We start from the raw sequence: 70,752 nt of genomic DNA, 5'->3' as shown, positions 1-70,752 counted from the left end.
ACTCAGATCTCCCAGGCCCTCCGCCCCCTCCCCCCGACAGGGCACCACCCCAGCTGGGTGGCTAAGCTCTCCCGGACATGCTCAGATGCACAATGAAGGTCATTGTCCCCACACAGGTCTTCTCCTTTCCCATCCAGAATTCTCCCCCAGCTCCCCCCCACCCGCCGTGTCTGAAATGCAGTTGAGAAAATGTCTTCAAGCACAGTGGGAAACGCTGGGCGGTCCTGGGAGAACAGAGCCTCACGCAGAATCCCAGTCCCAACCTCCCCTGCCCTTCTGCCCTCAGGGCTGGTGGGTTTGTGGCAGGGGAGGGAAGGAGTGCCGGTGACCCCCGCCCCGAGGTTTCAGGACCAGGGCCTGGCTTCTCCACCAGTGGCCAGCGGATGGTCAGGGAAGGACACGGGGCTCATTTTATCTCAGTTATCCTTGCCCTAGAACTGCGAGGGGCGGCTCGTGGTGTGTGATTTATTTGCCGACACTTGGGCATTTCTGATGGTCTGTGAAGTTTAACCCCGCGAAAGCCTTCCCTCGACTGGCCCCGGCCTCCGCAGTGGGACAGGCACAGTGTCTCTCTGTGGGGCTGCTCGGCTGGACCTCAGCCTCCGGGAGCCGCCCGGAGGGGGTTCCCTGCAGGGCCTGGCCCTTCACAAACCCCGCCTTGGCTTGCACACCAGGGTCTCGCTAGAAAAAACGCCAGTCACAATGGGAGTTCAGGGCTCTTTTCTGAAATTGAATCAAAGTGCATCAGCAGATAAGAAAATCTTGATAGAAAATAAAACACAAGTTAACAAAATAACAGCATACATTCTTGGCAGGTAAGTTTTTTGTTCAAAACATCTGATCCCCAGAAAGTCGCTGACTTTTTAGCAAGTGAGGACAGTCATCAATAAGACGTTAGTTCTGGAGGGAATTTTGCACCAGGTGCTCTTATGTTGATGGTATTTTAATCACCCATCCCTGGAACAGGGTGAACACAAAATCAAGTTGTGTACCGAACCCTGAATACTATTAAACACGGAGAATGGATTTCAAGGCTCAGAAAGCACGCGAGAACGAAGAAGGTGTTTTTAAGACCCGCAGTGGAGAAGGCGGGTCTGCAGAACCACCATTTAAAGCCGCGGGAGATGTTCGTCTACCGAAACCCAAGATCCCTCACCCTGAGGCCCCTTTATGTTGTCGGGAGCGCCTGTTCCCTGGGGAAGAGACTTTGTTTTCCTTGGGCTTTCTGACATCATATGATGCAACCTGATGCAAAGAGATAGGCATCTTGTCACAGGAGAAGCTTCCAGAGGAGGGAGCAGTCCTGCAGCTGGTGCGGAAATTCTCCAGAGACCCCGGCAGTGGGAGCAGAGCAGAGGCAGAGCGAGCAGAGTTCTTGGGGGAGCGAGAGGGACACATGCCGTTTCCAAAAGAAAATCAGGATCTAGTCATTACAGGAAAGATTGGAGGGGCGCCTGGGTGGCTCGGTTGTTAAGCCTCTGCCTTCAGCTCAGGTCATGAGCGCAGGGTCCTGGGATCGAGTCCCGCATCGGGCTCTCTGCTCAGCAAGGGGTCTGCTGCTCCCTGTCTCTCTGCCACTCCCCCTGCTCATGCTGGCTCACTCACTCTCTCAAATAACACACACACACACACACACACACACACACACACACACACACACAAAGACTGGGAATGGTTGCGAGCCAGGAAAGATGACACACATCTTTGGGAAAAGGCAGTGCTCATCTCGGACCGTCTGTGTGAACGGTCCGTGTGGGGCAGGCAGACGCTGCCGGGCACTGAGAAAGAGCCCCTGCTCGGAGCGCACCGGAGGCCCTCGCTGGCCCTCTCGGGACAGGGGACCCTGGAGGGGGCGGCGGGAAGCTTCCCCGGAGCAAGTGCAGCCTGGTGAGCGTCCCCCCGAGCCTGCTGGGAGAGGAGCCGCTCCGTCTCCCACACACATGCAGTTCCCGGCCCGCAGGCTGAGTCCCACTCAAGAACTAAGCGAGGTCCTTCATGAAGGTGGTTTTAGTAACGACCTTGCTGTCAAACTTCACGCTGGAATAATAAAAGCGAGCACGATACCAGGGACGTGTGCCAGGCGCTAGCAGAGGAACATCACGGGCACCGAGGCCCCCGTGTCACAGGGGACGCTGCTAGCGAAGACCTGGGGCTCTGGTGGCAGGCGGGAGTCAGAGCTCGTGGGGCCAAGGCCGGGACACCTGCCTGCAGGGCGCTAGGGCCGGTCCTGGCTCTCCGAGGCTCTGTGAAGCCCAAGGAGGCCGTCCCAGCTTCTGGAACCCTCTCTTCTCTTGGGGGTCACCTTTGCTTGCCACTTCGCCGTGTTCGGATGACGCGGAGTCCAGATGTGTCCACGCTCTCAGGTCACGTGGCTAACGGATTAGCTCCAGTTAACGTGCTGTGGCTTTTTTTGCTGCTCTCCACGCAGCACCACGGGGACGGGTGTTCTACCCGATTTCTGCATCGCCAAATGTGAACAAACGCCCGCCCTGGGAGGCGACCTCCCTCCCTGCTGTGTCAAAGCCCAGACAAAGCGGGACCTTTGAAAATGCTTCAGATGCCTTTCAGGAGCTCTGAACCCAGGGATGGCTGTCAGGTGGGGTTTTTTGTTTGTTTGTTTGTTTTTAAGATTTTATTTTAGTTGACACAGTTAGTAAAAAAATAATAATAATAATTTAAAAAAAAAGATTTGGAGCAATTTTTCCCCAATATGATTGTGAACACATCATGAAACAAATTTTACAATTTGTTTGTAACTCCTTACTAAGGAGTTCCCAGATACCAAAACATCTGTCATGGTGGGTAATTAGCCAGGATCTTGGGATACTTACGTCATGAGTCATAAAATCTTTAGCACCGGATTAAGTAATTTTTTTGAAAATTAGTACATTTTGAGAAACCCCTGAAAACTGTGACTTTCATATGTTGAAAAGGGACTCCAGCTCACTGAGGGTCTCCCGGGTGAGCCCCAGCCCGGCGCCGAGGGAAGACCGCACCGTGGTCTCCTCCTCACACGCCCGGGGAGAAGCAGCACGGTGAGGCCGGGCCGAGGCGTCCGTTTGTCCCCGCCGGTCACTCACGGAACACGACCCCGGGCCAGACATCGCGACTGCTCCGCGTTTGGGACTCAGAGATGAAAGGGGAAACTTCCTGTCCCCGAGCTCGGTGAACGTTTGGGCAGAAAACCATGAACAAGATAAAGCATTAAAAGCACACGAGGAGGGGCACCTGGGTGGCACAGTCAGCGGGCTGGGACTCTTGATTCAGCCCAGGTCAGGTCTCCGAGTCGCGAGATCGAGCCCCACTTGGGCTGCACACGCTGCCCCCCGCCCCCCCAGCGTCTGCTTTGAGGCTCTCTCCGTCCTGCCCCTTGCCCCGTCCCCCAGGCCCGCGCAGTGCTCTCTCACTCTCTCAAATAAGAAATAAATAAATAACAGCATACTATGAGACTTGGAACTGTCCCCAGAGAAGACCCAACCCCACCCCAGCCACTGAGGTCGGAGCCCCTTCCTGTGCTCCTTGTGCCCCATGGGGCCGGGCGGAAAGTAATTCGGCAATACTGGTTTGATTTAAAAATGAAGGGAGCAGGAAGGTATGGCCCAAAGAGTAACGGAGTTAGTGGCTTGCCTGAGGTCCCCCTGCAGGGGCCAGACCCCGGCTTCTCCAACGTCCATGACCAGAACCCATTCTGGCTTCATTTGTCGTTAGCTCTCAACCAGACGTTGTATCCCCACAAAGACAGCTGTCTGCATAGACAAACTCCGGAAACTTGACTACAGTCTTCTCTTTGCACACGGATAACTTGCAGATATACACATACTAAGCCACTGAAGTTTAAAACTAAGATACAGACCTACAAGTTCCCGAAGCCATACTTGTGCTAGGATCCACGAGCTATATTACCGACTCACATTAAAAGGAATGAAGTCCAAACCCTAAAATTACCCCTCCCCCGACACACACTCACGGCTCTCCGGGACTATGAATTCTCCGCTCTCCCGGGCCCTTTGTCGGCTCTGTCCCTGGGCAGAGGAACACGGGAAGCAAACCCCAGGGTGAGTACGATCTCGGAGGGTAGGCGATGAGTACTTGACCACCCCTCCTAATGCGCTCCCTAAGTTCATAAATTCTTTAAGTATTTCTCGTTCAAAAATGTTTTTTCGAACGAGAGTGAAAAAAATAATACCCCTTAAAAAAATCAATGTGTCATCCAAGATCAGCTTATTGAGAAGCGTTCAGAAGAAGACAGTGGAAAGTGGAGTCCGAGTAAATGGGGCATCGTCCGAACTGTTCCCGCAGGAGGCCACAGGTGGCCGGGAGCCGCCCCAGGCAATCTGGCAGCTGACCCCCCTGCCCAGAAGCGGGGGAAGACTGCAATACCTACCCCTGCTCCACAACTGCCTGCAAAACAGACAGCTGCCTTGTTTCCGGAAGAAAGCCTTTTTTTTTTTTTCCACTCAAAAACAAGAAACGGTATTGTGATTCAGAAAAGATTAAAAGAATTCCCAGAGATGATCTGAAAACTAGATCCGTAGGAAGCTGCACTGCATTTTACAGATCACCGGAACTGATTTCACTTTTGCTCCTATACCCGAGTCAGGCTTACGCCCGGGCGCAGATCACGGCAACCGCTGCCAGAGCGCCCTGTGGGCGCCTTCCCTGGGGCCTCGCACAGAGCCCAGGCGCTCTGCCTGAATGTCTGCTGTCGACGCACCCGCAAGCATTAACTGTACAAGGCAAAACCGCCCCCGCAGGTGCATTCTCGTGCCATGGACTGTGGTCCTGGGCCGGCCCACACAGAGTGGACCGTGGTGACCGTGCAGGCCCAGCAAACCCACAGCGGAGCGTGGCTCCCGCGATCCTAAGCAGAGCTCGGTGTCTGGGTTTGATCGTTCGCTCTTTCTGATAATGATACCCAATGTGTTGTAGGTGCGTTTCCAGTTGTGCATGATGGCTCCCGTCCCCTGGCCATAGAAGGACTCGAGGAGTGTTTGCCCTTGAGCACAGAGATCAATTATTACAACTCTCCTTCTGAGAGAATAAGCCAGAAATACTGGTACATCCCGCACACATGGCAACAGATGTAGTTGTACGTCGTCGGCACACTGTGCGCGCGGACATGGGCGGACGATGACCAGAACCTGTAAGCCCGGCCTCGCGTGGGGAGGCGGCCTCAAACAGCCGGGAAAGCGGGGCCTGCATTTGCGATTGCATGTCAGAGTCCAGGCGCAGAGTGCCCCACCGTGTTTATGAAAGTGTGCGGCGGGTGTGGGGTCCTGGAAATACGAATTACTTCGCTCACACACTGCTAACATGTCGTTCGGAATTCAGTGGGTTCACTGTTCCTGCTCTGGATGAGATCAGCCCCGCTCAGCTACAATCTGCAGCTAAGACACAGGCGAGAAAGGAGATTGTAGACTGAAATGATTGTAACGTGATGCTCGAAAGGGAGGAAACGCCCCGTGGAGTCGTGGGCTCTTGGATTCGGAGGGAATCAGGTGCAGGGGGTTCCTGCTAAACAGGGAGTCAGCGGCCTCGAGCTCCGCCTGAGAGTGAGTTAAAAAATAACCAGGGTTCTCCCTTCTCTGGCTCCTTTCATTGAAGTATTTTCTATCTTGGAGGCCTCTGTTGAAACGCAACACTCCTGGGAGTGGGCGCACCTTAGGTCACCACCATCCCTCGCAGAGCGAGCTGCAGACAGCCCTGCAGAGGAAGAACGGGGCTCAGGAGAAGGGCTGGGGGTGGGGAGGAGGCTGGCCTGCGGACGGAGGTGAACCTCTCAACGCGCGAGCGACAGACTCCTTCGCCTACTGAGCGTTTGGGTCTAAGGTGGAGACTCCCCCTGGACGCCGTCGCTCCGACCAGAAGACCGATGGCGACTGGGCCGTCAGACATTTCCATACACCCCCTGTCCTACCTGAGAAGCAGTTTGAATAAACTTGGGGGTGGGGGAGGGACCAGAGGAACCCTAATCCAGTTGGACACTATGGACTCTCTACTTCCGACACGTTTAGACCATCCCTGAGGGGTGTTCCCGCCGTGAGGTCAGCCTTCGGCAAAACCGTAAGTACGTTTGGAGGTAACTCTCGTCCGACTTCCAGGTCCTGGCTGAGACCCCTACAAAAACCGTTGCTGAAGGAAAAACAAGCTTCTCTTCCGTTTCAGGAATCTTTTTCTCTCTTCCTTTTTTATGTAGTTACAAAAAGTTGGTTCTGCTCACGATGTGGCCTTTCTAGGATCTACTGTCCTAGCAGCTTTCCGACATGCGGGGCAGCGTTACGAACCCGAGTCACGGGGCAGGACGACGCACCCCCGCGCCCGAGGTGCTCCTCGTCACGGTGCTCACTGCTCTGGAGACGGCGTCTGCCCTCACCTTCAGATACCCGCTTCTACCGGGCAGTTTGGGGCAGAAGCCTGCCGCAACGCTTTCTTGGAGCAAAACCACACAGAAAAGTAATTTGTCGCGGGTTTTGTTTGTTTATGGTTTCCTTATACACGTCCCAGAGCAAGGGAGCTAAGCAAACTTCTCAAAATTTAATTGACGTCTTTGGGTCGGTAACCGTACAGGTCGATCCCAACGGCCTCAGGGATTTCAGAAGTGGCTCAGTTATGGGCACTGGAAATACGTGTTTTGCTAATGCTACCTCTTCGTCTGTGATAATGGGGCGCACTGAAAACCCAGGGAGAAGACGGCAAAGTAACCTCCCGGCTCCGCTTTCCCCAGATTGTGTCTTTTGTTGCGGGGAAACCCTCCTATCACTCGGAGCAGCGCAGAGCAAAGGTGGGTTTTGTCTCGTCTTCCTGATTTTCAGCTGGAGGAACCCGTCTTTGCAAGCAATGAAAGGTTCCAAACTATTAGTGCTCTTTGAAGAACGTTAGAATCATTTGAAAATAATCCTGACGAGAAACCGTGTTTATTCTTAAAAGCTTTAATTGGGCAGACGGGGCCGAGCTCCTGCTGCGTGGCGTGGCGGGAACGCGATGGCAGCGGGTGCGCACGGCCCGTTGCCCTTCAGGATGGGGTCATGGGCCGATGGCTCATGGGTCTCGTGATGAAATAACCAGCGACACTGGAATCCTGTTGGAAAACACTGAACAATAATGACCAGGTGGTGTGGTTTGGAGTCTGTGCTGTCATTTCATGGTTGTGGGGCCTCAGACACATCACGGCCCCTCTCGTAGGTTTGTATCACGTAAAATGTGACATATGGCCCCAGGGAAGTGATTCCTGTTTGACCCAGAATTGCTTGATTCCACGGGAGGCTCCCATCCATTGAGGGGGAAAGCGGTTTACAGCCGCAGTGCCTCTCGCTTGTCCATGGCAGAGAGGCCCTTGGCTCTGGGCGTGTTTCCGAACATACTCCGCAGCCTCCTGCCACCACCAGATCATATCTCTGCTCCAAGACCTCACTGTGCACCTCAGAGGCTGCGAAAGAAGGAGTCTTTCCAGTTGGTCTAAGTACTCTACCGATTGGTATAAACCAATTGGTGGAAACATCCCTTTTGGGGGGAAGAATGGAGGGGATTCAACTTCTCAGCATGTAAAATATTTAGAATATTAAGTCAGGCAAGGGAAAGAAATATGTCTTGAGGACCCACACAACTCCTGGGGTCACCATGTTACCCTGCTAGTACCAGAATTCCACAAAATCAACAGGAATAATCGTTCTATTGATCTGATTTGATTAAAGCCACTAAAAAGAAGAGGCAATGACTTGCTATAAGATTTTGGGCCTCAGGATACCTGGGGGGCCCAGTCATTTAAGCATCCAGCTCTTGCTTTCTGCCCAGGTTGTGATCTCAGGGTTGTGAGATCGAGCCCCGCGTCAGGCTCCACACTGGACATGGAGCCTGCTTAAGGTTCCCTGCCTCCCCCACTCTCTACCCCTTCCCCCAACGAAAAAAATAAGGATTCATTAGCCATATAAATACTATAAATCAACTCTGATTTCCCTGAATCTCCATATCAAAATCTTTGTATGTAAGATCAGTAACTCTTACAAAAAGCAATAAACATTGAACTGAATGAAAAAGTAAGGCAGGGAGATCCGTTTACAAAGGACACAGTTCAGCCTTGAATGGGTGTCCTTGAAAGGTATGTTGCTAAACCGCGATGATCAAGATCTAGGGTATGGAATCTGTGATGTCTGATGTGAAAGCCTCACTCTCCTTCTGCCCCCAAGTCAAATTCTAGGCAGGTCTGCCAAGAGAAAAAGATCTTTTTCAGCTGCCTCCACGAGGGCTGAGGGCGGAAGGAGCCCAAACCAGTACCCCCCCCCCCCGCCCCGTGAACCCTCCAGGATCTGCCCAGGGGACAGGAAGGCGGGCCGATTCTGAAGCAACACTGAGTTGAATGTTATAAACAGTGACCTATTCATAAACAGTCTCTACGACCGTGTCCCGGGCTAGCTTTTGTTCAGGACCAAAACCCTCTGTTGCCAGGAATAACAACCACCGTACTCGCCCTTCGGTTCCAAGGTAATGGCTTACTAATGAGATTACCTCCTTCATTCTAACAGATTCTTCTGCTCTGTGGAGCCCGGGAATATGAGAACCCCTACTTAATTTAATGTCCCCTGAACATTAGTGATTTGAAAAAAATCATTGTTGTTTTGACGACACTGTTGACATTTGAGACAGAGGAGCGGTTCCTGGTGGGGACATGCAGGGCTCCGATCCAGCAAACTGGAGAGACTCTGTGAAGCCAGACAGAGGAGTAGGACCCGCCATGCTGGTCACGGGCAACGTTCTCGAATGCAAAGTGTGGGCTTGAACTGACCTCCCGCCTACAAGCCCTGTGGTCTTGGGTGAGTTTCCGGAACTCTGCATCTCTGAGTCCCTGGGGACATGAGATGGCTGGCGGGGGCCTCACGAGATGCTGCGCTCGAAGCCTTTTGTCCCACACTTTGCACGTGGGGAAGGTACAGTCTGTGAGAGATGTGTGTGTCCATCCGTGTACATCCCTACGTACATGTAACGTTTTAGCGTTACCGCTGGTTTTATGACATCGCTAGGACTGTCATGTCCAAGTACCACAGATGGCGGCTTACACACCAACAATATGACCACTCATACTTCTGGTGCTAGGAGTCCAAAACCAAAGTGCTGGTAGGGTTGTTTGTCCTGAGGGCTGAGAGTGAGAGTGTGCTCCCTGCCTGTTCCTCGGCGTGTCGGCAGCTGTCTTCTCCTAGCCGCCTCACATCGCATGTCCTCTGTGCATGCCTCCGTGTCCAAACGTCCCCTTTTCAAAAGGACACTGGTCATATTGGCTCAGAGCCCATTCCGAACCTCGCCTGACCTTCACTTCCTCCGTTAAGACTCTAACTCCAGCTACGGTCACATTCCAAAGTTAGGACTTCAACCTATCAAGTCGGAGAGAACACAGTTCAACCCCAACACTGTTGCTGTAGATCGTAAGAGTGATTGCTACTGTCACTCTAATTCCTGCGGTTATTCTTGGGGCAGGGCTGAGTCATTGCAAGGAAGTGCCTGATGGCTTTGGAGGTCGCAGGTGACTTGCAGGGGGGAGAGGGTATGTGTGTGAGTGACCGGGTGACAGGTGGGCAGGTTAGGACTGTTATTAAGGACTCACATCCAGCAGGGCTGGGCCAACAGAGCTCTCAGCTTCTTGGGAGATAACTCACAGACGTGAACAAGGAAACCTGTCAGGAGCCCCAGGCCATAGGAATGAGACAACAAAGCAAGGACACCTGTCACAGAGGAATTAAGACCAGAAAGAAAGGTGCAGAGGCTGACTTGGGCTCCCTCCCCGCCCTCCCCCCCACGTGCCAGTTTAACCTCTTGGAAGCTCAAGGTCGGCCAAGGCTGACCTTTCTGGAAGGATTCGGAGGGTAATGCACAGAAGGCACCGTGCTCGGAGCCTGCACGCCGCATCCACACAGAAACATTAGGGTCCTTTCCTTCCTGCAGTTCTGGACCCTTTGGGATGGCTTCTGACAGCCCTGCCGAGGGACCAGCTCAATGTGAGTTCTGGAGAAAGCACCAGGGCCCTCCTCGCTGAGGAGGAGGAAGCCCCATCTGAGCAGGCAGGACCGAAGCAGACACCCATCTCCTCAGAACCTCCTGAGGAAGCTGTCCCAGGAGGGGATCCAGCAGGGGCAGGAGGTGCTCCACAGACATCGGGTCACACTTAGAGACTTGTTTTTGTCCTGTTTGTTTGATTTTAATACAAGAGAAAAGCTGCTTCATTTTCAAGGCCGAACTTCCTTTCCTAGGAAACCTTGCTATTATTTCATACACTCCAACCAGCCAACTGTGATTGAACTACAACCCAAAGATGACACACAAGAATGTCCTTTTAGGAAATCAATGGGACACACACACAAAATCGAATTCAACATAGTTGACTCAATGTGCTGGTTGGAAATGTGATCGTATGTAGCCAATAGCTATTTCCTATAAAATCTGCTTTTTTAAAATTTTTTTGAGGAATACCTGGAAATTCTCCCAGGCCATAGCAGACTCAGGCAAACAGATCACTTATGGGGGGTCTGCTTGATGTAGGAGGTTCTAGAGCAGAAGAGATTTGGAAAAAGGGGACGTACAGAAGGCGGGCAGGCGGGGCAGGAAAACTATGCTCTGGATTTGGCAAAATGGCTTCAGTTGTTCCTGGAACATGATTCACAACTGATGTTACGGGCTGGGCAGAAGGATGAAATATCTTAAAAACGGATGCTTAAATACTCAGAATGGAATCAAAGACCACTGTGAAACCAAACCCAAATCACACTTCCTTCAAGGATGATTATTTTTCATTCAACAACCTAAATATTTCAAGCGCACTTTTGGAAGACAAATGTTTTCTGGGGGTAAGAAACCATGAATTTTGCAAAGAAATAAAGAATATATCCAAAAGGACTTATTAAAAGTTCAGGAAAAACAAAAGTATGACTGAGGAATCGCTGAAGTAGGAATTAGTGAAAGTTCACATGTATCCCCCAAATCCCTGGAGCACACACACCAAAACACAGGGTGGGCCAGGAGGGATTTCGTCACACGGTCCCACTGCTGGAGTAGAAGCAGTGAGTGCTTTCTTCACTTGGTTGATTACCTATTAGAATGTTCTCGAATGAGAGAAAACGTTCGTGGTGACCTCTCACCGCTTGCAGAGAAGTTAAATTTCGCTTATGAGTCTCAGACCATAAGCAAGGAGTGATCCAAGTCAGACTAGCCTCACTCATCCTACAAAACAAGCTAAATTAAGCTCTGCCTATAGGACTGACCTGCTTTCATGTGCTCAGAGACTTTCCAAGTCTTGTCTCCATTTGTGTTTGATTTCAATAGACTGAAATGTATGTGCGTATACATGCACACACACGCACTCATATAATACTTATACATAACAGTGTAATAAATACTCCCATAATATCACACATGTCTGTGTATACTTTGTATCACATATATACACTAAATACATATGACACATACACTAACAAGTATCTATAGCAAATCCATTTCATGATTCTGTGATACCCTCCGCACCTAGCCACCATCCAACAGGGATATATTATCCTGGCATTAACCACCAGGGCTCTAAGACTATGCTTATATTAACCTTAAAGTCAACCTTTACACTTAGAATCCGAGGCTGGTCTCTCAAGCATAACCAGAATGGAGGATATCACAGTTCTCAATAGAACTTCATAAAAAAACAGTGGAAGAGGGAGACCACTGCTTTTGAACAAGAAGAAAATTAGTACTTTGCATAATAGTGGTAAGAAAGTTGTTGGAATCCATCACAAGAATTTGCCTTAAGAGTGAACAGATGAATTGGCAATACCTGTGTTAACAAAGGGTCATTAACTCCTGGCCACACTCTGTTTAAGGACATTTGGTAAGGAACGGCCACAGGATCCGGAAGGGTCCCTCAACCTTAACAAGAAATGCCCAGTTCCCATGTGTCCACCACATTTAACGGATCCTGTTCTGGAGAGCTCAGAACTCGGTAGGATTCAGAAGGGCTCCAACAAGGGTCAGCCTCACTGCACAACGCTTCCGGTCCTCAGAGATCAACCCCGGGGTCCGAAACACACAGGAACCCAGAACGGGGTTCACATTTTCTGGAAACTGGCAGCAGGTACGAGTCCAACAGCCTTCGGCTGTTCACCTTCGGCCAGTTGGCGAAAGGATCGAGTTTTACTACCTGTGGGAGATAGTCTAGGATCCTGTTCCAAATACCTGAACAGACTTTCCAAGCCCGAGTACCGTCACCTGCACAATGTCGACAACCATCCGCCAGGCATTCACGATCGACTCAGCTCCGCGCTGGGCGCTATGGAGGACAGAGATGGCCATCAAGTTCCCTGTTCCTTCCAGGGCAGATGGTGTGACAGAGACAACACACAAAACAGAACAGAGCTCATCAAAGTTGTTCTGGTTTTCGTTATTTCATTTTTCAGATATGAAGCCTGGACGGATCCAGCCTTGGACTCTCCAGCTAGCAGTTGAGGAGGAGGAAGAGCCAAACCAAGGGACATTGTGTCACATCTACATCGTGTCTTCGTGGGGTTCAGAAATACAGAGAGGAGGGGGAGTCAGAAGGGCTGGCATGGCCGGGGGCATGACCCAAAGACGGGGGTCTCAGCAGGGCTTTGAAGAAGAAGTAAGGTCCATGTGGGCTGGGGAGAAGGGCTGACGTCTGGGGTCCCCAAACCTACAAATCCACCTTCCCATTTTCTGATTAGCGTTTGTCAGCACCATTGACTCTTAAAATTCTGCACGAATAAAAACAAGAAAAGCCGTTCAGTGATGAAAGATGATGATTTCAGTGGAAGAGATTTTTGTTTCCATAATCTCCTCTTTGTGTAGAGCTCGATCTTGGCTATGTCTGCAGCCCAGAGCCTTTGCTCTGTTTACTTTAAAAGAATAAGCCACTGTTTCGTTGGGTTTCTCATCTTCAGCAAACCCTGGTCTCTCGATTCTCGGTTCCAGGAAGGAAAAATGAAAGAACGAGACTCTTTAAATATCCGAGCAGTGGCCGCTTCCATACAGACACACGCGGCCTCCACACTCTATAGAGGCGTGACTCCCGAGAGTGGGTGAGAATTTCCCAGCCTGCAGCCCCCATCCGGCAGGTGTTTCTCAATCGACCCAATCACTTTTATTTGGCCATCAATTCGTTTGGTTTTTCTGGCCGCGTTGAGCCGGAGCGTGTTTATTGCAAAGGGTCATTCACCTATTCCACGGTTCAAAGGGACGGTTTTGTTCACTGAAAGCATCACTGTAGTGGGACGTGCAGATGCAGCAAAGGAAGGTGAGTTGGAATCGTGGGTGCATCTGGTAGGAAAACCTGGGAGAATCCAGCACAAAGCAGGAAAAAAAAAAAAAAAAGAAAGGAAATAAAAGCATCATTCAGAGCGTTGACATTTTTAAATTGATTTAATTTTATTCCATTAAACAAACAAACAAATGGAGAACCCCCTCTCAAAAAAAAGATCCCAAAGCAAAAGCAAAAGGTCTAGCCCCCGGCAAATAGACATTCTTCCGCGGTAACTAGCCACTACATCACTGCAACTGTGACTACTTCGCTCGTTTACTTACATTCCTCATCTTCTGCACTGACGGCATCTTCCGGTTCCTGATTTAACTAATCAGGAGCAAATGAAAAGTCGGGATTTGTAGAAATTTCATTTCATACATGGATCATAATAGAGTCTCGATTTGCACTCTGGGGTTCGCTGGAGCGGATGAACCTGTTTCCCACCAGTCAGCTTCCCGGGAACCAAAAGCAGGATGGCCCCAGAGTCCGTGTTCTATCCTGCAAAAGCCATTCTTATGCCACGATGAGGAAAAATGTTTCCAAAACATAGCAGGATTCTTTGATACGATTCCATCTGATGGAAACCCTCCTTGGCCAACAATGTGGCTATCTTCAGAGGAAAAATGGTTGCTACTATTCGATTTTACCCTATCAAATATTTGATTCTCAGGAGGTTTTTGTAATTGCACTACTGTGCTTTTTACCGATGTTTGGCCTGCAAAAATGTTGATGTTGACAATGTATATGCCACCTTCCTCCTGGGTCCCTGGAGGCCTCAAGACAGAGCAGAGCCCCGCGGAAGCCGGGAAAGCTCTGAATGAACTCCACCCCACTTGTCATGGGACTTTCAGATCCCTGTTTCCTCAAATGGGGAACTGAGGCAGGCTTCAGATCTACAGCAGGGTGCCCGTGACTGCTGGCTGGAGAGAGGTCCTTGGGCAATGCCAACCAGCCCCTTCCTGGGGAGAATCCACCACCTTGCTTCAAGGGGCACACGCACTGACAAAGTGTGTGTCTAGGCCCTTCTGGGGGTGCCAGAACAGCAGAAGTCAGGCGTCTCGATCCCCACATTTTTTTCACTCAATGACCCCATCTCTCATTAGGCTCACCCTGAAGATGGGGACGGAGGGCCCTGCTCTCCTCTGCAGCTCTAGAGGCAGGGTCGGGGCTGTGAACCCCAGAGTGGCAGTGGGCTCCCATCCAGTCTTTCCTGTTTACACACTCGGATAAACGTCAGTTGTGGCCACAAGCACGGCACCAACTGCAGGGCCACGTCCCAAACGGAACCTCAGATACAAACCAGAACAAACTGCCCTGATTTGCTGAACCCCAAACAGAGCCCAATTCAAAGCTTTTATTTTTGAAACTATGAACAGAACCACAGTTTCAGAAACACCAGGAAAATAGTCTCAATGAGACAGGACTGTAGGAAAGAGCTCCGCAGCCTCTTTTCAGGGTGAGAACACGGTGTCTTATTCCTCTTGCTAAAATCACTGAGTTGATCACTCACACGATAACCTAAATAATGCGATGGGCCCTGCGTGGAGCCCCGGCCCGTCTTCCTGAAGATTCCTCCGTCAAACTGGGGTATGATCAGCGTTACCAGTTTGGGTATTTCTATGGCGTCTATTCCGGTGACATATGAAATCTATGTCTCTATGAGAGCAGTGCATTGATTTTTTTTTACAGCAGGATTTTTTTTTTCAGCTCCAAGAACAGCTGACGGCTGCAAAACGAGCAGATGGCCACATGGAAGAATCTGCTTGGTGGATAAGATAGTTTAAAAGAAAAATCACCTTGTCGCATCTCCTGAACAACGTCAAACTAGGTCACGCGCAATGTTCGATCGTACCCTCCGAGATACTTGACGTATCGAGGAGGCCCTCTAAGGGGAGGTTCTGACAGCTCGTGCACGCTTCCTTCATCCGTTGTTTGTTTGTTTCTGTTTGGGGATTTTGTTGTTGTTGTTTGTTTGTTTTAGATTTTATTTATTTTGGAGAAAGAGGGAGGAGGAGCAGAGGGAGAGGGTTGAGCAGACGCCCAGCTGAGCGAGGAGCCTGATGCAGGGCTTGATCCCAGGAGCCGAAGGAGGTCATGCCCTGAGCCAAAATCAAGAGTCAGATGCTCGAGCGACTGAGACCCCCAGGACCCCCATCCCTTTGTCTAGAAAGCCTGGCCTGTGACCAGGGCAATCAGCCTGGGCAGCGAGCCGGCCCATCCTATCCGTTGCCACAGCGACCACACGGTGGTCTTTATGACGATAGCGTGTCCAACCCAACGACAACGGAGTCCACAGTAACCCTCATAAAATGTGGACGCCCGGGGATGTGGTGCGAGCTCTCAACCAGCCCCTGAGCCTGAACACGCTGAAGTCCTTCCTTTTGCAGATCCTCAAAACACATGACGTCCCGGGTTTATCAGAGGAAAAAGATTCTTCTCAGGAAAGAGACCATTTTCCTGATCTGAGAAAACAGCCTTCCAGACGGGCACGTCTCGTCTTCGAGGTGATGGGTGGCCTCCGCCGTGAACAGCAAACCCGCAGACTAATGACAACAGTAAAACACAGCCCATCCTCCTGCCTCCAGGTGTCATGTTTCATTCATAAAAGAGCTGCGTGAACCTTGATTTATGTGGACTTTCATTATTAGGCAAAATTCAGTCACAAGGTTTCAGTGCCTCCCTCCAGGCCTCCTTTGAGTTCAACTCCCTGTCTTTCTCCCCTGGTGAGGGGTAATTCCCGAAAAGAAAACAGCCACAGTGCAAGGCGTGCCCAGTGCCCACCCCCCCCAGGTGACGGGGGCCATCATTCTGGGGGGGGGACATGGGCTGCCTCCGTTGGGGGCCGTCAGAGATCCAGAACTTGGCGCTATAAGTCCTCCTTACTGTGCAAACGTTTTCCACTTAGTCCCCGGATTTCTCAGAGACGTCAGGCTGCCCCGGATGGAAGTTTGGTCCCTCCTGATGGTCCCTTTTATTGTCCGGTGTTTGACTTGGTCAGGGTCACAGCCCCTATTCCTGCCTTCAGTTGGTTCAGAGTCGTACATGGAGCAAGAGCAGAGTTTCAGGGAAGGCATAAAGCCACGTAGGGCCCCCAAAATGGTGATTCTTTGTAACTTTTCTGGAGCAGGATGTGTGTGTCAAGCACATGTCTGTGCGGAGCGATCAGGACAGCAGGGCAGGGTGACTTGGGATCTGAAGACGGGTATTCAGTCTTCAGGATCTCCCTGAGTTACGTGCTTGCCAACAGCATTGGATAGGACCCCCTCCAGCCACACTGGGACACCTCCAGGCCGATCAGAGCAGAGGGGGGCTGGGCAGGGACCTGACCAACCCCCCACCCCACTGAGCCGCCCCTCCCAAGAGAAACAGAGGGGTCGGCCATGCCTTATGCAACTTCTGAAATTAATTTGGTGCTTAACATGGGAGGTGGACCGACACAGGGATTACCTGAGGTCGCCTTTGTGTGAACAAAGGCATCTCTTGAGCGTGGTGAATCGGGGCGATGGCCCTGGGCCCAGAGCGGGGATCCGAGAAAATCACCCGGGGCAACAGCTAGGCAGCGAGTCCTCCACGACTGCCAGAAGCTCCGGGAACATTGGAAGGAGAGGGAATTTATACGTCATCCCTTTTAGAGCAACAACATCAACATCAACAACTCCGTGTTCCAAGGGCTGCACAGGAGAAACCCGCCCCAGGTCTGGAACGAGCTGGAACCGGAGGCCAGCACGCGTGACACCCCCCCCCCCCGGGGCCCCCCAGAACAAGCTCCTTGCTCTCCAGTCGCACCACTGCACCTAGCCAGGCGGGCCCCAAGGAAGAGGCGGCTTTCTCACCAAGCCTCAGCTTCCTCGTCCGGAACGGAGCATCTACCTCCTAGGCGTTGCAAGGATTCAACGCCAGCACGTAGTAGATGCTCAGTAAATAACACTCCCCATTATCGTCCTCCTCCAGGCTGCCCTCTCTGCGAGAGAGGAGTCCGTAACTGAGAAGCAACGGGCATGGGAAAAGGCGACGAAGCCTCTGTCCAAACAGGGGCCCCAGGGACCCGAGCGTAAGCCCCACAGAGGAGCTCTGTGGCTTGGAGCTCGGCAGCCAGGCCCGCCTTACCTCACCCCACAGTGTCCTTGGACACCGAGGAACATCTGAAAGCAGGGGGAAGCTTCAGGAGGGAGGGACATGTGAGAGGCCCCTAACGATGCACCCTCGCGGCCCCTCCGCGCCCCGGCATCTCTGGTGAGAGGGACGTAGACACCGGTCGGGCACTGAAGGGCTGAGAGTTCCCCACGCACCGGCCTCCTTCTCCGGTGGAGAAGCTCCGCCTCGCATGCAGCCCAGAGAGGGTCTGGTTCCTGCCCGCAGAGCTGGAGAGGGCGAGGAACCCAGCGTGCGGGGTGGAGAGGGGCGGCCGATTGCCGGAGTATCATGGGCTGCGGGTCCAGCAGGGCAGGCACCTCCGGCCGGCAGTCCCGAGGGGGGTCCCGGGTGCAGCTCGGCCGCCACGCTGGGGACGTGGCTGGATCAGCAAATTCCTGGCCACCGCAGACTCACTGAACTAGAAACTCCAGGCAGGACTCAGCCTCGGGTCTTCCCGCGCCCTCCAGGGGAGGCCAGTGCAGGCCCCCTGGGGAAACCCTGCTCTACATCCGCCCGGGAGCTCCGTTTCCTGAGCCCACAAACTCCTAACTTTTTTTTTTTCTTTTTGCTGAGAACTTGATTATAATAAGAAAAACAACACCAAGATAGTTTTGGGTTATTTTCATGATAAAAAAGAAAAAATGAACAGTCTTTTTTTTTTTTTTTAAGATTTTATTTATTTAACAGAGATCACAAGTAGGCAGAAAGGCAGAGGAGAAAGCAGGCTCCCGGCTGAGCAGAGAGCCCGATGTGGGGCTTGATCCCAGGACCCTGGGATCATGACCTGAGCTGAAGGCAGAGGCTTTAACACCCTGAGCCCCCCAGGCGCCCCCAACAGAGTCTTTTTGTAAATTGCACAAGAACAGAAAGATTTTGTAATGATAAGGTTTTCCGCACAAGCGTCCCTTTAAGGTTGTGTCTAGTTTTGTTTTGTTTGTTTGGAGTGGAGGCAGGGCATCGCCTGGACGTTTGCAGGAAAGAGGCCATCTGAGGCCTCACAGATGGGGCCCGTCTCTGCCGGTGGGGGCAGCGCAGGGCTGGGCGCGGGGAGCGTGCGGTACCCGTTCCTGACCCCGCCAACCAGAAAGCAGCCCGCAAAGCACCCAGGCCGCAGGAAGGTGGGCGGAACCAGACAGCGCAGGTCCGGCCCCGGGATCATTCCGTCTTGGAAACGCGGCCATACTCCCGCCAAGAGAAATCACAGAGACTGAAGTCTTTGCAGAAGGGCTGGAAATGAGGTGCCTCCTCAGACGGCCAAACAGGTTGGGAGTCAGGGGTCCCGAGATCAGCGTGAAGGGGACAGGGGACAGGGGACCTGCCGGCTCACAAGGCGGTCGGCCATCCCAGAGAAGCAGGCTGTGGCCAGTGGCTTACAACACTGCCCCAGGTCAGAGGCTGTGGCTTACGAGAGTCCTTGGGATCCGTGGATCAAGAAGCCTGGTGAGCCTTCCGCAGAGCATGGAGACCACCACGCAGCTGAGTGGAGAGTGAGCATGGAGATGTCGCAAGCAGCTGTCCTGGGGTTGAGGGGGCGAGGGGTATGCTGTGGTGTAGAACGTGGATGGCAAGTGTGTCCTGCAGAGCTGGGGCGCGGCTTGTCCCAGGACCCAGGGAGGAGTAAGTACAAAGCCACGATGTGGGGTAACCTCTGAGCCAACACCCTCGGAGAAGTGGGAAGATGATGCGTACTGGGCCGTGTGTGAGGGAGTCGGACACAGAGACAGAGACAGAGGGAAATCGCGCGGCTGGGGGCCGAGGGGAGCCGGAACCCCCGTCCTCTGACTCCGGGGCTCCAACCATGTCCCTCACCACGTCTCTCCAGACACATCCATCTGTGAACACGACACAGCGTGGGGCACCAGGCCTTGTCGCTGTCTCTACACAGACAGAGGGGCAGCTCCCTGGGGGTATGGTTGGGGGTGGGGATGGGGCCGGGGCTGTAACTCCCACACCATTAGGTCCGCGAGCCCCTCAAGCCGCACAGATGTCCTCCCTGGGTCGTCACCTCTCTGCAGGTCACGGTTCTCGCTGCAGAAATCGGGGCCGGCACCGCCCTGGGAGCTTCACCCACAAGGACGGAACCCGGGATGGCAGAAGCTCAACGCCAAGTGGAGGAGCCCCTCGGCAGGGACCGTGTGGGCTGTGCTTGGGGAGGTGAACCCAGGGGGCGCCCGGGGGCAGATACCCGGGATGTATGGAAGGTTCCATCACAGGAACAAGGAGCGTCCAGGAGGGAGCGAGGGTGGTGTGAGCATGAGGGACACAAGGAGCGGGGCCTTTTGAGGACGGCTGGCAGGTATTCCAGCAGAAGCCGGAGGACACAGGCTCCGGAGCACCCACAGCACTCGACTTGCCCAGAGCAAGACTCAAAGTCCCCCAGGACACGATGCCAAGCTGGCGTTTGGGCTGCTCAGGCGGCCAAGAGGTGCCCTGGGGAATGGGGAAGCCCAACTCTGCCGGCGTGGGGACAGATGCGAAGCACCCCACGCTGGACGCAGGGGGGCACAGACAATCCGGGCAGAGCAGGGCTGCATGGAGTTCCAAACAGAGGCAGTGAGGGGCGGTTTCGAGAGGCAACCCTTTCACCGTGCCAGACGGGGTGTGCGAAACCCCCCGAAAATGCTTGCCAACTTTGCACATGTGGGCAAATGTGCTTTTCCTCTGGTGGGAGAAGCGTGTGATCCAAGAACATGTCTCTGTCCGACTTCAGAGACTCTTGGGTGTTTGATGGGTAGGCCCGGGTGCCGTATCAGATGATGCTGCAGAGCATCCCTCCACGCTCTGGGCCCCCCATGGGGTGTCTGAGGACCAGAAGCAGACGTTGCTCGATTATCTGAGGCACGGGGAAGCCGGGAGTCAGGACTCCCCCGCCCCACCACCACTGTCCCAGGTCAGCAAGTCCTTATGCTGCTTTAGTTGGTTAATAGTTCGAGCACTGAACGAAGCCATCGGAGTCCGATAGAGGGAAGCCTCCTCGGTCCTGTTCCATCACCCTGGTCTCCGCCAGAGGCCGGTCCTGGCACAGGGAGCACGGGATGCAGCCTGTGCAGGTCAGGGTCGGAGACCTCAGCCCGGGAAATGAGCCAGTCCCACCCCGGGCCAGTGCCCCGGGGCCTCCGGAGCCGCAGGATGACTTGCTCCCTGCATTCCAGAGGTGGCCTGCCCGGGAACAAAGGAAGCACCAGAAAGCCAGCCAGGCAGCAAGGCCCCGGTCTATACCGGGTCTATACCGCTTTCAGCTGCTTTCAGCTGGCCCCGAACAACAGCCAACAGCCACCCGGCCAGAGCCCCCGTAGGTTCCCACCGGAGGATGCATTGCAAATTACAAAACCACAGCCTGCCCGTCGGAGGGGAGGCCGGTGTCTAAGTACCGAAGAGGACCGCCAGGGTGGGGGCAGATGAAAGGGCCTGTGAGCACCTTCGGAGCTGCCCCCAGACAAAAGCCCGTCTGTGCCTTTAAACAGGAGCTGCTGTAAGTGTCCCAGGGTTTCCTAACCCAGAGCTGTGCAGTGATGTGGTTTGGAAATTAACCTCCCTTTTCTCCCTACTGCTGTTTTACATATTAATTAAAGTGTTTTCCTCGGATTCCGGACCGCCTGCAGGCTGGCTGGGTGCTGCGAGAGCCTCTGTGTTCCCAGCCCCTCCCTCCCGGGTTGCACCCGGTTCAAGGGTGAGGGTGTGCCTGAGCAGGCGGCACCCCTCCCCCGCCCCATCCTACGGGGCCCAGGTCTCCCTGCGGCCTCTAGAAAGGCATGGCTGCCTCCCCCTGCGACTGTGCCTTGCTGATCAGGGAGAAAGGCATGGCTGCCTCCCCCTGCGACTGTGCCTTGCTGACCAGGGAGAAAGGCATGGCTGCCTCCCCCTGCGACTGTGCCTTGCTGACCAGGGAGGCCGCCTCCTGGAAGAAATCATTGACGAGGCACCGGGCTGCTTCTTGCACTGCACTTACCTCCCTCAGGAGCCTCTTTCCTTCTCTCTTTTCAACCCCCACCCCGCACTCCCCGCAGCGCTGGGAAAAGGTGCTAACCACTCACAGGCTGTGAAAGAGTTTGTTATAATTCATTCAGTTTGGGAGAATCCTGATGGCCTGACATTGAAGACCAGGAAAGGTCCAGCTGCCGCCTTGTGAAATTCTTCAAGAATTCAGAAGCGTGAGGGCAGCCTGCTCCCTGTCCAACTCTGTGTCCTGATCTGCAACTCCGAGAATCACTTTTAAACACCAAAGAATGCTAGTGGCACTTAAGATAATAATGCCAACACTAGTTTTCTAGCTAAGTACAAATGGTTATGGTAGCTGAGACCCGAGAAAATAAAATTAAGTTCTAGTTACTTCCGTAGGCTTGGGTCGCTTTAGTTCAATGTTTGCTTTTCAATCTTGAATTATAATTTGGACGGTATCCACGAAGCTCTTGGATTATGCTAAATAAATGTATTTCTTGGGATTTTAGAGAACCTGTTTGTTTCCTATAAATTCAAGTGTATGGTGACTTAAACTATAAAATGCAAAATGATGGGACAATTAGCAATCTATAATGAGGGCAATTAAGTTTATATACAAAAGGGCAGTTTATTCCAAAACTTACATAACAGATTTTTTACATGTGGAAGTACCTTCTGGTATAAATAAGTAAATCCAGCTGATCTGTTGAAAATAAGATCAAGCTACTCTATTTCTTGACTTGGCACTTAATTGGAAAATCTAAAAGGGATCCGTGAAGGTCAGGATTCATTTTAAGGAAGGTTTCACGTGCCAGGGAAGGTGGCCCCCGCACCGCTGGTCATCTGAATCACCTGAAATGCCATCCTTGTCACCTTGCTCCTTGGAAACATGTCTGCGGCCCACCTGTCCTGAGCGTCGTGTGTGTGCAGCTAGGATGGCTGGAATCCTGGATTGAACTCGTTCAGTGAGAGAATGGGCTGTCCCCTGTGACCATGAGCCCCAGGGCAGAACCTGCTTCAGGACTGGCGGGGTCAGGGCCCACCGATGTTTCTGCGCTGAGAAGGAAGTGGGACGCATCCTCGCCGGGCCTCTTCCGGCGTCAAGATTCCAGAACGTCAGTGCTGCTTCTAACGGAGCACTGTCCCAGGTGGTCAGGACAAAGGATTCACGGAGGGTGTGCTGAATGCCCGCTGTCCACACCAGGCACTCTTCGAGGGTCTGGACGCCCAGGAACGGCCACCTCACGTACTTTCCGGGAGTGAAGTCGGACAACACACAAGATGAACGCGGGAAGCCCGCTGGGCTGTAATGAGAGGCGCGTGTGGGAAGGAGACAAAATAGGAAAGGCGTCTCGGAACTATTGAGGCGACGGCCGGCGTTCTTAGGTGGACAAGGAACCAGGACAGGAGCCTGCATCTTACCACGCCCTGCACAGTTCCTGCAAGAAGGACTTGGGCTCACCTGGGGGATTTGGGGAGGCAGCTTGAAGCCCAAGGGGCGAGCCCAGCGGGGAGGGGAGGGGAATGGGGGGGGGTGCGGTGGCTGAGCCAGTGGAGCACCTGGGGAGGGTCAGCTGCCAGGAGCTGAGCTGGGGCTCCCCAGGACTGTGAATGGGGAGCCGCCCTTGGGGATTGGGGGAGCTTTTCAGGACACAGTTAGAACACATCTGACCTCTTTGCTTCTGAATAGAGAATCAAGGTTAAGACAAAGGGCAGGACCCCTGTGAGGAAGGATAACAAAATCCAGGGAGGGAAGTGAGCCTGGGCCCCATGAGGTGCCACACCCGGGTGCAGAGCCTGGCTGCCTGGGCAGGCAGGAGGACCAGCTCCTCTGCTGCCCCAGCACCTGGGAAGACAGAGATGCCGTGCAGGGGCCGGGGCAGCGGCAGCACTGTCCGGTGCGGGGGAGGCGCTCGGCCCGGAACACAGTAAGCTTTCGGGGCTTGCCAGTTGTCCAGTGCACATGCCGGGAGGCGGCACGTAGTCGTGTCCGCGGGTGTGCGCAGGCGGCGAGGGTAGCTGCGGTCCCGGGCTGCGGAGGGAGGCTCTGAGGTGTTGCCGGTGAAGGGGCAAGCCCAGCGGGCTAAGGACGGTGGCAGAGATGAGACAGAGATGCTAGGGAGCGCCTTCTGGAAATCAAGTGCAGACTTGTGTAAGGAGGAAAGGTCGGTGGTGTCAGGGGCGGCCCCTGGGTCAAAGCTCCCTGACTGAGATGTTGAACGGAGGCAGACACCTGGGGGGGGGAGATGAGATGGAGGGAGACGGGGAGAGACGGAGAGAGATGGGGAGAGACGGGGAGAGACGGAGAGATAATGGGGACAGATGGAGAGAGACAGAGAGAAATGAAGATGGAGAGAGATGGAGAGAAGGGGAGAGATGAGGAAAGACGGGGAGGGACCGGAGAAGGGAGAGGAGAGGGAAGAGGAGGAAAGGAAGTACAAGCACCTCCCCTTCTGCCGGCTCCGGCTTTGCTTTTGTGACACCCAGTGGAACCTCACAGACGGGCTGGGAATGTGAGGCCACGACGGCCTTCTTGGAACAAGGCTATCTGCACCTGCTGCTGATGGTGGAGGCAGTGTGGCTTTGGGGCTGATTTTCCCTCCCCTGAAGATATCTTGGCCTTGGGGAGGTTAAGGCTGGATCTACGTCCCACACTTGTAAAGTCTCCACATGTTCAGAATAATGCACGCGTGTGGCGTGGAGTTTCACAGAAGTATCGGTGAATGAGGGAATGCGGGTAGAGGGCTTCTCAAAGCGCCCACGCGTCCGTTGGTGAGGTCTTCTGAAGGTACATCTGGGCTTCCCTGATGAATAGGTTTGTTAAACCCAAGAGGCCAGAAAAATGTGACCCACGGTCTTGACATATTTGCCGGTGTTACACGTAATCACATTTTGGAAGAACAGAACCGCCAAAACACACAGCACAGAGCATAGCTAGGTTCCCCCAAACTGGCCCCAAACTCATTTATCAAATCCCAACTTCATTCCCTACAGTGCAGCCTTTTCATACCAACCCACAATTCCACAAACAAATGATTTCGAAGACCCAAACACTCACATTCTTGGAGAGATCCTGCAGTGTTGGTACAAACAGTCTAATCAGCGACAGCCCGCCACCCCAGCAGCTTCCAGTCCCCCTAAAGCCGTGGGCTCCTTAGCAACCACATGGCGGACCTCTCCAGGCTAGTCTCTTGGAGTGTTTGTGCATTACTGCAAGGATTATCCCTGAGTTCTAAAACCGTAGCTGCCTCGGTGCTTATAATCGTAACTTATTATTTCAAGGCCGTGTTCTAAATAATTACAATCCATGAGAGTCCAGGTTCCTGGCAGATGGGATGGCCCCTCTTTCCTGCTCTCTGAGTAGAAGGATAAAAGAGGTGCCCCGATTCAGAGGCAAACGTGGGCCAAAGGAGTGCCAAGTGTCAGTAATGGGTTCAAGAGCATCAGGGAAGTCTTCCTGGAGGAGGTGACAGTGCAGAAGGGCCTGGGAGGAGGAGCCGGCCAGCTTTTACCAGGCAGAGCAGGGGTAGCGGGGACCCAGGAGCCTACAGACACGGGGTTGTATCTGCGGCCGGTGGCTGTGGCTCAGGGACTGTGTGGAACAGCTGTCACTGATCGGGCTGCCGCCGATTCTCAGGGCTGGGAACCCCAGAAAGCAGATTTGGGACTCTATTCTGGCAGCAGCGGATCCACAGAAGGGGGTCAGCGGCAGAGACTGGCCACAGGACAGCCCACGCAATAAGTGACGTGTTACCAGGAACGGCAGGGAAGGGGGGTCCCCTGCCATCTCCAAGACCCAACTCCACGGGCCGTGGGGCGGTCCCAGGCCTGCAGGAGCAGCCGCGCCCTCGATGTTCTAGCCTCACGGACTTGGAGAAAATGGTTGGGAGGTGGAAGTGGTGTCCAGGGAGGACAGCAGCCCATCTCCGGACCAGAGGAAGCCCGGACGCCCTCGGGAGCCCCAGATTCCTGCCTGTGGCACACACCTGCCAGGGCCAGGGCAAGGCTCCCAGGAGGAAGAAGGAGCTCACGGACCCCGGCGACAAAGGGTGAAGGAAGAAGGTGGCTCAGCCAAGGGGGCAGGGCTCGGTGTGGACAGCGCACAGGGACACAGACTGCGCTGCCAGCCTGGCCCTGCCCTGCCCAGCTGCCAGCACCCCTTCCTCTGCCCCTCCCCCGCGCACCCCTGCCCCGGCTCCACCACCCTGGCCCCCCACACCCCTGCCCCTGCACTACCCCTTACCACGGGGCCCCCTTCTCCCCGGTCCGGCCACCTTCGCACTCCCACGACCCTGTCCCTGCCCCCACCAGGGCTGGCCCCACCCCTCCGTACCCCTGCCCCACCATGCCATGCCCTACCCTGCACCCCTGCCCCTGCTCCACCATGGCGCCCCCCCACCTCTGCTCCCCCCCTGCACTCCTGCCCCTTTGCCCCTGCTCCACCCCCTTGACCTCCTCAGCCTGCCCCTGCCCTGCCAGGCCCCTTCACCCTGGGGCCCAGGAGCCGCCCTCTGATCCCACACTAGCTGGGAGCTGTCTCCAGGGAGACACGGGATGCCGGGTGTCTGGTGCGAGGCCACCAAGCTGGACTGTCCCTTCCTTGGGGAAGGAGCTGCTGGGGGTGTGAGCTACTGTCTGGAGGCCCCAGAGGCTGTCCCCCCACAGCCCCGTCAGGGCCAAAGCCAGATGCAGAGGTGGAGAGAGTGCGGGGGAGGCCGCAGACAGACGCGGCTGGGGCTGCCCTCCTCCACCTGGAAAACTGCCCTGCGCCCTGGCCCAGGGGCACCGGCCTGGTGCTCGCCTGCCCCGCCTCCCCGGACTCCTCACAGGGCATCAGCCCCTCCAGCCTCTGGTGTCTCCAGGCCCTTTGTTCTTTATGTGAGGTCCCAGGGACACAATCCCGTCATTGATCTGCTCCCGCTCCCGTGTCCCCCGCCCCGCCAGGATGAGGCTGAGGGTCACGGGGGCAGGAAATGTCCTCGCGGACAGGTGCGGACCAGCGCGGAGGGGCCGTGGGCGGGCTGCGGAGGGGGGAGGGGAGGGCTGGGGCCAGGAAGAGGAGAGGACAGGGAGCCCAGCAGGGGGTGGGGCCCCCTGCAGAGAGCTGCGGTTCCGGTGAGGACCCCCCGCGGAGGGGAGGGGTTAGGGGCGGTGAAAACACCAGGATCTGCCGAAGGGTGTAATGTGGGGTGTGGACAGAGGTGGCCCCCAGCTTCCTGGCCTGTGTGTTGGTGGGTGGGTGTGCCCCGTGGTGCGGGGAGCTGCACTGTGGGTGCACAAGGGCGTCAGGGGAAGGGCGTCGAGTTAACAAGCCGCGGGACAGAGAGCGTCGCGTCTTTCTAGCACGGGGCGAGGAAAGGAGCCGTGTGGCACAGACTCTGGCCCCGAGGGAGGCTTTCCTCACGCCTCCTACCTCTGCCCCCAGGCTAGTGTCCCTGTCTTCTCTCGCCAAACACGGGGGTTCTGGGCCCGAAGCTACAAGAAACTAAGCAGAGCGGGTTTGATTTCGTGATCGCTCCTAAGGACCATGGGGAGAATTCGCAGGAAGGTAGGCCGAAAGCTGAGCCGGGTCGTGATCCAGTCGGAACCCAGAGGCCCCGGGGAGGACAGCGGCTCTTCCCGCCACGGTGCCTGATGCCCCGTGGCTTCTCATCGAAACCGCAGAAGCCGATGTTTGTGTAGACTGGGTGACAGACAGAGAGACTCCATGCCCTGGGTCGGGGTTTGACAGAGAACATTCCCCCGGCAGGGTGGCATTGGTGGGACGGTCCTGTGAGTCACACGGGCAGATCCAGGCCACCCTGCCTTGGAGGCTGCCCAGGGGGACCATGGCCCTCGGCACCTCCGTGTGTGGATAACCAGGTACAGTTCCCGCATCCCCACGTCACAAGTTGACCTTGTCATTCCGCTCGGGGTCGCCAGCCCTATTCCTAGGCAAGGAGGGTTCACAGAAGAACAGAGAAGGTCGGAGACGCTGCTGCGGAGAGCGAGCTCCTCGTCCTACCAGCAATGCTTTGCATCCTCGGCCCTTTGCTGCCCCAAGGACGGTCCCTACAGCATCAGCTGAAAAACATTATCACACGCTATTAAATGACATCCACTTGGATTTTGCCAAAGAAGAGCTTTCGAAGGAGCTAATCAGACTCCTCAACTTTCAGTGAGAGGCTCCCCGACTTAGTCCCTGCGTGCACCGCACCCTGATGGGAACCGTGTGGACAATTCCTGTAGTGGCTGATGCGCTTGGCTCACCCTTCAAAGAGCACCTTTGGGCCCCTTCGCTGTGCTGTGGGTGCCGCAGATGCCCCCAGAGTTTTTCCCCTCCTCCTACTGCTCAGGAAGAGGGTCGCACCCCTCAAAGCCAGCCGGCCACCCACTGCCATGCTCAAATTAATCTGGGGGCACACACACGTCCAGGCTATAAGTTATTTGATAGGAGACAACACAGAAACTATTGCAACAGATATTTTAAATTTATCTGCATGGGCACTTTGGTGCCCATCGATGGTTACAAGGTCACATCTTGCTGCCTGACCTTGAATGCAAAGGAAACATAGCGAAAAGTTTGCTTTTCTTTCCTTGAGAGCATGGATGAGCGAGCATGAGATGGAGCACGGACCTGCGGGCAGGGAGGGGCGTGAGATCCCCTCTCTGAGGAACTGCTCTTAAGCATCCAACGAAAGCGCGCCCTGTCGTCTATCTGGCCTCGGTGTCCTGCCCAAGTCACCAAGGGAACAGCCGTGGGTCCGTGTGAGCACCCACGCCGCGGGCAGCCTTCCTGGCACGGCTTTGCGTGCCCCTCAGTGTAGACATTGACTTGGGGGGCTGAGCGTAGTTTCAGGCACACCTGAATGCCTGCAGGTAATCAGGAGAAAACAACATACCTCTGCATAATTGGAATGTGGGTGCAGAGGGAGGTAATTACCCTCTTTGGAATGGAGCAGCTTTGCTTCCTGTTGGAAAGGAGGCAGACACAGTCGAAGGCTCTCCTTAGGGCTTCCTGCTGTATTCAATTAGCTTTGAGAGGATGCTGGAAAGGTTACTAGAGCTAGGATTTAGGAGATCCCGGAGAAACCCGTGCCCCCCGCCCTGGGGGAGTGCCACCTTGTGATCGGGGTGGAAGCCGAGGTGGGGAATGATGTGATCAGTTGAACTGGATTCGGCGTGTCACCAGGGCCTGGGTCAGACACGCCGCCTTCCCGTGCAATGTTCGGAAGGGCACTGACACCCAGTAACTCCTAGGGGATTGTGGTGAGAAGAGGGAGCACACAGCTCTCGAAAGGCTGAGTCCCCCAGCCTCTGTGCACTCGGTGGGGACAACGGCGCCGCCCACGTGGGACCGGCTTGGGCAGCCGGCTGGACCTCGTGGGTTCAGGCCCGAGCGCATGAAAGCAGGAAGCAGTTAACTCCGAGCCAAGAGCTTCATGTTTTCAGAAAATGGACCAGACGGCAGGAAGGAGTACGGGTTTGCTTTGAGAGCAGTAAACAAAGTCTGGGCCAGCTGCCAGGGAGGAGCGCGGACATCTCCAGCAGGTCCTAGAAAGCTCAGGCGGCTGGGGGTAGTGGCCGGCGTATATGCCTTCCCTTCCCATGCCTCCAGGGGAGGAAGCCCCCAGCGTGGACCCCGCCCTGGAGTAAACCTGACCTGGGGCCACAGGATGGAGGAGCAGAGCCAGGCAGCCACGGGCCCAGGCTCACGCCGCGGGACGCTCTGGCCGGCCAGTAGCTCCGTGTCGGGGTTCCCGTACTCCTCATGCTCATTAGGGAGGGCCCGGCTCACTCTCAGCCTGAGGCTTCCCTCCTCCTCTACAAGGACTCCGGCAGGTGCACGAGAGAGCTCCGCAGAGACGGATGCCCGTGGATGTCATCTTACACCATTGCAGCTTAACCCGACTGTTTCTTTCTAGGGGAAACCTGCCCCCCGTGGATGCAGCTCGACGCAGTTAAAAACCAAGCCCCTAATCTTACAAAGTTGCTGTGGGAGTGATTGTTTCTGGACATCCTCTGGCATCGCTGGATGGTGGAGAGAGATGCCCTGTAAAATGATATAACCACATGGCCTGAGAGAGGGCATGTTCGTAAAACCTTGTCTTTGCTTCTTTTGGCAGGACACGCCCATCTCCGCCCCTCAGCAAGGCAGCGAGTGTCCGGGTGAGAGAACGGGGCAGATCGCCGTGATGTGTTATGCTTGGCTCTCTTTGGACAGCATGGACATTTTTAACAGAGGTCACGGATGGTGATAACACACAAGATCCCAATAGCGTGAGAGCAGTAATCGCACCCGTGGGTAAAGAAACTGCACAGCCTGGTAAGCTTGGATAGTGCTGACTCATGAAATTAACTCTGAAATGTGGGGCGATGGACACCGCTGGCATGGGGCCCGCCTCATTTCCGCTCTGGACCTCAGGAAGCCCCCTCGGTGACCAGCCAGTGATGACAGCAGGTGCTGTCTGGCAGCAGAGACCAGCCCAGCCGCACAGGCTGCAGACAGCGGCTCATCGGCACGTGTCCAGGTGACGGAGCGTGCTCGCCAGCCCCGACAGCCTCGGCTCCCACGCGCTGCCCTCGACCATGTGGGCAAGGGGGTCCCTCATTCCCAGCCCTTCTGGCGCTTCTGCAGGCGTAGCCTCCGCTAGGAGACATACTGTTTCTGCTAATGTCCAGCCTGCCTCTGTCCTTCCCTTTCTCCTGGAATATATACTCCCTGTGGATGAACAGCCCTTCAAAGCCAAGACGAGTTTCTGTTTTTGCTGAATGCTCTTTGGTCTCCTATTCTGCCCATTCTCTGTATTAGGCAGTAAATCAAAGCTCTTAACAGCCATAAAACACTTTGATAGATTATTTGCATAACTGGTTCTCATTTAAACAAGAGACCAGTTCATTGAAAACCTGAAATGTTGGGGCGGGGACTGAGACTTTGGTCTCCTTGTTTCTCCAGTATGGCAAATCGGTTTCAGTCCCAGGGCCTTTGCACATGCTGGTCCCTTGGACTTTGATGCTCTTCCTCTGAATCTCCACCCAGAGGGCCCCCTCAGGGCTCTGTTCAAGAGTCACCTTCTGAGAGAGGTCTTTTCTGGTCACCAGAAGGTAATGCTCCTGCCATTTCCCCCAAGCTGGCCTCTCTATACTGTTCCCTGTCCTGTTCGTCTTCAACTCTTGTTTAGTGACTTGCGTGTCACCGGAAGTTCTGTGAGTGCTAGGATGCAGGTTTCCTCCCCACGCTGTATCCAGTGCCTAGAAGAGTGCCTGGCACAGAGGAAGACACACAGTAAACAGTGCTGAAGGCACAAATGGTGGAGAAAAGAAAGGTTCTCAGTGACGACATGTTTCAAACACGCAGGCACACACGGTGACATGTTTCAAACACGCAGGCACACACAGTGACATGTTTCAAACACGCAGGCACACACAGTGACATGTTTCAAACACGCAGGCACATACAGTGACATGGCTTCTCAATCATTTGAAGGCAAACACCTTCACAGTCAGACAGGGACGGTCGTGCTTCTCTCTGTCTTCTGAGAGGGAAAAACTGAGTGAATTTCCTGGTCTAGTGATTCTTGTCATGAATTAGTGTCGAATGAATTTCCCTTTTGCCTCCGGGTAGCTGAGTGAGTGAGGGAGCAGAGCTAAGGGTCTCCCACCAGAACTGAGGTTCACGTGTCATCTCAGTCATTTTAAATGCGTGCGTTTCCCCTGAGAAAGCAGAGGTGTTCCCACAACATGAGATCATGCGTTGTTAATAGACCTGTCCCGTGTGTATTTCCTCTCCAGCACGGCACAGGTCACAGGAAACACGTGTGAGTTAAACCATCACTCTGCTATGGGTGATGCTTTCGGTGCTTGTCCATGAGCACCGCGGCCCTTGGGACTAAGTCCTTCCTTCAGTTAGGAATCATGCCAAGTTTTAAAAACCTTGAAAGAAAAGGAAACCTAATAAAAGGTATATATTTTAAAAATCAAACCCCATGATCCTGTGATACAAAGGAAGCAGGTGTTTTTGAAGTCAGATCTACATACACGATGTGTCTCCCCTTCTTCCTTAGACTGAGAGCCCTCTCACATTTGGGGGTGTGATGCTCCCAGTTCCAAGTCTGTCCCACAGCTTCTCCTGCAGCTTCTACATGTGTCTAAAGTCTAGCCTGTGAGGCTCAACCAGAAGGTTCACTTATAAAGCAGCTGACTTCATGCCCCCTTCATCATTTCTGTTGGAAAAGCACGTGTGATGGCTGGAGCCACAGAAGCCACATTGGGCCATGAAGAAAACCTGAAGACAGAAGATGTGCATTGGGGATGGCAAAACTTAATGATAGAAGGAGCTGTGATCCTGGGAAACTTCACGAAATGTTCACATCGGGTCTCATTTTACCTGAGAGAATAAACCCTTTGTTTGAATGATTATTGTTTTCTAGTCTAGGGAGCTACGTGTAATTCCTGCACACTTTAGGTATTGAGGGAACACTGGGATTAAGTATCGGTCACTTATTATAATTCAAATGTATTTTAATTCCCTAAGTAAAATTATGCATTCATAAAGCTAATAAGGTAAATTTTGAGAAATAATGCACACATACAGTATAAGCATTCAAAACTGATGAGGTCACTTGGCCTGGTGCCATTGGAAGTATACAAGACAAAGGCAGTCATTTAGAATCTTCAGCAAACACTTGGTCAGCCTACTCCCTTCAGGTGTTGCGTTAGCTCTACCGAAGCATGGCGGCAAAGACCTGGCACTCAGAGTGAGAGCTCTGAGTGCCGACTCGCTGTTTATGAACTATGTGACCTTGAGCGAGCTGCACCATCTCTCTGAGCTCCGGTGCTCTGGATCACACTTAGCCCTTGAGGGTTTAGGAACCCAGAGAGGTGAGTAACCAGCTCTGCTTAGTTGAGCTGAAAATAGGTTGGGTTGTCATTAAGCCTGCTCACCCGATGCTTCTGGATCTCCTCCTTCTGGTCCATGGCACTTCCCGTCCCCTTCGAAGATGTGGATATAACATGAGCTTGGGTCCATGACAAATGGGCAGAAGTGATGGCATGCCTCACTTCGGACTATACATTTTAAGAAACGGTGGACAATTTGCGTTGTTTCCTACTGCACCGTGGTCCTGGGAGCTAATCTGTGTGCCTCCATCCACCCTGGTCTCTGGCGACTACTGTAAGCTAGACCTCGCTCCTCCTCCGCCCGCTCACACTGGAGAGGTCATTATGAGACATGCACCTCTGAGATCCGAGGCTTGCCTCTCACTGCAGCGTCACCTAATGTCACCTAGCTTATCCTGACTGGTCCAGCCAATGACACCTGTCTGGAAGCTGGCGTACAGCTTTCCAGGTGAAGAAGGCGCCCTCAACGCTCTAGGGCAAAGGGAACAGTCTTGCAAGGGTTCACACGGGTCATGAGTTCAGTGTCACTGTTACCAGCACTAGGAGCGTGGGGCAGAGAAGCAGAAGCTGAGTCCAGTTCGGGGGATGGGGGGCAGGGTGTATCGTCTGTGGCCACTTTCATGAGGCCAAGTCCCCAGAAATGATTCAAAGTCGGAAACCATTCAGCCGAATCTCTGGATTCAGTACATTAAGGGCTCTGAAATGAACCCGTAAACAGAAGTCAGAATAAGATCAAAAGCGGAATCAAGTCCAAAAGCCACAAACCAGGACCAAGCAACACCGGCGCGGCACTAGCGCATTCGGAGCACGAGGAGCAGGTAGACACGGTTGGAGGAAATTACTGACACGGGGGAAACTCTAGCCATAGTGAATACGGACGTGAAGCGGAGAACAGTATCAAGACATTCACAGAGAAGGTAAGGACCGGATATGAAGAAGCATCAGAGATGAAACCCATCCAAAAATCATTGCCCCTGAAGTACAGAACCCAATAAATTTTGAAATAAGAGGTTTCCAAACGTATAATACAAGAACGTTTTCAACATGATTTCAAGTCCACACGTTCTTTCCGGCGTCTTTCTGTCTCCACATGGTGAGCTGGGGGTGGCTCCCGGACTTGGGCAAGACTGGGCTGCGGGGGGAGCGGCGATGGGCCCGTCGAAGTCCATGGGCTGTGTCGACCAGGCTCAGGAAGTTCGACTCCCTGTAAGAAAATGGGCTGGAGGAGGAGCAGAGCATCTTTAACCAAGATGGAAAGATCGTCACGCGTGGATTTTGTGAGCACCCTTCTGTCACTTTGGCTGCGCCAGGTTTTGTCGTCTCTCGATGTCGTATTACTGGCGGTCGTCTAGCAGCAGGACTTGATAGCGTAGAGGATGGTCAGGACTGATCTAAGACCCTGAACTCGTCCTCAGGTTTTCAGACCTTTACTAACGATTCTTTTTTTTTTTTTTTTTTTTTAAGATTTTATTTATTTGAGAGGCAGGGCACAAGAAACAGAGCACGAGGAGGGCGAGGGGCAGGGGAGCAGCAGACTGTCCGCTGAGCAGGGACCAGATGCAGGACTCGATTCCAGGACCCCGGGATCACGACCCGAGCCAAAAGCCGACACCTAACTGACCGGGCCATCCAGGCGCCCCTCCCTGCAGATTCTGAAGCTACGTACTCATGCGACAAAGTCAGCTGCGCATAATCACTCTCCTGTCCCTGCGCACACCCGGTGCCGAGTAGAGTCCCCCTCTTCGGCGATGCCAGGACCAGAAACGGCAGCGGCTCCATGGGCTCCCGGCCGCGCTGCTCCAGGGGCGTCTGGGACGGCCGCCGCCGGCTCCCGGAGCTGAGCAAGGCCGGAGTTCGCCCACCGGCCTGCCACTCTCCGTTCCCTTCAGAAACGTCCTCCGTCTTCAGGCTTCCGAGATGGAGACTACAGTCCTTTCAGGGCAGTGCTGGCGTTCAACAGTCCCGTCATTATCCAGGTACTCCTTGTGGAAAACGACCGTGTTTCCCCCACAGCCTTTCGCCCTTTCTCTGGTGCTATCTTCTTCCAAGGAGGTCGGTGACGAATCTCTTATCATAGCCTCTAACGGCACTGATGAGGATAAATCACGGCAGCTCTCTCTCTTCCAACCCAAACAGTCCTTGCTTTTAGAGTGGCTGCAAAGGTCCAACTTTCTGTCTTTGTATCCTGAGCATTCACAGCAGAGCGTCCAGCGGGGTACGGAGCAACAGAGAAGCCCGCACAGGACTGGTGGAGTGAGTCCAGGGTCTGGAACACAACAAGTCTGCAAACACAGGCTGGCATCACTACTATGTCTTTGATCAAGCTAAACTCACCACTTTATTCCACGGGTACGTTGCTAGGAGCCCCCGTTCCGAAGCCACCTGGAGATTGGGGGTGCGTGCACCTTGAACGTACAGGGCCTGTTTGAGGTCTACTTGCATTGGAAAGGGTTCTGATCACGGGTCCACTTTCTGCTGCCCGTGTAGCCGTGGCAGCCCCGCCCTGTGAGACCCCACACCCTCTCTGAGCTTGTCACCAGCAGCCAACACTACCTGGTGCCTGGCGTGTCCCTGGATGCCGACGGCTCCTAGGCTCGGGGGTGAGCCGCGTTCAGTGCCAACCAGCTGTAGGGCTCTCCCTCCCCAGGGAACAGCATCACGATGGTCAGGGACCTGGTTCTGGTCCGTGGGAGTGAGGTCTGGCCGCTCTGGGACCATTGCATCTCTTCCAAAAGTACACAAGGACAAGCAACTGTCTTTATTGGACATTTTGACGGGAGGATACGCCCTATGGGGCCACTACCCCCATCGTATAAGCATGAGGGGACAGGTCTGAGGAAGAAAAACCCAGATGCTGAGAGTGGCTGAGTAGAAGGTGAGAAGGTCCTGGGCCCCTGACGAGGCCAGGTAGCTGCCTAAATAATCCAGCCTTGGACCTTTGTTACCGGAGGAAACAAATCCCTTTACTGTTCAGTGGTTCTCAAAGTGCGGTCCCAGACCAGCAGCCCCAGCATCCCCTGGGACGGTTGCTGGAAAGGCAAATCCTTGAGCCCCAGGCCCCAGATGACCGAAAACAAAGTCTGGGGACCCACCATCCGGAAATCGGGTCTAACAAGCCCTCGGGGTGATTCTGATCCGCCCGCGTGCTGGAGAGCAGACGTCAGCCACTGCCCTGAGTTTTCTGTCATCTGCAGTAAACTCTACCTCGTGAATACCTGCACGGTACTTCACACCCCCTTTCCTGGGAAATGCAATCAGTTTAACATTTTTGTTCTACGTGGGGGTCACCCGGGAATCTGTGACGTCTGAGATGGGCAGGCTGGAGAGAGGGGCTGGGGCCACTCTGGCGGCGTTCTTGAGGTGTAAGGAATTTTGTGAAAATTTAGAGCTTGTAGAGTTCCCGCCCTCGGTGAAAGGAGTGCACTCGGAAAAAGACGGGAAACCAACCAACCAACCAACCAACCCAGGAGGCACAGCTCGGGTCAGAGGAGCCCAGAACTCTCTACACGTCAGGGCAAAGGCCATGAGTCACTCGAGGGCTGGGCGGATGCTAGCGTGGCATTTCTAGCACGAAGTCAAGGAGGTAGTAAGGACACGCAGGCAGGAATCTGCTCAACGGCGTCCTTCAGAGAGGCGGGAACACGCTGCGGAGCAGGGCAGAGCCAGGCTGCAGGAGAGAAACCCTGGCCAGATCCCAGAGGGACAGTCACGTTGGCCAGCTGTCAAGGGCACGAGGCCACAGCCCTGTCTCCCGGATCACTGCCAAAGCAAGAATTGGAGACTTCACATCCCGCCGAGTTGTATCCATCGAAGAAGCGCGGTTGGGCCGTGCAGCACAGCAGTGATGGAGAAGACACAGGGCACATTTCAAGGCACCAATTAGCGTCCCTTGTCCTTCAAGCAGGGCGTCAAAGCGCCGCTATGGTGAGTCTGTCGTGCTGGCTTCTCCCAAATGCTCACACACTTGTCTCCTCAGACCTCCCTGCACCCGCAGACGGACAGCCTGCTCCGTACTGTCTAACCAGGGGCCCCAGGTCCCACAGGGCAGCTCAGATACTGGACCTCCACGGAGGACGCCAGGCCAGGAGACAGGGAGCGAGACGTGTCTCCCAAGATCACTACGGAGACCCTCCACGGGTCAGAGCCACGCTCTTCCCAAAATCCAAAGAGGGGTATCTCCACCCTTCCCGGCGCTTGTCCTACGACACTTCGCCTTCTCCTCCGAGTTTCTAGATCACTTTCAAGCGAACCCTCCTGGCATTTGCAGATTTTGGCCGTGACTCTCCACTTCATTGGTGATAAGATCTTTCGAGTAAATCCATTCGCCGATTCCTGCTTCATAGGACTCTCCCAGAATGGTGACCATGACCTGCTCTTTTCATCAGAGTAGATGTCGGAGGCATCAGACCTGGCAGGCCATCCTCCCCCTGTGGCTAACGGGAGCCCCCTCCCCGACCCTCCCCGGCATCCTCTGTCCCACCTCCAACCGGCTGTCCTGCCACCTCCAAGTCCCCAGACACCCCTATAGGGAGGACGTCAGTCTCAGGACTTAAAAACCAACTTTTAAAATCGTCTTCCCAACTGCTCCGGCTCTACTGTGCTCGCTTCGGCAGCACATATCACTACTTGCTCAAAAGAGGGGACACCCACGTGTGGTATTCCTGTGACCTGAGGGTAACGTGGAGAGACAGAAAAATTATTTCCAAAAAGGAGGTCACGTTGTTCTCGATAAAAATCAAGAGTCATCATTTTTATATTTTCTGCCTCCTAAATCGCACCTGCCGGCCACCGAGGTGACCCTGCCTGGCGGCTTCGGTTCACTCCTCTCACGCGGGCATGCCCAGGAAGCGGCAGGGCCAGGAGCATGAGCATCCCCATCGGCCCGGACCCCGGCTCCTGGGCTCGGGGCTCCATGTCCCTGCCCTCCCACCGCGTCATCTGTAAAATGGTCTGGGGCTCCGACCGCCGCGGTGCTGAGGGACTACAAAGGACCTGGCGTGGGGACCAACTGGGAACAGCGGGCAGCCAGCACGCCGGGAGTGGTCTGTTTTGCGAAGTGAGTAACATCTTTGTTTTCCTGATACACTTCCTTTTCATAAGTTCTATTATTTGGGGACCATTATCAGGCTCCCGGGATGAAAACATTTAAATTACGAGGCATCAAAGTATTTGAAGAGCTTCGTGTTTACTTTTTCACTCTCAAACAGCAGGAGTGCCTTTACGCGAAACTCAACATCCACGCGGAAGAAGACGTCCTCCAGGCGCTCATCTCATAAATAATGTATTTTATTTTATTGCATACGGCTGTTAAGGAGAGCATCCATGATCAATACAGACTAAGTACAATGCACTACTCTAGGCCCGTTCTCGCCGTCTCCAGCAGTGTCTCATCGACGCTTTATGTACAGCGTGGACAGTGGAAGACAGAGCAAGTAAGTCTTTCGTCATATCACAATAGCAAGAAATATATTTAACATCTTGATATCCAGAAACAATACATAGCCAAAAAGAAAACACTGTTTAATGACTGTTAAAGTTTATATAGCAAAAAATATTTTAAATTTAAGGTAAGTCAGGCAAAATGTACAAAGACCCAATATACATTGTGAAGTTTTAGCAAACATAACATTTATACATTTTGGTTCCATTCTGTAAACTAAATTAAAAATGTAAATATTGCATACGCCTTTTTTTTTTCTTTTTTGAAATGTACAGGATAGAGGAAAATTTAGTATATTATCAACTTTTTATTCTGCTTGTTGTAAGCTGCGGTATGAACGGGAGCCATGGGGCAGGTGCTGAGACCTACTGTAAGTGTAGAGCCTGCGCCCACACCAGACGTGCGCACGCTGTATCCGACAGGGTCCGCACTCAGTCCTACCGGACCGGGGGGGTGGGACTGTAGAGCCTGCGCCCACACCAGACGTGCGCACGCTGTATCCGACAGGGTCCGCACTCAGTCCTACCGGACCGGGGGGGTGGGACTACACAGCAAATACCACCCACCGATCCCGAGTCCCCAAAACTGAATGCAAATTTCAGGATGTTTTATACATTTTCATAAAGTATTTGTATCATACACTGAAACTGACCTTCGAGCTAACATCGTACGGTCCATACGCTGTTGCGATGTGTAATTTTAGAAAAGTAAAACTTTAAAAATGTTCTGGGGGATCACTTTACATTCAACTTTGTCTTGCAATACAATCCTCTGTTCTAGAAGTCAGCATGGAAGCAGGAAGACGTTTGCATTGCCATTAAATATTTTTTTAAGACATTGAATTTTTTTGGTCTTCCTCTTAAAAAGCCTCATTTTATTAATGCATTATTCTATAGTGATATATATCTATATATTTATATATATTTTTTCTCCCAAAAAAAAAAAAAAAAAAAAAAAAAGCTCCCATCTCCAATGAATGAGGACTATCCCCAGCACACAGGCACTGCGGACGTGCCCGTGGGAGGGGGCTCGGCAGCCCTCCGCCACGCGTCAAGGGGGCAGCGCGGTGACAGGACATTCTGCTGGTCAAGGTCAGCAGTTGTGGGCGACACCTGCGGAAATCCGAACACTGGAAACACGTAATGAGGGTAGTCTTGTCGGGAACTTCTCGACAAGTCCGATGTACCGTGAGGTTTTTGTCTCCTCCTTTTTCTTCTTCCCTTAACAGCACCGGGGCCAGAACAGCTCTTCTACCAAGTTCTTTGCTTCCCTTGTCTTTTTTTGAGTTTTTGTGTGTGTGTTTTTTTTTTTTAACTCTTGCTCAGGACAGCCTCATTGGCTGCCACAACAGCATCGAGTAAAGATAACACACTTTTTTTTTTTTTTTCTTTTAAATCTGCCAAAGCCGTGACCACCCTGGGATCGCTAGCATGCCTGCGTGAATTTTTGGTTAAAGAAATGCAAGCTCAAGGTTAAGGACAGCAGAGACATCTGAGCTTGTGAACAGGACCAAAGGTTTTTGCAGTCTGAAGTACCTACAGAAACATCTACAGAGAGAAGATTCGACAAGTCTGTTAAAGGGAAAAACAGGTATTTACCCCTGCCCCAACCCCCCCCCAACTCCCTAATATAGTTGATGATTTTTTCAAAAGTAGGTTGCTTCAGTTACACATCATTATCGTGATTTATCAATCCATCTTCGAAGTCCAATCCCAAACTGCCTTTCCGTCGAGAAACATCAGCCCCACACTGGGCTCTGTCTGAGTAAACACGCAGGGACCTGGATTGGAGCCCACGGAGCAGATGCGTCCTGGGACCAGTTAATAAGGCTGAAGGGCCGTCTTCGAGCCGCGCTCAGCAGCAACGTGCAGAGGTCCCGCCAGCCCCCCCGCCGCACAAATCCGGCTTCACCTGGAACTGAGGTAGGACTGTGGTAGGTCTGAGTGCGTGCCAGCAAGTGCCAGAGCTCACCACCTCCGTGGGCATCGGTAGAACCTCCCAGCATGCCGAGGGAGCGATTTGCTTTGCCAAAATGAAAGTAAGAAGAAATTAAGACACTGGCCGTGATTTAGAAGGCCAATGGGAACATCCAATTTTCTTGAGAGTAACTTCTTCGGTGAATTTTGTCAACAAACAAACAAAACACAGCACGAACAGCAGAGTGATGGGTGCCCCCCTCCCCCACCGCGGGAGCCAGGAGGGGCAAGCGTCCTCGTCTTGTGGATTCAGAGTCTAATAGAGTCGCAGATGTTCCCAAACCTAGTCATTGCTCAGATCCAAAAGAAAATTGTAAGCAGCTTCAGATTTAAAAACAGAACAAAAAAACCCCACGCTGAGCATCCTCCTTTGATGTCATTCTCTGATGTGTGACGTCATAGTGATCAAGCCAGACAGATCCTCACTCTGGAAGAGAAAGGAAAGAAGTCAGTGGTGACTGTCACAGAACAGAGCCATCCTGAGTGAGAAAAAGTCCCCTCACAACCATGATGGACTTGCAAGCATGATGCACTCTGGGAAGAACCATCTCCGCACTGTGTTTTCTAGGGTGGGTGACCCCCCCGCCCCCGCAAACACACTCCACGCCCCTGGAAGCACAGCCCAGGGCTAGTGACTTGTGAGGGCCATGCATGCTCTCTGGTGAGGCCAGGCTTGGACTGGACACAGAGACAGGACGCTGCCCTTGCCCTCGGGGACAGAAGCCATGGAGCCAGTGGCCAGCCTGCTGGCCCGGCTCTCAGCAGGGGCTGCGGGGGAAAGCTCACGAGAGGATGGACACCAGGACCCAGGAGCACGTCCCGGAAATCATGCCATCGGGGGTTGGCAGACACATGGGACAGGCAGTGATTCTACAACTGCCTCGGAAAACCATCCGCCTGGGTCATGTATCCCATTCCGAAAACGGCGGGGACCACACACGTTACTGCAGGGACATGCTTGTCGTCCCACACCCTCCCCATGGGCCTCGCTGCCCCGGGCCAGGTTAGGTCACTGACCCCCAGAACCTGCAGAAGCCCACTGATGACGCAGCCGTGGGACCCCCACCCGCCCTAACAGCTTCCTGCCTTCAGGCCCAAGGATCAAACTTCAACCTGTTCCTAATTTTCATCGTTTCCAGCATGTTTTTAACTGCCTGTGCTCTTTAGTGGACAGACTGAGTTGGAGACTTTGCCATTTGATAGCAAACTGTCTTTCTTTTTAAACTTCTTGGCTTTTTTTTTTTTTTAGATTTTATTCATTTTGGGAGAGAGAGAAGGCACAAGAACAAGAATGAGCAGGGGTTGGCGGGGCAGAGGGAGAAGCAGACCCCTCACTGAGCAAGGAGCCCGACGCGGGACTCGATCCCAGGACCCGGAGATCATGCCCTGAGCCGAAGGCAGACGCTTCACCCACTGAGCCCCCCAGGTGCCCAAAGCTTCCTGGCTTTTTAATCAAATTGCCGAGTGGTCTGTTTGCATCACCCCTCGCTACTTCGTCGTCCCCGCGGGAGCCCGTGTGATGGCCCGACCTGAACGCTGGGACCCCTCCAACCGCGGGCACTGCCATACTCCATCTCGGACTCCCAACTCTCCCCAGAAACGAGCTCGCGTTTTGTCCTGAGGCTCTGAGTGGGAGGTGAGTCCCTGGCGGGCCCGAGCGAATGTTCGGGGCACTGGATCCGCCAACACGAAGGTCTGGGGTAGCGGCTGCCGTTAAGGATCAGCCAAGCGTGGTGGACTTGTCTCCTGCGAACCGCACACCCACCGCCTCGAGAACCGCGAAGCAAGTGCGTCGCTCCATCTCCCGCGCGGAAGGACAGTCCCAGAAACCTGCAGCAGCCGCCCCCAGGACATGCCCCGCTCACGCAGCTGACTCTCGGGGGCCTGGTGGCCCTGCACACCGCAGGCGGAGGGGGCGCTCCATCCCGAGACCCAGCTCCCAGCACCGGACCTCCGGGAGTGCCCCTCCAGGGCACACCGGACCTTATCCCTGGGCGAATTTTGTCAAAACCTTCCCTTCTGTGCTTTGTCAGTGAGCTGTGAGGAGTGACGGAGGACAGCAGGGGGGGGCTTTCATTCCTGCATTTGTGCAGGTGGTGACTCTGCAGGACCAGGGCCTCCCTGAGGCTGGGGGTGCTGCTGGGGGAGGGGGAGCCCCCGGGGGCAGGGAGTGGAAGCAGCCGGAGCTCGGAGCTCGGCTCCCACACGCCCTCGCCGGGGCCAACGGAAAGGCACCGGGGCTCCGAGGGTCAAGAGGCAGCGGCCTCCCAGACATGGAGCTGCAGATCGGCAGGCTGGCCCTCGCCCCCCTCCCCGCACCCTGCTCTGCTCCACCCCCCCCCCCCCCCCCGGAGCCTGGGAACCAGCACATCAGCCTCTTCCTTTGTTTACTGACTTTCAGAGGAAGTTGAATGATCTCTCCTGAAAATTGATCTGCTTCATCCAGACTAGGAAAAAAGTCTTCTAACATGACCAACCTGACATCCTTGCCTGCAAGTACGTATGCTTTCTAAGAGTGATACAGCAAACTTTCATGGGCTTTATTATGTTAATTCTACTAGGAGCAAAGTACAAATCATGAATTTTATGGTCACTCCACACAGAATATTCACCAGGACAGAAGACACCCCTTGAGCCCATTAGGTGTAGCAGCAAAACAAGAAAGAAACATCGAGAACCACACGTTGCCCGTGAATGTGATCGCCAGGGTATCCGGTGCGGTCCTGGGGGTACGCGTCTCCAGGGAATTTAGACTTATTGGCATTCGTTGAATTTGTCAAATCATCACACACAGTGCTGGTCTGCGGCTTAGACACTGCTTTGGAAAGAAACCCATTCCCAGAAGCACAGCCCTAAAATTAGCTGATTCAGAAAAAAAAAAAAAAAAAAACCTTGCATTAACAAGATCTAAGTTGTTCCGCTGGACACGTCACCTGGCCCGCTACTCCCGGTCTTGTGACAAAGGATGGCCGCAGGAAGGACAAGCTTCCACGCGCCTGGCACCCTCATTCCTGGGAGGACGGTTAATCCCGGGACTTTTCTTAAATTAAAAGAGCAATCAGAAGGCAAATAAGCAAGGGCGTGTCATTAAAGACTCCGCCTTCAGTCTGCTCTGCTCTACAAAAAGAAGCGGCAGAAACAGAAAACAGTCACTGAAGACCTTGTCATAAAAACAAGCGGGAAGGGTCTTTGCCACGTGTGTTGTCCGTGGTGCGCGGAGCTCCAGGATTCCCACTATGGTGTGCTTCGGGTCTAGAATGTTCTAGAGATAAATCGGGGAAATCTGCACTGGCAAATTAATTCAAGCAGCATTTCCGATACACATTCCGGCTCAAGATGTTTTCGTTTTGATTTCTCAGGAGTCTGTGGGTTTCGGGTGGCTTCACAGTCCATGTTGCAGAGCCAGAATTCAGCGCCCAGCCCTGAGTGGTGGCGAGTCGGCCCAGGGAGGCCCCGGTTCCCTCTGCAGAGAGCCTCGTGCCCACCTGCGTTCCACGCGGAGCCCCGGGGCAGGCTGGGTGGGGGTGCGCGCGGGGCCCCATGCTGGCCCCCCTCCGGGGCCCCACGCAGACAGAGCCCCACACCCGACTCCACGGTGCAGGGAGCTCCCAGCGCAGCGGCAGGGACCCGACCTGGACCCAACGCGACCGGACTTAACCCTTGCAGGCACTTAGGAGAGTCGCAGAGGACGACTTACGTGACAAAGAAACAACATATTCTCAAAATGAAAACCTCTATTTCCAGCGGCAACTATGATTAGGAGGAAAGAAACCTGCAATGAGCCCAGACATGCCCTTTGGCCCATTTAAACCTTTGATGTTAAACACAGACTTACAGGAGAACATCAACTGTTCAGTTACATGAGAAATTCCTAGAAAAATTACCCTGATAATACAGTATCTCCGCACTTGACTAAAGGCAAAGCTCTCCTGACTATACCAGCAGGGGAAAAAAAAAAAAAGTACGGTGAAATGTGATAACAAACAAGCCAGAGATTCTAAGAAAAACGGTTACTTGAACTTTTCATTTAAATGGGAGAAAAAAAAGAAAGACACACAATTTAAAAGGAAACTAGGGAAGACGTTCCCCCAGGACAAACGGAGGCAGTGAATTACTTCACCAACCCTACTCGTGAGAGACTTCGAACCGTCTGTCCTATGAGATCACCGTTTCCACCGACAAGCAAGATCACTGCATCCTGACGGCTGCTGCTGAAGAAATGTCCCAGCCCCAAGTTGAAACCCGATGGAAATGACACAGCACAGACAGGACGAGACGGTCTAGCCCTGGAAGGTCAGAAAAGGGGGCTTCTCCTCCTTTCGCTCCCGTTTAAACCTTCAGGTGAGACCTTGTGTTCATCACCGCACACCAGAGCCCCCAGGGGTCCCGGGCTGGGGGTCCCAGCAGACTCCCACCGCACGTGTGTGTTTCCTTCCCGTGCTGGTCAGTAAGAAGTCCGACGCACACTTCCTCCAAGCTGTGCCACCGCGCGAGCACCCTCTGCACGCGAGGCAGTGGCGTCCAACAGTGCAGGAGAAACAGGACGCTTGCCCAGGGGGCAGGTCCCCCTGAAGTCCTGGGGGACCCTGCTCTTCAACCATGAAATGTCAGACCTTCCTAGGTACTGACCAGATGGCGGAGCGTCAGAGACTGGTCAGCAGTGAAGGATGGACTGTAGCTGTCCCCTGGGGCCCCTCCCTGCTCCGCTGGGGCCGTCACTGTCCATTGTTACAAATAAGGACAGAGGAGTGGGGCTGGGGAGGGGGAGAGAGGGTCTGTGACTGTGACGGGGTCCCTGGAGTTTACACTCTTTACACAGCCCCAAGGGCTCGTTCCAGAACTCTCCCCAGTGACATGAAACCCTGCCCGGGCCATGGGCTGCGGCCACACACACCTTCCTCCCCTCTGAGGAGGGGAGTGGAGCCCTCAAACCCCACCTGTCCCCAGCATCCCGTATAATGCTTGGTGGCCCTTCCTAAAGCTTCAGTGGATTACCTTGAAATAAAGACCCATGTGGTTTACGCCATCTCTCACAGGCAGAAAGCTAAAAAAAAGGGGAAAAAAATTCTTCTAAAGGAGAACGAATATTTAGGACTGTCTGAGGCCCAACAGAAAAGAAAAACCTCTTCAGTTCACAAGACAGAGAGCGAGAGAGCAAGAGAGACACAGGCATTCTAAGGCAGAGGTCCACAAGTATGACAAATCTGACCTGTTGCCTGTTTCTGTAAATAAAGTTTTATTGGAACAGAGCAAAGGCTCATTCATTAGCAGAGGGCTGCTTCTGCACTCAACAGCAGACGGGAGTGGTCCTAGAGCACTGCCTGCCCCTGGACAGGAGGAAAACTTTGAGGACAAAGGAGGCTGAAGCAGTCAAAATAACACCATATATATTTCCATCTGTGCGTTACACCTGGAGACTAACGGATTCTCCCTCTGGAGATTCTCTGCAAGCTTCCGTCCTTCAGAAACGCAACACCATGGACGGAAAACCACGCTATCTTGTTACAGGCCCTGCTGAAAAGGACGAAGCAAGTCACGCACTCATTTATGAAGCCCGCACGCTTTGGGGATTAACTTCCCTTACCCGTGGCTCCTCTTGCTCGGTTCTCCATACACAACACGTCGGCCCTGCGTGCGTATGATTATCACGAAACACAACCCACCTTCAACAGAGCTGAGCTCACAATATGTTCGCGCAGGTCTCTTCTCTTTCCGGGGCCATCTAAGAACAGGAACAGAAGCACGACGCTTCTGCCCTATGGAACAGCAAGAACGCTGGGCCCAGTGACACCACGTGCATTAAAAGTGCGCGTGTCCAGTGAACGGTGTCATCCTCTCCTCGGATTTAACACGTTATTATGCTTACGCGTTGACGCTGATATAAAGAATGTGTATTTTATGTAGACTACAAAAGTGTTGGTTACATTGTTGTTACCTGAACTTCTCAAACCTAAATATTATGTGTTTCGTTCAAAATTAAGGCATGTACAACAACAATTTATTCAAAATATATTCACCCCAAATATCCTGTTTTCGTATCTCACTTCTAATGCACGTCTCTCTCCTTCAAATACTTAAATACTTAAGAACTGCTACGGGGGTTGTTTTAACTTTATGATTTCACCCCTTTTTTGTTTTTATTATGGAAATCGAAATAAGCGTTTTTTGCAAGTCTGAAATTATGCCAAATACAACTCAGATCCCCTCTATAATATCACTGAATAGGAAACAGACTTAGAGTAGTTAAAAAGGGATGGCCTGAGGATTCTAAAATAGACTTCGGTTTTTACATTTAACAATAATACTGTAATTTGGAAATGTATTAAAAATAGAGAATAAGCAGTAAAACACTCGTCTTTCATTGCAGGAAAAAAGAAAGACACATTTAATGGCACCAGGAAGATTCTGGAATCCACTGCCCCCCACCCCCGGCCCGCCTCACCCCTGCCCAGCCATCTCCCTTCTAGCCAGGAGCTTCCACGGGCACCACGTGCACCAACGTGCACAACCGTGCCTGACGGCCTGAGCGGCCCCGGCTGCCCCGCAGACGCCCTCCCTGTCCCTAACAAGCTCATAACACGGGGTGTCCTTGCTGTCTCTCGGGGGCTCAGAACTGAGCTCATTTAAAGGCTCTGGTGGGAATGGGCAGCCAGCCCTCAGGGGCAGGACCCCCCAGCGAAGTCAAGGCTGACGGCCCTGCCCTGCTGCGCCCAGGCCCACTCCCACCACCGCTCATCTCCAGAGCATCTTGGGAGCTTAGGAGTGACTCAGGTCAAGCCATCCCCAGCCCCTGGAAGCGAATGCCATTCCAATGGCTCAGTACGCCGTAGGGGTGGATGGCCACGGGTCCCACCGGAGTCAGGGTCTCTGGGGCCCAGGATCCAGCACTGACCAATCCGTTCCTTCTTCTAAAAACGGGGACCTTATGGTCCTGCGCGGAGTTCCTCCCTGGGCCACGGAGAAGCTACCAAAGGAGACTTTACATGGGCCGGTTACACAGAAAGCAGTCAGCACAGTCCAGAACACACCTGAGTTTCTGCAGCAGAGGACCCCATGCCACTGGCCTGACTTGCGCCCTGCGGCTGGGTCCCTTAGCTTTCTTCCAAGCTCCTGTAAACGACACCTGCTTGTCACCACCTGTCCCTGCGAACTACAAAGACTTCTTAGCAAGACTCGCAGCCCTGGGCCAGCAGCCCGAGTCCCCCCACGGCGCTCCCGGGGCTCGGCGCCCCACCGCGACCTCTTGGCCGTCCGGGCACTTCTCCGCATTCAAAGCCCCACCCGCGGACAACAGCATGGACTGGACGCGAAGGCAGCAAACAAACCGATGAGCGCGGAGAAACAAGGGCAAGGGGCTCCCGGAGCCACGTGAGTAAGCCTCAGGGTGGCTGCACAGAAGCAGACAGAAGCCGAACTGCTTCTCGGGGTGGCTCCGGGCTGGTCACAGCTGCCCGCTCCTAGCGCAGCACGGACGCCGGCGGCTCGCTGCGGGACCCAACGCACGGATGGGGCCGGGGTCGCGGCCGTCCCCCCGTGGGCAGGTCCCCTGCAGGCGCGTGAGGCAGGGCAGGCACCCACGCCTCTCCGGGTACACAGCGAACCCCGAAGCGCACAGCTAGCTGGGCTCCGGTCGGCGGGGCCACCCGCATGGGCCTCTGTGTCTCCGGTTTATGCACAGAAGCGCAGCAAACCGCAGATGAGCACTGAGGCTCCACGGCACGCGAGAGAGACCCACACCCAGAGGAAGCACCATTTATTCAAGCTCCAGGAACGATAAACGCCAAGGCTAAGCTGCAAACCATCTTTGTCAAGTTCATTTACTGAAAAGTAACATCACGTGAGACAACAGCTGCCCACGGCCAGGCCCTCCAGGGCAAAGGGGACAGGATAATGGTGGCTCCTGCCCCCAGCCCCGGCCCCACCCCAGCCCACGGGGGGTCCACCTCCACAACCCCCCTTCCCAGCCATACAGCACCTAGGGCAGGGTGGGGTGCCGCGTGTGCTCTCCACCAGAGTGCCAGAGTGCCAGAGCCGGACCCGCTCACGGCAGGTGTCTGCACAGAAGAAGGGCTCTCCACCGGTGCAGAACTCAGTGGCCCGACCCGGTGGGCATCTTCCATGCTGGCTTGCTGGGAAGGACTTCCCACAGGACAGGCTCTGGTCAGGGGCCCAGCCTGGGATTTCTCACGGCCTCTTGGGAGATTCAAGAGGACGAGCAAGTTGAACACCTTGGCCCCGGGCGCCTGCTGGAGGCCAAGGCCGCGGCTGACATGCCCAGAGCCAGGAGAGCTGCCGCTGCCGTGCTCTGGCAAGGGAGAGATTCCCGCAGGGATGGAGGGCCCCAGCTCCGCCCACACGCGGCACACTGGGGCCAGGAGCCCACAGGCTCTCACCCTCCCCTCTCCTCTGGCGAGAAGAAAGCCGAGTGAAGAAGCAAAACGGCTGACCAGAGCAAGACACAGCTTCCCCAACAGTTCAAAGCTTGGGGAGGGGGACATAGGACACTGGGTATGAAGACATCTCTCCTTCCACTGCGAGAAGGCTGGATGGCTCGCGGACCGGCCTGGTCACATCCCCAGTCCCTCCAAGCGGGACAGAATTCTCTAGGACTTTTAGAATGGATTTAAAAGACACACACCTTCCTAGCCACCTGTTTAGGGACCAAAATGACAAAACTGTGACAGAGCGGACAGAGCCTCTCACCGCGGTTCCATCACACGTCGGAGCGCGGTCCACCTGCCGCAACAGGCCACCCACGCAAATCATTTCCTCCGACTCACAGGTACCAGCACAAGGATTCGGTGACACACAGTCCACAGGAATTAAGCGAAAAACAACGGTTATTTTCACGATTTTCCTTAGAGAGCAACAAGCCATTCTGCAATTTCTACCTGTTGCACTGAACTGACCACAATCGGGCTTCGAAGTAGCCTAGCCCAAGAGGAATGGGAAAAAAACGGCTTCACTCTGAACACTGCCTGCGACAGCGAGACCCCCAGGGGCTGGGGTGTGGGATTCTGCCGGCCATCTGCTGTGGAGTCCACGGCGCCTCAGCCACGCATCTCTGCGAAGGCCCTGGACACGGCCTGGACGGCCACTCAGGGACATGATGCCTCCCCCTCCCGCGACTCACCGCCATGAGGCCTTCCACAGTAAGTTCTTTAGAGTTTAGGCCCCAGAGAAATCAAGGAGACCCATGAGCACAGACGCACTTTCTAGCACGCACACTTGAGCACGAAAACTGAAATTTCCCATTTCTGGCCCGGACGAGGCAAGAGCATCCCCAAGCGGAGGACCTGCGCCCAGGGACGCAAGCCATCAGGAGAAGGCCGACGGAGGAGCCGAACACGGTCTGTGTCTGCTACCGTACTCTGTACACAGTTCACCAAAATTAAGTGAAACAAACCTAAATCCTGAAGACGGACCTCCATGCTACGTCAAGTCTGAGAACCACAGAAGCTACAAGTACCTGCACACAAATCCACGTGCAAAATGTGCATTTGCCTCCCACACAGGCTGAGGCAGGCGGGTCCTCCCCGTGGCCGCGGGTTCCCCCCCACCCCCCGCCCCGGGGCCGTAGCTCCCAGCTCACTCAGCACCAGCACTGTCCTGTCGGGGTTCTGGCCAAGGAATACAGGGAAGACTTGGTTCCCATTGGCTGGAGGACGGAGCCAGTCCGCTGCACAGCCAGAGCCGGGCACTCCCTGGGGCAAGCAGAGCCTGCTGGGCCCACAGCTCGGGGTCCATCGTAAGCGACCCCACGAGGCCCTGACCCAGCTCCCGACTCAGCCACAGTCTGTCTTGTCAGGGTGACGGCCTCTCCCCCCACCCCAGAGAAGCCACTGCGTCGGATGGAAGACTCAGCACGAGGCAGCAGCAAACCAACCAGGGCCACACCACCTTCCAGGCCCAGGGGGTCTCTCCAGCCTCAGGTTTTTCCTCTAAAACGAAGAACAACAAGAACCTCCCTCCAAGGAGGTCCTGAGCACTCGACCTCGTTCAGAAACGTTTTATAAGTTCTAAGGTGCTTTGCAGACGTTTGTGTAACCAAGTATGTGACTCCTCACGGAGGGCTTGGCTGCTTATCTCGGTTACCTGCACCCCGTGGCATCGCAGGGCCTCAGCACACTTTAAGGGCTTCTGCCATCTTCTCTGCTAGTTTGGAGAAGTTTGGAGAAGCAAAGCCATCTCCCTCACCAGGCAAAAACCACAAGATGAACGGATCAGATGACTCCGGTAGGAAGGTTTTTAAATGCTGTGTTATTCCGAAGATTCTACTCTGCTTTTATACTGTTAAATACGAGCTGACAGCTTTACAACGGCTGACCAGGCCCTACAGGTCACTGTCACTTGTCACCTCTTTCATCGCCTGATAAGCTCTGCCTTTCTTTCTCCCTCCTCAGTCACACAGATCCACTTCTATTTCTCACTAGGGAATATGGCAGCATCTTCTGCCCCAGGGCCTTTGCATGGCTATTTGTTCCCTCTGCATATGTGGATTCTCCCCCCAAACCGCTACAAGACCTGCTTCCTCATCACCTTCAAGTCGTCCCCTTTCCCCTCTCCTCCCCAGTTTATTTTCTGGAGCATCTGTTACTACCTGCAATGCTTCACCGTCTGAACCCATTTCAAAATTACATTTACTTCTAGTTCTCAAATATAGACCTGAAGACTGAATACCTTTCAGTTTTCTTTTTAGCATGGAAACCGAACCAGTTTCTTTTTAACCCACACTTTAATATTTTTCGAGCACCTGAAACATTTTAAGTGTTAAACAAGTAACAACTGGCATCTTTGTAATGAAAAAGTATTCAACAATTGGATTGAATCTGCAAGTTGAAGGCAGATCTGACCTGACCTTTCTGCCACTGTCCCTGGGCACAGGGATACCCACTGCCCTTCCTTCTCTCAAGCAGCCCCTAGGTGAAGTCCCCAACCTCCCAATGAGCAACTAAAAGGTAAAAGCACAGGAAAGTTGCCTGGAACCACCTCCCACATCAGCCTGATGGGCTGGTAACACAGAGCCGCCAAGCCGATGGACTGCCCGCCTCCAGCCAGAGTGGCCACCGTAGCAGAGGATGGGGCTCCAGCAGCGGCAGGTCCCAGAGGCTCCATGAGCAGAGAGGGATGCTGGTGGCCATCGGGACCCTCCTCTGCACAGGAGAGAGAGGGGCCTTCCCAGCTAGGTCACGAGGTCTATAAAAGGACAGGATCTAGGCATTCATAAAGGGCTTCAGATCCACCTGCACTCCATCAAAGTTGTGTTATAGCTGGGTCTTAAGCAAACACAGTCCTATTTGGAAATTATTAGGACAGTGGCTAAAAATCTCCAGGTTCACTTTTCACGGAAGGGCACCCGGCGTGCAAGCAGCCGCCGCAAACATTTCAAACGTGGGCTTTCCACCTGGGGGTTGCACAGTCAAGGATGAGCTCACAGAAAGAACTCCCACCAGCCCCACTGAAGAGAGCGCGCTCTGTGAAACAGGAGCGGGTGGTGGGCCGAGCAGAAGCAGAAGATGCAGGAAAGGGAAGCCATTAACCTAGTGCGGGAGGTTTCTGGAAAACTCCCATTGACAGCGAAGACTGGGCACAAAGATCCCGGGACAGTTCCAGGGCACGGGCTGGAGTGAGCTACACCGAGCAGCTCAGACCCCAGCCAAAAACCGATCCAGAATCCTGAGAGGTCACCCCAGGGTGTGGGGGGAGGGGCCCCGCGCTGGAGATGCTCCCCCATCAGAACCTTCGGTGAGGCCAGCCCCCGTGAAGGGTGGACACCCACCTCTCGGAGTGCTGTGGGCAGTGCCCCTGGAACAGCAGGCGTGGGGAGCTCCGAGAACAGAGGCTGAAGTCACATCGCCCCTGCGAGGACTTGGACATTGGGATGCACTGAACCTCAACCGAGTGACGGCTGAACCATCTTTGACTCTAGGAAATGGCTTAAGATCCGAAGAATTCTGAACATTCCAGCGGAACAGGACAGACTCCAGAGTGTGGAGATGAATGCTTATCACCCTGAGTTATTCTAGGAACTTAATTAAATGCTCCATGCCAGAGAAACTTGGGGTATTTTACTGCTGGGGTTATTTCATTTGGAACGGAGGCTACTAATAAACCAGCCCTACTGATAAGCTAAACTGCAAATAATGATAAGAAGTAGAATGGAATTAAGGTGAGTCAGTTCTTCTGCCTCTTTAAAATTCTGATAAGACCCCAAATACCAAATTGGCATTATATTTGGAAGCCACACAAACTTCAAACTTGAAAAGAAAGCGCTCATTTGAAAAACTGTCAAAGTAAGGAAAAGCTAAAGAATGTTTTTAAATTCATTAATGTTTAGAAGTTTGTCAGGCTTTCATATCTAATATTTCCACACCATGCATCATTTAAGTTTTCTTTTTTCTTTTTTTTTTTTTTTTAACTGAACTAGCTGTAGTTAGTTTTCTGATGCCAACTATAATACAACTGTACCCTCCGGGTTTACAATATCCTAAAAAGGAAGAAATGCAGCAGTGTTGCAACTAATATATTTTGCTAAATCCTACCTAAACATTTTCAGTTGACTGTACATTTAGAAGTCTACTCAGCAAACAAATGAAACTCTTTGAAGACATGTCTTCGAACTTATTTGATATATACAACCGGAAGAGGGGAGGAGTAGCTAATCCATTTCATCTGTGTACACAAAGCGCTATTTTTGGTCACATTTATGCCAGAAAACAATTTCTGAAAACGCTACTCTCATGTTAGAATAAAACAGAAGCACCCACTGCTGGTCTCCTGAGTGATGTATCTTCTGAAACATGCATCCAGGCTGCTGCGTAAGACTGACTGCTTTCTAGCAACCTCGCCCGCCCGAGGGGTCCAGGAGCTCCACAGTGTCCCGATGTCCTCGTGCCTCCGCTTCTCACCTTCCGACCAAATCAAGCTGCACCCTCCACACACTAATCCCTGCCTGGTTTAACCCTGCTTGTTGCTCAGAGTTTCTAAAGCATGATTTGCTTAGTTTTCAAACTTAGTAAGAACATCCTAGCCTATTTCCAAAACTACTTCCCCACCTCACAATTCCCCCAACTCATCCACCCACCAGGTGCCCGACACCCAGCTTGGGGACAGGAGAGGAGGTACTGGTCAGACCCCTCAGTGCAGACAACTCCCCCCCTCCAACCCCCCAGCCCCAGGGGGTGTGGGCGTGGCTTCTCCAACAGGCCTGGGAATCCCCGGCCTTCATGGGGTGGGGGGGAGACACTGCGGTCCCTACTTTGGCTGGCATCCCCCGTGCCCCCATCCCGCACACTTGGCAGGGCAGCTGTGCCTGTTCCAGGGGTGCTCTATGGAAGGGATCCAAACCTTGCCCAGGGAAAGACTGCTGAGCTTATCTCCGAAGACTCCCTACAGAGGGGCACACCACGATCTTTATGGGTCAGCTTTTCTATTTATCCTGATAAGTACTCCTCAGACCCAGAAGCAAAGAGACAGGGCACTCTGAACACTGCTCTCCCTGCTCCCCAAAAAGCTGCACTGATGGGGAGGGCAGAGCAGTGGCCCCTGTTTTGCTGAGTCCCCCCCCCCCCCCCCCGCCGCGGCAGGCGGCCCGGGTCCCGCGCAGCTGGGTAGATTACCGGGTCTCCCTGTCTACCAGGCAGGCGCGTGGGCCCAAGGCTGCCATCTGCTCGGATGGAAGTCGGCTCTCTGAGGACGCGAGGGACCAGCAGCTCATGCAAACAAAACCGAGTCACCCACAGCCGCACAAGCCCACGGATCCCCACTACGATTCTTAAAACTACGGACAGCTTCTGAACTCGCGTTGGCGGACGTCTTCCCTTAATGCCTCGGAAAATGGGGTTGCAGTTACATCCTTAGGAAGGTAGAAAAACCACTTTTCCTGGTGTAAAACTTCAGTTACATGATTAAAAAAAAAAAAAAAAAAAAGTCTTGAAAACAAGACAGGCACTCGTGAAAGAACCCAGTGTCCAGAAGATCACCACCTAGCAAAAACTGATGAGTTCACTTATCGGTCCTTAGGCAAATTCTAAATTGGTTAGTTTTCAAATACACTCATCATTAAAGAGGTTAATGACTCATTTCTTAGGAAACTGTTAATGGACTTATGCATAATGAGGAGATTATGATATTTCACTTATAGAATGAATACATCATAAGACACCTCAAGCCATGACCAGGACCACTGTGCAGGTTGAACCCATCACGGAGATCAAGGACGTCTGTCTCCCCAGATGAAAGAGGATTTTCCAGTTGAATTATGCCAGGAATTTTCTTCTTTCTTTCTTTCTTTTTTTTTTTTTTTAACAAGTGAGTACATGATCTTGAATATCGGCCAAACCTTCGCTCTTCTGCCTCACAGTAAACACTGCCCACATGGCCGTGAGCAGGCTCGTTCCCGGACTGACAGCTCACAGCCTCGCTTCAGTGTGTCCCCTACTTCTGGTGACCAGACCTTTTAGTCCATGCGTGGAACACAGTGTCCCCAAGTAAGACAGGCAGATAGCACTTCTACAAGCACTGAGCTGTTCTGCAGCGAATGACAGCCCCGGAACAAAGTTACTCATCAGTACACAAAGGACCCACAGAGACAGCGCACACTCGATTCTTTCTTGATACTATTTACAAACATTTCTACCAACCAATTAAATGGTGACCTTGGAGAAGACGTCTGACCTCCCTCAGGCTCCCTGTTCACAACCTTAGATGAGTTACATTATACCAACACTTCCCAGCCCTTCTCCCTTCAAACGCACTGAACTCCATCCCTTCGGGTTCTCCCCTGCTTCGAGGAAGGAGTCTGAGTGCGTGTGGGGCTGGGAGGGCGGGGAGGGGTCTTCTCGAGGGGAAGGCACAGCCAGCTTTGCTGAAGTAAAAACAGCTGGGGGAACAGCAGCTCTCCTTACCGCAGACCCCCAGAGCGCCGGGAAGCCAGCCTGGAAACCCCCAGAACCCGTCACCAACCAACAACCCAACACAATGAATGACGCCAGCCACACCACGACAGACAGCCGTCAAAGACCCGTCGGATTCCAAGGTCTTCACAATGCGGGCGTGTCACTGGTGTAAAAAAGTTAGGGTGCCGTCCCCCTGCGGGCTACCTCCTGCTCACCTGCCCACATTTCCTTGGGAATGAATAAATACCCGGAAGAAAAAAAGAGAGAAAATGAAGTAACTATCCCCAAGTGAGACAAAACACCACACAGTCCCCGGGAGAGTTGCCGGGGCAGGTCCACGGTCAGGTCCGCACGTAACTACTGGCTGGGAGCTTCGGAAGCACAGACCAGGAGACGACAGGACAGGAGGAAAAGCGCACGAGGACGCGAGCCCAGGTCGCCGCCGGACCGCTCGCTGGGCCTCCCAACAGTCCTCCTTTCGGCTCGGGGAACCTGGCGAGTCCCGGAGCTGGGTTTTGGGGCATTACGTGATACTACAGGTAGGAAAATGTCTCTCCACCATGAAGTGGGAAAACACTTTCTGGATCTTAAACAATTCCTCTGACCTAAAGGGGATAGGGACGCACAATAATCCTTCAATATTGATCAGGATAATGGTTACGCTGTCACCACCTCCAGCTGCAGCTGCCCATCAAGCTCTGGGACTGTCAGTTACCCACCACTGGAGGCAAAAGATGGACTGAAAACACCTACTGATAAATTTGCGGGGAGAGAGCACTATCTCACACTCATAAACACGACAGGCTACGCATTAGGACTACGGAAAAGCATAAATCCTTCGGAGAAACATATGGATTTTAAGGTAATTATGAAAATCACATAATATAATGAAATCTTTCACAATCCCCCTTCTTACACATTAAAAAACTGAAATTTAATACTAGACTATAATAATTCACACAATGATTTATACCAATACCAATAGTGGGGCTAGATTAAAGCACCAGTAAGACTTTAATTGTACTTGCGGTTTTAAAGTTTTAACATGATTAGAGAATATGTCATTATTCAATATTCGAGTTTCAATTTAAAAAGAAATTCACATCAAGCCTCTTGGCGTATGACCAGAGGAGGCATGGCGACCCTTACCCCATTACACACACAAACAAAATATTTCTTTCTGGAAAATTTGATACTCAAAAATCAATACTAAAGGGGTCCCTGGCTTCAGTCATTTGAGCATTAGACTCTCGATTTGGACTCGGTCCCCATCTCGGGGTCGTGCGATCGGGCCCCAAGTGGGGCTCTGTGCTCAGCACAGAGTCAGCTTGTCCCTCTGCCTCTGCTCCTCCCCACATCTCTAAAATACGTAAGTAAAACCTTAAAAATAAATAAATCAATAAAATCAACACTAAAATAAAACCCAGTATTTACAAGGTGCTATGAACCTTTAAAGTTGATCTATCACAAAGTTTGACCAAATATTCCAAATTTCAGTAAAAGCACAGCAGGCAAAGACTATTTTGTAAGTCTCTTCTGTGGGCATCTACATCATGTGTGACGTAAGCGAAGAGGGCAAATTGGAAGACGCGTTCACCTGACGGGAGTTTTACCACATCTCTGGACATGTAAAAGCAACTTTAGGCAAACTTAGTATTATTCCAGTCCAATCGCCAAGAAATCAGAACCACTAACTTGCCGATTTTATCACTTGTAAACACACAGCCTTTACACGGTGACTATCTATCTATCTCAGTGTTCCCATGCAAGGAATTCGACGAAGCAGCAAGACCACCACACCCGGAAGGACCCCTTATCGCTTGCTTCCACTGAGCAAGACAGTAGCCTACAAAGTGTGCTCCGGCTCCCTCTCCTCAAACCTGCTGTGCCTTTCCTGTTTGCGCCCAGTTCAAGCAAGTTTCTGCGGCTATCGAGAAACAATCTGATCATTGCCAGCAATGTCCAGCCTCGACATTTCCCCCGTCCTGACGAGGACTCCCCCAGCTCCCCGCTGAACTCAGTCTGCAGGTAAAACACACACAGAGCTTCCCCCACTGAAATTCAGAGAGTATGTTTTCAGAAAACCCACGGTCTGATCAATAACATGCTTATTACGGATCATGCGGGAAGATCAGAACATTCTGTTTTTATTTGTTTACTAAAAAGCCAATGTTAAGATGCGGTCCCCGTCTCGTACAGAAAGACACATCCTACCCCCGTCTGTACTAAACAAAATCAACAGCGAATTCCCCTATTATTAGTGGACTCCTGTGAAGAACCGGCTTTGGGCGGGGCTCTACTGCCCTCTGAGTTTTTCCCCACTCTACTTGGCAACGCAGATAAGAGTAAAGTTACATTTTCCCTTAAGTTTCTAAGGTGAAACGGGAACACTTGATTCTGCGCTACCCAAAAAACAAAACAAAACAAAAAGAACCCTCTCCACGTGCCAAATCTGATACCAAAAGTTAACCAGCTCCTGGAACTATGCTTCTACAGAAAATGCCTTAGTGGGAATTTTAACAGAAAACCCATTATACTCATGCTGTTTGTTAAACTGCTGCAAGTTCTCCTCTCCAGAAAAAAGAGAGATTCATTTAATCCACAGAGCTCCAGAGAAAATAAAACATTAATTATCTATGAGAATTCCTTTTGTGGGGGAGGGGACTGCGGAAGAGCAAATGCCTTCAGCAAACTTCGGAGGTTCCCTATGGTGTCTGACAACTACACAACCCCAAACTGCAGGAGGGGCGACCCTAACTGAACCAACCCAGGCCCAACACTGGATTCAGCAGCTCAAAGTTGAAGGGTTCTGGTTTCCTTTCAATACACCCCATGCTGAGAGCCAACACTACCCGTTAACAACAACAACAAAAAAAGATGTATATTCTAATTGCAAATTTTCATCTTGACAGTATCTTTTACATATAAACAAATCATAAAAGGTAATCAAAAGGGCAGTCTTAATGCAGTTTCCGCATTAGGACGCTGTTTTCCTCAACTGTTATTTTCCTATGTAATTTAACCACTGCTTCTCTGCAATGGATGATTATCTATGCACAGCATCTCAAGTTAAGTAAAGGGGGGGAAACACGGTTCTTCTGGACTGGAGCGGAACTAGCAAGGAAGCAAAAAAGACACATGTTTCTTAAAAGGGTATTAGCTCCATTTTCAGATTGAGGTTTTTGGCTTTTTTTTTTAAGAACACTCATGGGCAAAAGTGACTTTCCTGTAAATACTCATGGTTTCAAGGCAGTAAGTATCAAGGGCATCCGTGGGTTTATAAGCAGGGCCCTTTAGAAGGGCACTTTAACTGTTCTTCATTTTTATGCTCTGCCGGACTGCCCAGCAGCCAAGGACACGGAAGGGAGAGGGTTATAATTACCCCATTTTACAGACAGAGAAAATGAGAAAGTGGGGTTGAATGGTTTTCCTCTGTCCCACAATGACTCATTAAGATCAGCAACCAGAAACCTGGCTTCCTGATTCCTGGTTTAATGTTCCACAATACTATGCTTCCTTCTATGAAGTACTATTTTTATAAAGGTTTCTCTTCCAATAAAGGAAGTAGACCAAGTCACGTGACTTTCATTCACGAAAGTCTGTGTGTTTTCATTAGCACCTGAGTCCTCTGTTCCTGGGAACAGGGCAGGACGCCGTACATTATTATCTTATTACCACAGGAGCTGGCCAACCAAAGCAGGAGACCACACACAACAGAAAAACAAAGGGCATGTGGTTTGTCAAGGGACCTCATAGGAGTTCTAAAAATGTTCATGGTCTTTGCTTTCAGATTTCCAATAGGCAATCCTTTCAAACGTAAATCGTGATTATATTGTTCCTTTGGAGACATTCCTCTCATCCCCAGACTCTCTGGCCATAGGACATGGATGAATAGTCCTTTTAGCAAACAGAATTTAAATACACACGCTTTCAATGGTAACTCTTATCTAACCTGCCTTATACATACACGAAAACCAATTTTAGAATAAAATCCCACGACAGAGGAACAGAACACTGAGATAGCACTTTTTACAACATACAGCAACCTCCAATCATAGGACAAAATGTACACAGTTAGTTTTCAAATGCTGCTTTAAAACAGAATAGATCCATACTCTAGTTCCAGTTCTGAAACAACAATGCTCGGACAAATGGGTTGGATTTTTCTACACACACACACGCACGCAGAACACGCAGTAAGACCCTTCCCTTGCTCCCAAGTAAGGTGTGTAACTTAGAGTTTAATTATTATTTGTTCTGGGTTAATATATATAACTACTGTATCACATATATTATTATATATTAACCCAGAACGCGTGCGCGCGCACACACACACACACACACACACACACCCCAAAGTGTACTAACTTGTTTCCTTCGCTAAGGCACAGAAATCCCACCATCCCCAATTCTATTGTAAACAACCATCCAGTCTTGCAGGAAACCAGTATCTTTGTTACCACTTATGCAAATGCCAAACCCTACCCAAACAACCCCAAATTATTCTGCTTCAGCATAATTAATGACGTCTCCGCAGGGGCGCCCGAGGAGCTCAGTGTGCACACAGAAGCCTCCTCTGAGCACCAGGCCCGCGCACGCGATGACCCAGGAAGTTCTTCTCCTATTTCATCTTCAAAGAATCGCTTTCCAAGTCTTCCTCCCTATAAATCATTCTCTCAAAGGACGCTTATCTCCTGTGAACTTTTTATTCACGAGCACCACAAACCAATTTCTACACGCGCACGTGAGTTACAGAAAAGTGGACGTTCCCTCTGAGTTCCTTTCTCCGCAGACCACAGCTCGGTTCCCGTCCATAAAGACGACATCCCTGTCCTTCCTGTTTCCTGGTCCCTGTCGCATCCTTTACTGGATCTCCTGAGCATGCAGTCCTTTTAAAGAACTGGTCTGGGCTCCGCAGCGGATCACAGCTCTCTATTTGCTCCAAAAGAGTCCGGCGCTCCTTCTTACCAGGGGGCGTCCATAATGCCCCCAGAGACCGGAAAAACAGCAAGCAAATCCGGCCTCACCCCTGTTCAGCCAGCGTGCAGCCTGTGAACGGCTGTTTCGGTTTCAGAGTCCTGAATCCTATAGGTTGAAAGGAATTTTATACTGGTGGGAAAACCAACAGAACAAAGCGAGATCAGGTCTCCAACTAGACTCCTCCCTGAGGTTGAGAATCTTCTCTCGTCTGCAAAGGTCATTCTATCGTACACGAATCACGCTCCCGAATGTATCTCCTTTATCAGAAAGGCCTAGAATCCTTGCAGGCTTGGCCACGTAAACCCCAGCTCACTCCTCCTGCGGCTGCCAGAGCCTGCTCCCGGGGCCTCGCGCGGTCCAGTCCAGGTTTTTGCTGCCTCCTTCCCCAAAAGGCCTAAAAGGTGTTATGTTCTCAGGCTGCTTTTCTGATTAGAATCAGATTTCAGCAAAATGTACTTTCACATTCACGAGGGCATATACCCTATACACCCATCTGGGCGGACGAAAAGAACTTTTTGTGAGGATGCATCTCTCCCCAGACCCAGTTCCAGTGCTGCAGGGGCCGTTTCTCCCGTCTGTGTCCTGGCAGGCGGCTCTTCCCTCCACCCCGGGACTCACACAAGCCATTTTTCTGAAGTACCTGCAAGGGCTTCACTTAACTCCAAGTGCAGTGACCTTCAGTGGAGAGTCGCCGGTTACGGGATACATTCCGACCAGTTCCACGGGATCTAATCAGATGCCACAGCTCTATGCTCCTGGTAACTCCCTAGGACTCTCTCCTCTTTCACTCTATGGTTTAAATGAACCCAAACAGCTCTTCCCCTGTCCTAACAGGACAACTGCCTGTTTACCCTGTCGCTGTACTTCCGAACGCCAGGGACCGACCGTCCCAGCAAACTCTAAACCCCATGCTGGACTCAGGGGGCATTCTGCTACTCTGTTTGTTTTAAGGACAAAGGGCACACACGGATCCCCAAGCCCCTGAGATCATCCCCTCGGACCCTCGGCAGCCTGCTGACCTCGGGCCAGCACAGAACTCAGGCTACGGAACCCTTTTTGCTACTTTGCGTTTTGGGATTGGTTCCCCCAGAGCCTCTCCGTGCCTAGCAGCCCACCCACCACCACCAAAGAAAATGAGGAAACGAACACTGGCTCCCCCTTGTTCTCCACCGCCACCCCCAGCCATCTGAAGTTTGAGATCCTCAGAACACACCACCAGCCGTCCTCCTCGTGGGTATCTGATGAGTCTGTGAACCATACAGGGCACCCTCCCGCCCAGTTGTTCCAGAGAAGACCCATGAGGTCGTCTTCCACTTGTTCTCCCTAAAGCACTGATACTAGACCCCGCTGCACGTTCCCATCACCTGGGCCCGGGGCCTGCGGTCTGCCCGCTGGAGGCTTCCCCCGCTTGCGTCTGGGCCAGGCCCCGGAGGTTAAGTTCCTCAGGTGAGCCTCAGGGGGACAGGGCACTCAGAGGACGCCCCCCAACCAGCAGCATCAACACAGCCTTCTTAGGAAGGCGCACTCTGGGCCACACCCTAGACCTCGGCTGTCAGAACTTCTGCAACCCCACCACCCGGGTTTAGCTCAGACCAGGTCACGGCCATGTAGACCTGGACTCCGCCGCTTTCCTGCCGTGCGCGGGCACCGTCCCCATTCCAGACCCTCAGGAGAGAAAATGGTTCAGTGTTCCCCGCTGCAACCACCAAAATGGACACTCATTTTCCAAATGACTTGCAAACCTGTAGTGATAACCTCTGAGCCGCTACAAAGATCCCAGGTGGGTCGTGGTTCCAGGAAAACAAAGCAAAAGGTGCGGCAGCTGTCAAACTTAAGGTCAAGAACCCGCAGCTGGCACTGTGGGGCAGCTGACCTGGGAAGACACCGTCCTGGGACCCGATGGGAAGAGGGGGCTGGACCAGAAAAACAAACCCGCGCCTCCTGAGTGGGAAACGTCACCTTCGACTCCAAGACCGCCGGACGACTCTTGGTGTCTGGAGAAGGAGGAAGCCAGGGGAAGAGCCCCAAGGAAAACAAAACAAGAAGGCTGGTCCGGTATTTGGGCGCTCAGGTCAAGGTACCAGAGAAGAGAATGGCAGTGAACCCAGAGCCTGCCCACGGGCTCCCCCCCCACCCGGCTTCCACCCGCCAACCACAAGATCCAAGGGCCTCACCTTTCACAACGGTGGCCTCCTTCAGGTGATGGGACAAGAAGTCAATGCTGGCATAGGTGTTGGCGGTGGGGAGGGCGCCAGGTCCCGGCCCCCCGCAAACCCCACTGCTGCCGCTGCCCCCCACAGTGCTGATGAGACCCCCGAGGCTGCGGGTCCGGCCCCAGGAGCTCTTGTCTCCGGGCTGCGGATGCGGGTGCTGCTGTGGGGTCGGTGACAGCCCAGGCTCGTCCCTCACGTCGATGGCGATGTAGTTGAGGCCATTCTGGAAGCCGGCAGAGGTCTCCCTGCACATGGGAGAGCTGCTGCCCCCGGGAACGCCCACCAAGCCACCCGGCTGACTCGGGACCCATGGGCGTGCCTGCTGGGGGGGCGGTGGCTGCAGCTGGCGAGGGGACATGGGGTGCTCGTCACCCCCACCCAGGACGCCGCTGCCGCCCCCTTCACTGCTTTTCCTGAGAGAGACGTTTTCCACGGAGGCCGAGTTGTGGCGCTTAGGGTTATGGGCGAAGGACGGGGACACGGGGGTCACAGTGGTGGTCGAGGAGAAGGTCTCGGAACTGTGGCGCCGGCGGCCCCCCTGTGGGTCTGCGCGGATGACCTTGGCTCCCCGGTGAGGGTCTGGGGGCTGGCTAGCCTGCAGGAAGGCCTCGACACCTGACACCTGATCCATGAGACTCAGCCTCTTCAAGCCGGACGTTGGGCTGGTAACACGGGCACCTTCCGGCTTCGGGGGGGCCGCGATGGGTTGTGGCGGGGTGGCAGCCACACCAAAGGCCATCTCGGTGTAGTCACCGTTGTCCCCGGTCTCCGAGGACGAAGAGGAGGCAGCGCTGGGGCCCTGGCAGGCGGACGCCTGGGGCAGGCGATACAGCTCCCCTGGGGGCGGCGGTGGGGGATGCTGCGGCTGCAGCGAGGAGGCGGGGGCAGCGGGGCGCGGGGGCAGCGGCGGGTAAGGGGACGGGGCCTCGGGGGACAGCAGGGCATCCAGGGAGCCCACGGGGTCCCCGCTCTGGGTGCCCGGCTTGGGCGACTTGGGCGAGCTGAAGTCGAGGTTCATGTAGTCGGAGAGCGGGGAGCGCTGCCTGCTGTCGCTGCTCGTGCCCGGGGTGCCGGAGCCCAGGGAGGAGGCCGGGCTGCTGGCGGACAGCAGTGAGGACGAGGAGGCTGCGGAAGCCAGCAGCGGGGGCGCGGGCGGAGACAGGCGAGCTCCAGCGTCGCCAAAGTCAATGTTGATGTACTCGCCGGGGCTCTTGGGCTCCGGCGGCAGAGGGTACTCGTGCATGCTGGGCAAGGTCTGCAGCCCCTCCAGGGACAGGCGTGTGGGCCGCACTAACCGGGCACGCTGGTTCAGGAAGCCCTCTGGGCGGCCGCCGCTGCTGCCACTCGGCCTGCTGGGCGAAGGCACTACTGGGTGAGGAGGCTGGCTGTGGCCACCTCCCGCCACAAAGGCGCTGCTGGCCGGCGCAGCCCGGGGGCTGGACGGGGGTTCGAGCCTCTCCTCTTCCAGGATGCGCCCCACGGGGGAGCTCATGAGCACGTACTGGTCGTTGTCGCCGCTGCACGTGTAGGGAGCCTTGTAGGAGCGGGGCAGGGAGCTGTAGCAGTAGCCAGGGACTCCCCTGAGCATCTCCCCGCTGCCATGCAAGGCGGCTGAGAAGAAGTCGGGAGGGGTCCCTGAGGTACCCGCGTCGCTGGGGGACATATTGAGGTAGTCCCCGTTGGGGAGCAGCTTGGTGTCAGCGTTCTCCATGGACAGCTTGGAGCCACACCACATACGCATGTACCCACTGTCGTCGGGGGAGCTCTCGGCTGGGGAGCTCGTCTTGTAGCTGCCCCCGCTCACCGGAAAAGCCCTGCTCACCGTAGGGGTGGGCGCGGGCACCGCGGTTCCCGTGGGGGGCAGGGCTGCGGCAACAGCCGCGCGAGGCTGCAGGATCTGCTTCGGGGCGGACACGCTAGTGGGGCTCATGGGCATGTAGTCATCACTCTTACAGCTGCCACTACCCCCACCCAGAAGGGCCACGCCAGGGGTCATGGGCATGTAGCCATCGTCGGCACCCAGGTTACTGCTGGAGCTCCTGTGGGACCCGATCTCGATGTCTCCGTAGTCCTCGGGATAGGGGTGGTAGGCCACTTTGGGAGACGACGCGGGGCAGGTCGGGCAGAGGCGGCCGGAGCTGCCAGAGAAGGTGGCCCGCATCAGGGTGTACTCATCCAGGGACGCGGAGGAGGGCTGCGGCACCGGCCGCTGCCGGGCAGGCGTGGTCAGGGAGTAAGTCCTCTTCCTCAGCCCTCGGTCCAGGTCCTGGCCCGCGTCCCCCGACACTCTGCGGTAGGGGCGGCCGCAGTGGCTCAGGGGCCGGTCCATAGTCATGTACCCGTACAGCTCGCCCCCGCCGCCGTCCCGGGCCGGGGGAGTCTCGGCGATGGACTCGGGCGTGTTGCTCCTGTGGCCGCCGAAGGCTCTCAGGTCGCCGGGGCTGGAGCCGTACTCATCCAGGGACATGAAGCCGGGGTCGCTGGGGGAGCCCGAGGCCGAGGCGCTGCCGCTGGAGGGCCGCTGGCCGGCAGGCTGGTGCAGGGGGTGCGGCAGGTGCGGGTGCGCGCCGGGGGGCGGCGGGTAGGAGCCCGAGCCGTGCCCGCTGCTGGACGACAGGCTGCCGGGGCTGGTGGCGGCCGGGGGCGAGCGCGCCACGGGCATGGACATGGACCGGCTGTGCTGCAGGGCGCCCCCTGCCGTCGCCGGCGCCGCCTTGCTCGCGCGGGCCCCGCAGCCGCCGCTCAGGGTGTGCGAGCGGCTCAGGGGCGCGCGCACCGGCCCGGGGCTCAGGGGACTCCCGGCCACCGACACCGGCCTGCCGCCCGCCGCCCCCGCGCCCGCCGCCGCGCCCCCGTCGCCCTCGCTGGCCGTGCGCACCCGGCACGAGCTGCACTTGGCGGCCGGCGGGGTGGCGGCCAGGCTGTCCGTGCGCGAGCGGCGCACCAGGCCCGTCTGGCTCGGGGGCAGGTTGACCAGGTGGTGGTGGCGGCGCGCGCCGGGGACGCTGATGGGGTGCGTGGAGGACGAGCCCGACGACTGGCTCTTACTGCGCGGCCGGAACTCGAAGAGCTCCTTGAGGGCCTTCATGGCCTCCAGGATGGTCTCGTGGATGTTCTGCGCCACCACCGAGTCGTCCGCCTGCATCCACAGCTCGCCCGGGCCCGTGACGGCCGAGCGGCCCACCTCGATGAAGAAGAAGCTGTCCGAGTGGCCGCAGCGCCGGATGTTCATGAGCTGCAGCGTCACCGACGGCTGCTCGCAGTTGAGCTTCACGAAGCCGATGGTGCGCGCCGACAGGCACAGGCGGTACACGCCCGTCAGGTTCTTGCTCTGGCCCAGGCCCTTGGGCTTCAGGTTCACCTGCCACACCTCGCGGTAGGCGGCCGTGGCGGGCGCCACCAGCCCGTAGCTGTCATCGGCCGCGGCGGCGCCGGCCGAGCCGCCCAGGGCGCCGGGCAGGGAGGCGCTGCAGGACGCGGCGGTGGCGGCGGCCGGGGGCGCGTCGCCGGCGCGGCCCTCGCTGACCAGGTCGGTGAGCGCGCGGTACCAGCCCTCCTGCTCCTGCTCGTTCTCGGCCGCCACCGCGAAGTACTCGTCCTTGGTGTAGAGCGCGATCAGGTACTTGTGCTTGGCGTCGGCGCGCTTGTTGATGTTCAGGCAGCAGTCGAGCGCGATGACCCGCTTCGGGGCGCCCGCCTTGCTCCGCCACTTCTTCTCGCTCTCGTAGTACTCGAGCCGCGGCGGCTGCGGCGCCGGCCCCCCGCCCGCCGCCGCCGCCGCCTCGTCGCCGGGCCCGCGCAGCACGAAGAAGCGCTTGTGGCCGTGCTTCTGCTTGCGCAGGTAGCCGCACTTGCGCACGCTGTGGTTGTTGTTGTTGTTGTTGTTGAGGTTGGGGCCGTCGCCGCCCGCCGGCCCGGGGGCCCCGTGCAGCGGCGGGCTCGCCATCGCCGGCGTTTCAGGCCGCGCCGCCCGGCCGGGCGCGGAGGAGCTGGGGGCGCGCGTGGGGGGGCGGGGGCGGCTCCCTGCCCCCCGCGTTCGTCCGCCGGAGCCCGCGTCCCTCGGGCCCAGAGGTGGGGAAGGCTGGGGGAGGCCCGCGGGGGCCGGCCCCGAGCGGTGGCGCAGCGCCCTCCGCGCTCCCGGGCCCCGGAGGATGCCCGGCGCGGGCGGTGGCCGCCCCCCGGCCCGGCTGCCCGCGGCCGCTGCCTCCCGGGCGAGCTCTCTCGGGCGGCGCCTGGGGGACTCGCGGGCTGGGCCGAGAGTCGGGGTCCCCGCGCCGAGCCGCGGGGCCGAGCCTAAGGCGCGCGCAGCCGCACGGGTCCCGCCGCTGCGCCGCGCTCCGGGGTGCCGGGGTGCGCCCAGGCACTCGGGGTCCGCGCCGCCCCCGGGGCTGCTGCCGCTGCCGCTGCCGCTGCTGCCAACGGCGACCCGGGCTCGTCGCGGTCCCCGCCGCACAGTGAGTAACACATCGCGCACCGAGTGACTGAACTAAGAAGAGCAAAACAACATGTGACTCGGCGTTACGCAGGCACACACGGCGCGGCCGCCCCGCCCCGCCGCCCGCATTGGCGCCGCGCCCCCCGACGGACGGCCGGCGCAGCCAATGGGCGCGGGCCGCAGAGGGGGCGGGCCGCGCGCCCCCGCCCCGCCCCCCTTTCTCCCGGGGCTGCGTTTCCCGCCGTCCCCTCCCCCTCCCGCGGAGGCCGGGGCCCGGGCGGGGCGGGGGCCGGCCCGAGCCTCATTAATCAGAGGCTCGTTGTGGATGCCGGCGGAGGAGATGCCACCCAGGGCGGGAAAAGGGGCGCGCGGGAGGGGCGGGGGCCGGCCTGCGCGCGGAGGGCCCTCCCCTCCCGCCTCGGACTCAATTAATTGGGCTCGCAGCTTCCGCCGGGAAGGAGGCCGGGGGAGGGGACGCCGCGCGGGGCGGGGGCCGGCGGAGATCGAGGGCCGGGACCGCCGGCCGGGGCTGGGCGCCGGGGGCGGGGGGCGGCGGGGGGCGGCGGGGGGCGGCGGTGGCAGCAGCGCCCGTCCTCGGGCCCCGCATCGCCGCCGCCGCCCTCGCGGGGGTCCGGGGGGCCCGTGAACTCGGCTGCCCTCGCCTCCCCCCCGCTCCATCACGCACTTGGGCGCGCGGATCTGGCGCCCAAACTCGGGGTGGGCGCGCGCCCGGCCGCCGCGGCGGGTGTGCGCCTGGGTGGTTCCCGGGAGCCCGGCCCGCGCCTTGTTTACGAGCATCCCATTAGTCACCGGAGCGCGCCGGGTCGGAGGCCGCGCGGGGCCCTTTCCCAGCAGGAGGGGAGGGGCGCGGGCGGCGCCCCCGACCCCCGGACCGGGTTCCCCTGGGGCGGCTCCCGGGGTTCCCCCCCCCCCCCCGCGCCCGGGGACGCCCTTCCCCCGCACCCAGGTCGCGGGCTCTTCCGGGGCGTCATCAGCGCCATTCACTCGTCGGGCGCCCGGGAAGTTGCAGTCCCCGGCCCGGGATGTGGTCGGAGGAGCGGCAGGAGGAGCAGGCGCGCAAGAATGCGGTTTCCATAGCGCCGCGGAGAGGGCGGGCGCCGGCGGGGGCGCAGCCCGGGCCCCGGTCCCCGCGCCGGGGGCCCTCTCCGCCCGACCCTCGTGGCCCCGCGCGTCCGGGCGGGCGGCTCCAGACCTGCGCGCCCTTCGCGGGCGGCGACGGCCTCCTCGAAAATGCCCTTGAAGAAGCGCTTCTAGTGTTTTCCAGCTACAGGGCTTTTGTGGTGGCTTTTGTGACTTTCGAAGTCGATCACAAATAAGCAGCCCTGCAGCCGCGTCTCCTAAATGTCACGGTGGGAGCAGCGGGGGGTGTGGGGGGGTGGCGTCCCCGAGCGGAGAGCAGCGCGGGCCCCGGGCCCCTGCGGAACCTGAGAAGGCGAACAAAACCAGCCCTTGTCTATTCTGTTCCTCTAATTTGTGTGTCTTCGTGAAATAATTGGAAACAATAATGTTGGTTATTTTCTATTAAGTCCTGGAAGTTTGCCTTTGAATGTCCTCTATAGTTTACAAAGATCTTTATTTTAAACATAATGAAATCTTAAGTCTAAGGATAATAAGTTAAGATTGTGATTTTTGAAAGGGTAATAAACATTTTCACATATTTGTCCGCATGTGACTTAGGATTCTGCCAGTTGATCTTCTGTGCCAAAAGAGCCCTGTTTACACAAAGATAACAAGGGTTTTAGCCCCAATACAGTTAGTTTCTTGTGGAGTACCATGAATTTGGAAGGACAGAGCTTGCCTCAAAGACGTGAATTGAAAGTCGATCTTCCATTTTAAGTCATGCTTAAAAAAATAATACCTTTTGGAAGGTCGTGTGAAGTGTGCGTGCCTGTATGTGCGTGTGCGCGTGTGCATCTGTGTGTGTAAGACTGTGTGTCTGGCGCACCTTTGTAGATTTGGTGGATTTCTATTCTTTTTAGATCTTGTTGTCCTCTCTGTGTTAACAAATGTTGCCTAGCAATATGTCTACTCAGAAAAGAGAGATGACGGGATTCTTGGAATTTGAAAGAAATGTGGCCCAGTTTTGTCTGCTTTGTGATGATTTCCATCTCACTTTGTGAGGGATCCAAATGGGCCTGCCTGTATGTTCAGCAACCCTGACTAGCCAAGGGTGATCCTGGGATAACCTCCTCTCAGCCTTGTGGGCTAATGATCTCCTCCAAGAAAGTATCTCTTGCAATTGTTTCATTCTTCTCCTTTTGTCTGGGCCTCTCCTACAAAATTAGATTTTCACATATTCTCTGAATCCTTATTTGCTGTGCCCCTCAGACGTTAACAAGTGTCATCTGTGGAGTGTTTGTTTTTTTCCTTAGGGCTATTCTAGTGTTAAATGCCATATTCAAGTCAAGGTGTTAGAAGCCCTAAGTCGGCACTTGGCACTTTCCCCACGTGCTGCCTCCGTCACCAAGGGAGGAGGGTGACGAGCTCTCACCTACATCAGTGGCATTTTCATACCAGGAAGATCACAAATCTGGAGCAAAACTGCAAACTAATTGTCATTCTCAAGTCCTAGAACCTCTAAATACAAGTGTGGGAGGCACAATTTCCATTCTCATTAAGAAGTCAGCCCATGAAACCAACAGTAAGGAACTCTGTAATTAGAAGTACCCCTGTCTTCTTCCTCAACGAAGGAGCTCATTGTCTTTCTCCCTTTCTACTGCCAAATAAGCTATTTATTTATTTAAAGCTTGTCCGACACCTTGTGATTTTCCAACTGTTCTCCCGTACTTTTTCAGCAAAAGTCAGCTAATAACATCTGTCAACCAGCTCTCCGTGCAGGGCTGGGTGCTGTTTCGCATGGCCTCTTGCCAGCCAGCAGCCTGGATGAAATTTTTTCTCGTGGTCCAAGATCCTTCGTTGGAAGTTCTCCTTGGTTTTACCAATAACTAAATGGTCATATCTTTTAGCCAGGAGTGTTTTTTGTTTGTCCTTTCTGTTTTGTTTACATAGAATCCTACACAATGATCCGTTGATTAAAACAAATGTCCTTCCTGGGATCCTTTAATGACCTTTCACAAAACAGTCAATTTCATAAAAAGGTAGACATTAAAAATGCATCACTTCCATAATACAAATAATAATAATGCAAATAAGAGTAAGCATCCTTCTCTTTGCTGCTTCATGGAAGGCAGACACACCTAGGAGGACAAAAGTAAATAGCATTTTAGTGCTTGGGAGGTTTTTGGATTTTTTTTTTTCCCTTTTGTAATTCTTAACCCAGTAGTTTTGACAGTTTTTCCTATCTGGATGAGCTGTATCTAAAAACGGTCTGAGCAGATAGTTAAGTGGAACACTATGCAACCAGTTACAATAGCTTTGATTTAAAATGTACTTTGGGGGAAAAAAACAAAATAACGTAACATAAAATATGCTTTAGGAAGAGATTTGAACCTCAGAGCCTTATGTCAGAGGACCTAATCAGTTTTTTTTTTTTTTTTAAGATTTTTATTTATTTACTTGACAGACAGAGATCACAAGTAGGCAGAGAGGCAGGCAGAGAGAGAGAAGGAAGCAGGCTCCCTGCGGAGCAGAGAGCCTGATGTGGGGCTCGATCCCAGGACCCTGGGATCATGTCCTGAGCAGAAAGCAGAGGCTTTAACCCACTGAGCCACCCAGGTGCCCCCCTAGTTAGTCTTTTAAAAAAGGGACAGCATTTTATCACAGTTTGCTTTGTTAAATAATGTATTTCAGTAGCTCATTTAATACAGTTCTCTTTCTCTGATGAATGAGCCATGCAAAGACAGCCTTTTCCTCATCTAGAATTCGTAAGAGGACTTCCTGGACTTTCATAGCTGTTGGTTTTGTTTTTTTTTTTTTTTTTTTCCCCACCAATATATTTGCTAATATGTTTCAACTGAAATTTCACAAGAATTTTGTAACATGCTAATTGAGTGCAATAGAATGATTGACATGAGAGAATGTAAGTACTGTTTGGATAGCTTACTATCTATGCATGGCATTCCAAATGTCTGAGGAATCAGGGTTTGTTAATAGATCAGATTGGTTCCTTGGAAATTCTAAAGGCTTCCCACTTAGGTGTTTACGTTGCTCATTCATTAAGAATACATACATCTTTCTTAAATATTCATTAGGTAGGAGGGTTTTCTGAAAGAGGGATTTTCTAAAATAAATGACTTTCATGGGCGTATTTGGTGGAGCAGACTACTGTAACTTTTAATATGACTTAAAAATAAGAGTTCTTCAGAAAAATGTATGCACTGAATTACTGCTCTTTAGGAAAACACTCAGTTATGTTGTAGGAACAAGCATAGCTCACCCAATACCGAAATCATTTTCATTTTAAATATAATTATGTTGAAGAAATTTAAACATATAAACCACGAATTACAAAGTGACTATAGTTAGTGACTTAACATTTTTATCAGTTCACCTCTGGATTTTGTTGTGTTAGAATTTTGAGAATATATTTCTAAATTGAAAAAAAAAAAAAAAAACACCGTTTTTTCCCTATGGACTTTCCATGATCAAAATAAAAATTTT

General features: G+C 54.0%; 1 protein-coding gene across 2 annotated transcripts; it reads right to left on the bottom strand.

Moving 5' to 3' along the window:
* Positions 1 to 38,568: 38,568 nt before the first annotated feature.
* Positions 38,569 to 66,229, bottom strand: IRS2 (insulin receptor substrate 2). Of its 2 annotated transcripts, none has more exons than XM_059143939.1 (2): positions 61,698 to 66,228; positions 38,569 to 40,073 (listed from the first exon to the last, which is right to left on the bottom strand). In XM_059143939.1, the coding sequence occupies exons 1-2, from the start codon at positions 65,680 to 65,682 to the stop codon at positions 40,069 to 40,071; spliced, it is 3,990 nt and encodes a 1,329-aa protein (XP_058999922.1). In that variant the 5' UTR covers positions 65,683 to 66,228; the 3' UTR covers positions 38,569 to 40,068. The 2 variants fall into 2 exon arrangements, with proteins under 2 accessions (XP_058999922.1, XP_058999921.1); XM_059143938.1 differs by lacking the exon at positions 38,569 to 40,073 and adding an exon at positions 58,900 to 59,628 and having other exon boundaries at positions 61,698 to 66,229.
* Between the last annotated feature and the right edge of the window lie 4,523 nt (positions 66,230 to 70,752).

Source organism: Mustela lutreola, chromosome 13 (assembly GCF_030435805.1).
Source record: "Mustela lutreola isolate mMusLut2 chromosome 13, mMusLut2.pri, whole genome shotgun sequence".
NCBI classification, from domain to species: domain Eukaryota; kingdom Metazoa; phylum Chordata; class Mammalia; order Carnivora; family Mustelidae; genus Mustela; species Mustela lutreola.
The sequence above is the reverse complement of the archived record's forward strand: the minus strand, read 5'-3'. Positions and strand labels throughout refer to the sequence as shown.

Excerpts from the sequence above, each read along its gene's own strand:
- IRS2 (XM_059143938.1), bottom strand. The coding sequence starts at position 65,682 with ATGGCGAGCCCGCCGCTGCACGGGGCCCCCGGGCCGGCGGGCGGCGAC. Across the intron at positions 59,629-61,697 it reads GGAGGCCACCGTTGTGAAAG|GATTCAGGACTCTGAAACCG; the intron begins GTGAGGCCCTTG and ends TTCAACCTATAG.